Genomic DNA, 72,089 nt, shown 5'->3' on the forward strand with positions numbered 1-72,089 from the left:
AGTGAGATCTGATAGAGATAATAAGATAAATATTTTTGTTATTTTTATGATATAGATTGAAAGTAAAGATTGCAAAGTAAAATAAATTGGAAACTTATATGATGGAAAATAGACCCGGGGGCCATAGGTTTCACTAGTGGCTTCTCTCAAATAGCATAAGTATTACGGTGGGTGAACAAATTACTGTCGAGCAATTGATAGAAAAGCGCATAGTTATGAGAATATCTAGGCATGATCATGTATATAGGCATCACATCCGCGACAAGTAGACCGAAACGATTCTGCATCTACTACTATTACTCCACACATCGACCGCTATCCAGCATGCATCTAGAGTATTAAGTTCATAAGAACAGAGTAATGCATTAGGCAAGATGACATGATGTAGAGGGATAAACTCAAGCAATATGATATAAACCCCATCTTTTTATCCTCGATGGCAACAATACAATGTGTGCCTTGCTGCCCCTGCTGTCACTGGGAAAGGACACCGCAAGATTGAACCCAAAGCTAAGCACTTCTCCCATTGCAAGAAAGATCAATCTAGTAGGCCAAACCAAACTGATAATTTGTAGAGACTTGCAAAGATAACAAATCATACATATAAGAATTCAGAGAAGAACCAAATATTGTTCATAGATAATCTTGATCATAGACCCACAATTCATCGGATCTCGACAAACACACCACACAAAAGAATTACATCGAATAGATCTCCAAGAAGATCGAGGAGAACTTTGTATTGAGATCCAAAGAGAGAGAAGAAGCCATCTAGCTAATAACTATGGACCCGAAGGTCTGTGGTAAACTACTCACACATCATCGGAGAGGCTATGGTGTTGATGTAGAAGCCCTCCGTGATCGATTCCCCCTCCGGTGGAGTGCCGGAAATGGCCCCAAGATGGGATCTCACGGGTACAGAAGGTTGCGGCGGTGGAAATAGGGTTTTTTGGTGCTCTCGGATGTTTTCGGGGTATATGAGTATATATAGGCGAAAGAAGTAGGTCGATGGAGCCACGAGGGGCCCACGAGGGTGGGGGGCGCGCCTACCCACTGGGCGTGCCCTCCTACCTCATGGCCTCCTCGGTTTTTTCTTGACCTCCACTCCAAGTCTCCTGGATTGCGTTTGTTCCAAAAATAACTCTCCTGAAGGTTTCATGCCGTTTGGACTCCGTTTGATATTCCTTTTCTGCGAAACACTGAAATAGGCAAAAAAAACCGCAATTTGCACTGGGCCTTTGGTTAGTAGGTTAGTCCCAAAAATAATATAAAAGTGCATAGTAAAGCCCATTAAATATCCAAAACAGGTAATATAATAGCATGGAACAATAAAAAATTATAGATGCGTTGGAGACATATCAAGCATCCCCAAGCTTAATTCCTGCTCGTCCTCTAGTAGGTAAATGATAAAAACAGAATTTTTGATGTGGAATGCTACCTAGCATATTTCTCAATGTAATTTCCTTTATTGTGGCATGAATGTTCACATCCGAAATATTCAAGATAAAAGTTTAAGATTGACATAAAAATAATAATACTTCAAGCATACTAACAAAGCAATCATGTCTTCTCAAAATAACATGGCCAAAGAAAGTTATCCCTACAAAATCATATAGTCTGGCTATGCTCTATCTTCATCACACAAAGTATTTAATCATGCACAACCCCGATGACAAGCCAAGCAATTGTTTCATACTTTTGATGTTCTCAAACTTTTTCAATCTTCACGCAATACATGAGCGTGAGCCATGTTCATAGCACTATATGTGGAATAGAATGGTGGTTGTGGAGAAGACAAAAAAGGAGAAGATAGTCTCACATCAACTAGGCGTATCAACGGGCTATGGAGATGCCCATTAATAGATATCAATGTGAGTGAGTAGGGATTGCCATGCAACGGATGCACTAAAGCTATAAGTGTATGAAAGCTCAACAAAAGAAACTAAGTGGGTGTGCATCCAACTCGCAGAAGACCTAGGGCATTTTGAGGAAGCCCATCATTGGAATATACAAGCCAAGTTCTATAATGTAAAATCCCCACTAGTATATGAAAGTGACAACATAGGAGACTCTCTATCATGAAGATCATGGTGCTACTTTGAAGCACAAGTCTGGTAAAAGGATAGTAACATTGTTCCTTCTCTCTTTTTCTCTCATCTTTTTTTTGTTTTGGGCCTTTTTCTCTCTTTTTATGGCCTCTTTTCTTTTTTTTCTTTTTTTTTTCTTTTTGTCCGGAGTCTCATCCCGACTTGTGGGGGAATCATAGTCTCCATCATCCTTTTCTCACTTGGGACAATGCTCTAATATTGATGATCATCACACTTTTATTTACTTACAACTCAAAATATGACTCTATGTGAATGCCTCCGGCGGTGTACCGGGATATGCAATGAATCAAGAGTGACATGTATGAAAGAATTATAAAGGTGGCTTTGCCACAAATACGATGTCAACAACATGATCATGCAAAGCAATATGACAATGATGGAGCGTGTGATAATAAATGGAACGGTGGTAAGTTGCGTGGCAATATATCTCGGAATGGCTATGGAAATGCCATAATAGGTAGGTACGGTGGCTGTTTTGAGGAAGGTATAAGGTGGGTGTATGATACCGGCGAAAGGTGTGCGGTATTAGAGAGGCTAGCAATGGTGGAAGGGTGAGAGTGCGTATAATCCATGGACTCAACATTAGTCATAAAGAACTCACATACTTATTGCAAAAATCTATTAGTTATCAAAACGAAGTACTACGCGCATGGTCCTAGGGGGATAGATTGGTAGGAAAAGACCATCGCTCGTCCCCGACTGCCACTCATAAGGAAGACAATCAATAAATAAATCATGCTCTAACTTCATCACATAACGGTTCACCATACGTGCATGCTACGGGAATCACAAACTTTAGAACAAGTATTTCTCAAATTCACAACTACTCAACTAGCATGACTCTAATATCACCATCTTCATATCTCAAAACAATTATCAAGTATAAAACTTCTCATAGTATTCGATGCACTTTATATGATAGTTTTTATTATACCTATGTTGGATGTTCATCATATTAGGACTAATTTTATAGCCAAAGCAAACTACCATGATGTTCTAAAATACTCTCAAAATAATATAAGTGAATCATGAGAGATCAATTATTTCTATAAAATAAAACCACCACCGTGCTCTAAAAAGGTATAAGTGAAGCATTAGAGCAAAATTATCTAGCTCAAAAGATATAAGTGAAGCACATAGAGTATTCTAATAAATTCCGAGTCATGTGTGTCTCTCCCAAAAGGTGTGTACAGCAAGGATGATTGTGGTAAACTAGAAAGCAAAGGCTCAAATCATACAAGACGCTCCAAGCAAAACACATATCATGTGGTGAATAAAAATATAGCCTCAAGTAAAGTTACCGATAGACGAAGACGAAAGAGGGGATGCTTTCCGAGGCATCCCCAAGCTTAGGCTTTTGGTTGTCCTTGAATTTTACCTTGGGGTGCCTTGGGCATCCCCAAGCTTAGGCTCTTGCCACTCCTTATTCCATAATCCATCAAATCTTTACCCAAAACTTGAAAACTTCACAACACAAAACTCAACAGAAAATCTCATGAGCTCCGTTAGCGAAAGAAAACAAACCACCACTTCAAGGTACTGTAATGAACTCATTATTTATTTATATTGGTGTTAAACCTACTATATTCCAACTTCTCTATGGTTCATACCCCCCGATACTAGCCATAGATTCATCAAAATAAGCAAACAACACACGAAAAACAGAATCTGTCAAAAACAGAACAGTCTGTAGTAATCTGTATCAAACGTAAACTTCTGGAACTTCAAAAATTATGAAATAAATTGGTGGACGTGAGGAATTTATCTATTAATCATCTGCAACAAGAATCAACCAAAAAGCACTCCAGTAAAAATGGCAGCTAATCTCGTGAGCGCTAAAGTTTCTGTTTTTTACAGCAAGATCATAAAGACTTCACCCAAGTCTTCCCAAAGGTTCTACTTGGCACAAACACCAATTTAAAACATAAAACCACATCTAAACAGAGGCTAGATGAATTATTTATTACTAAACAGAACCAAAAATCAAGAAACAAAAATAAAATTGGGTTGCCTCCCAACAAGCGCTATAGTTTAACGCCCCTAGCTAGGCATAAAGGCAAGGATAGATCTAGGTATTATCATCTTTGGTATGCAATCCATAAGTGGCTCTCATAATGGATTCATAAGGTAATTTAATTTTCTTCCTAGGAAAGTGTTCCATGCCTTTCCTTAACGGAAATTGGAATCTAATATTTCCTTTTTTCATATAAATAATTGCACCAATCGTTCTAAGGAAGGGTCTACCAAGAATAATAGGACATGTAGGATTGCAATCTATATCAAGAACAATGAAATCTACAGGCACATAATTCCTATTTGCAACAATAAGAACATCATTAATCCTTCCCATAGGTTTCTTAATGGTGGAATCCGCAAGGTGCAAGTTTAAAGAACAATCATCAAATTCACGGAAACCTAACACATCACACAAAGTTTTTGGAATCGTGGAAACACTATCACACAAATCACACAAAGCATAGCATTCATGATCTTTAATCTTAATTTTAATAGTAGGTTCCCACTCATTATAAAGTTTTCTATGGATAGAAACTTCTAATTCAAGCTTTTCTTCATAAGATTGCATTAAAGCATCAATGATATGTTTGGTAAAAGCTTTATTTTGACTATAAGCATGAGGAGAATTTAACACGGATTGCAACAAGGAAATACAATCTATTAAAGAACAATTATCATAATTAAATTCCTTGAAATCCAAAATAGTGGGTTCATTGCTATGTAAAGTTTTGACCTCTTCAATCCCACTTTTACCAATTTTTGCATCGAGATATAAAAACTCTGAATCATTGGGACGCCTTTTAACTAAAGTTGACTCATCTCCAGTCCCATCATTATCAAGATTCATATTGAAAAACAAAGATTTAATAGGAGACACATCAATAACTTTTAGATCTTCATCCCTATTACCTTCTAGATCTTCCCGTTTGGCGGCCATCCTATTGACTAAGGTGGCCTACTTATCCAAAATTTGGGCTATTAATTTTTCAAGATGAGCAAACTGAGATTTCAAACCATAAAATCCTTAGACATATCATCAAGCTCTTTATTCATGTACTCCATAAAGCCTTTTGTTCTTTAAGCTCGTTTCTAAAGAAATTATTATGCTCAAATTGCAAAGTCATAAAGCTTCTGACGTTGTTTTCAATTTCTTCCAACCTTTTAAGGTGAGGATCAACGTTTTTAGGCAGGGCAAACGGGCAACAAGAAGCAAGCGAAGAGAGGAGAACGGAAAAAGAGGGCGAATAAAACGGCAAGGGTGAAGTGGGGGAGAGTAAAACGAGAGGTAAATGACGAATAATGTAATGCGAGGGATAAGAGTTTGTGATGGGTACTTGGTATATCTTGACTTGACTTCACTTGGCGTAGATCTCCCCGGCAACGGCGCCAGAAATCCTTCTTGCTACCTGTTGAGCACTACGTTGGTTTTCCCTTGAAGAGGAAAGGGTGATGCAGCAAAGTAGCATAAGTATTTCCCTCAGTTTTTGAGAACCAAGGTATCAATCCAGTAGGAGACTACACGCAAGTCGCCTCGTACCTACACAAACAAATAAGAACCTTGCAACCAACGCGATAAAGTGGTTGTCAATCCCTTCACGGCCACTTGCAAAAGTGAGATCTGATAGAGATAATAAGATAAATATTTTTGGTATTTTTATGATATAGATTGAAAGTAAAGATTGCAAAGTAAAATAAATTGGAAACTTATATGATGGAAAAAGTGGCTTCTCTCAAGATAGCATAATTATTACGGTGGGTGAACAAATTACTGTCGAGCAATTGATAGAAAAGCGCATAGTTATGAGAATATCTAGGCATGATCATGTATATAGGCATCACATCCGCGACAAGTAGACCGAAACGATTCTGCATCTACTACTATTACTCCACACATCGACCGCTATCCAGCATGCATCTAGAGTATTAAGTTCATAAGAACAGAGTAATGCATTAGGCAAGATGACATGATGTAGAGGGATAAACTCAAGCAATATGATATAAACCCCATCTTTTTATCCTCGATGGCAACAATACAATGTGTGCCTTGCTGCCCCTGCTATCACTGGGAAAGGACACCGCAAGATTGAACCCAAAGCTAAGCACTTCTCCCATTGCAAGAAAGACCAATCTAGTAGGCCAAACCAAACTGATAATTCAAAGAGACTTGCAAAGATAACAAATCATACATATAAGAATTCAGAGCAGAACCAAATATTGTTCATAGATAATCTTGATCATAAACCCACAATTCATAGGATCTCGACAAACACACCGCAAAAAGAATTATATCGAATAGATCTCCAAGAAGATCGAGGAGAACTTTGTATTGAGATCCAAAGAGAGAGAAGAAGCCATCTAGCTAATAACTATGGACCCAAAGGTCTGTGGTAAACTACTCACACATCATCGGAGAGGCTATGGTGTTGATGTAGAAGCCCTCCGTGATCGATTCCCCCTCCGGCGCAGTGCCGGAAAAAGCCCCAAGATGGGATCTCACCGGTACAGAAGGTTGCGGCGGTGGAAATAGGGTTTTTTGGTGCTCTCGGATGTTTTCGGGGTATATGAGTAATATAGGTGAAATAAGTAGGTCGGTGGAGCCACGAGGGGCCCACGAGGGTGGGGGGCGCGCCCTCCTACCTCATAGCCTCCTCGGTTCTTTCTTGACCTCCACTCCAAGTCTCCTGGATTGCGTTTGTTCCAAAAATAACTCTCCCGAAGGTTTCATTCCATTTGGACTCCGTTTGATATTCGTTTTCTGCGAAACACTGAAATAAGCAAAAAAATAGCAATTTGCACTGGGCCTTTGGTTAGTAGGTTAGTCCCAAAAATAATATAGAAGTGCATAGTAAAGCCCATTAAACATCCAAAACAGGTAATATAATAGCATGAAACAATAAAAAATTATAGATACGTTGGAGACGTATCAGGCCTCACCCTTGGTTAACTGTAGGCAAAGTAGCACTGTTCAAGGCGTGTTTTGTACGGTTGAACCTGTATAAGTACTCATACTGCTTTCAACTATGGTTGTTAAGTGCCCCTGCTGGTTTCAGTTAAGGTTGTTAAGTACTCCTGCTGCTTTTATAGTCTGTTGTGTTTCTTCAGTCCTGTCTTCCTCCAGCCGCCAAAACCAAACCAGCGCCGGCGGGGCCGCGTGCTTCCGCCTCCCACGTCTGGCTGCACCTCAGCGCACGCATTGCCACCCCATCATCTCCTAAATCGTTAACGCCGATGTACGAGGCCTCGCCATCGTCCTCCGTGCGCTTTGGTGCCCTCACCGCGGCGTCGCCTTCTCGCGTTGTCAACATGGTCAACAAACAACAGGAATCGACAAAGGACTATACGTGGAGAGGATGACAGTAGGGGCCCACCATGTCCATGGTCGGACGCAAGGAAGTTTCTCATTTTTTATTATATATACTCCATTGTTAGCGTATGGACAAACAAGCGTATATAGTCAATAGACAATAGAAAATCACAAGATCGGCTGACACCTGGGACGTAGCTGCTCGAGCAGTATTTTTGTTGTTGTTGTTGAGACGGAGCAAGGTTTCAACTGGGCTGTGGCCCGTCTAGCCCAGGCTTATATTTTATGTTCACCATATGACCAGCCCAACTATTTTTTCTTTGTCAAAATAAGCCCAGTTTATTTATTTTTTTGAAGAATACCCAATCCAGGCCTACTTATTTTTCTACGCCCTGATGGGCTGCAACTCTTTCAAGACGCATGCAAATCTTGAAAGTAATATGAAATGAGTTGTAAATATAAAAACAGATGACAAATTGGCAATTACTTTATAGTTTCTGAATTTTTTCACATTTTCAGATTCCTATTTCACTCTGCTTTAACCTAATTTAAATTTATCTTCAAAGTACTTTAAATCTGGCTCGACATTTAGCTATTAAAAATAGTTTGGAACCCACAGAAATATGCGAATTTTCGTTTAAATTTTTAACCCTGGCCCTGGCCAACAAAAAAACGGGCTGCAATAAATTGCATAAGAAGTTGCAATGAGCTATATATAAATTATTAAAAAATAGGGATTGGTCTGACTTGTGGGCCTATTAAGTTGACGCGTATGTAAGATTTTTTTACTTATTATATACGTCAACAAACAATTCTAGCAGACGTAACCATTGGATGTCAATCCAACGGCCATCGTGTTTCTTCAATCTCTGATCTTCTTGCTCCAGCCGCCAAATCCAGCGCTGGCAAGACCGCCTGCTCCCGCCTCCCATGGCCGGCTGTGCTGCCGCGTAGGCGTCACCGCCCCCTACTGCTCCCACTGCTGGCCAGGCCATCCCTCTACTCACCCACATCCCTCCACTGCTGTGGCTTCGCCGCCTCCGGGTCATTCCCTTCCTGGGTCTCGCCGTCGTCCATCGCGCTGGTGTTCTCGGCACGGCGTGGTCAACATTGTCAACAAACGACAACATCGGAAGAGGGATGTACATGGAGAGGTTGACAGTTGGGACCCATATGGTCCATGGCCGCACGCAAGCAAGTACCTCCTTATTACGCCAAAAAGAATGAATACTCCCGCTGACAGCTCGGACCCACCAGCTATATCTTCGCACGCAAGGAAGTGCCTCCTTATTAGGCACAAAAAAATGAATACCCCCTGCTAGCTGGGACCCACCATAGTGGGAGGCTGACTTGTGGGCCTACTAAGTTGACGCAGGCGGAGGGCTTTGTCAACTTAGTCAATATGAATGATCCTAGCTCTAGTGACCGTACGATGTCCATCCAACGACCGTAGTGCTTCTTCAACCTCTGGTCTTCTTGCTCCAGCCGCCCAAAGCAGCACCGGTCGTGCCGCGTGCTCCTACCTCCCATGGCCGGCTGTGATGCCGCGGAGGCCTCACCGTCCCTACTACTCCCACCGCTGGCCAGGCCCTGCGGCGATGGCAACCTCACACCGAAGCCGAACCAGTGAACCCTCATACTCCTCTCCGCGTGGGCTTCCACTGTCGCGTCTTCCCCGGCTTCGCATCGTCCCCTTCCTAGGCCTCGCCGTCGTCCACCGCCCTGGTTCTCTCGCCGCCGCGTGGTCAACGAACGACATCCATCGGACGTGGACTATACGTGGAGAGGCTGACAGCAGGGTCCACGGCCGCAACAAGGAAGTGCCTCCTTATTATGAGGAAAATAATGATTCCTCCACCTGACAGCTGGGACCCACCGGACGGGCCATCGTATTTTGCAAAAAAAATGTTTCCCCCCTGACTGCTAGGACCCACCAGCTACATCTTCGCACGCAAGGTAGTGCCTAACAGTCGGGACCCATCCTGGTTGAAGCGTACGTAACGTTGTCATTCTGGTCGCGAACGTGTACGTACATACTGATCGATGTAGAGGCACGCATGTAGCATGTACACGTACGTACAACGGGCAGGGTGCAAGAAAGTAAATACTGCCACGTACGTACATACGGGCGGGGTCTCGAACGCGTACTCGCGCATACGTACGACCAGGGCTCGTGTACATGGCTGGGTCGGAACGGAGAAACTGCGTCGTCGTCGTGGTCATGGGGAGGCAACCAGCCGGGTAGGAATGGAATGCGTCGTCGTGTTCATCGGGAGCCAACCAGCTTGGACGGAACAGCCGATGGAAACGAGGCCTGACGTACCGCAGAACGGAGGAAACGGCCTTGTGTTCGACCGGCCACGGTCGAAACGGGATCCTGTTCATCGGGAGGGGTCTGGCGTACCGCAAAACGGAGGAAACAGACTTCTCTTGGTCGAAACGGGGTCCTATTGATCGGGAGGGGTGTGGAGTACCGCAAGACGGAGGAAACGGACTTGTGTTGGAGCGCTACGGTCAAAAGGGGGTCCTGTTCATCGGGAGGGGTGTGGCGTACCGCAAAACGGGACTCCACGGGATACTGTTCATCTCCACTATCGACCTCCTCTAGCCTCCATGGGCTACTGTTCATCCACCGTCGACCTCCTCCAGCCTCCACCTGCGACTGTTCATCCACGGGCTCCTGTTCATCCAGCCTCCACCGCGCTTCTCCATCGGCTAGTGTTCAACCAACCCATTCCACAGGGTCCTATTCAACCACCCCTCCACGGGCTACTGTTCATCCAGCCCTCCACCAACTACTGTTCAACCAGCCCTCCACAGGGTCGTCCTGTTCATCCAGCCCTCCACGTGGTCCTGTTCATCCACCCCCCCAACAACGCTCACTGTTCATCAAGGGAAGGAGGCAGCAGGGTTCGATCGGCTTCGGTTAGCAGCAGTAGCGAACGAACCACTCGGGTTCAGTTAACAGCAAGGGATCGATCGATCGCTCGGGTTCAGTAAAGCGTAGCCTGCAGTGCAATCGCTCGGGTTCAGTAGGCGAATGCCTCACTCGGGTTCAGTTAGAGCCCAATGCCTCGCACCCACGCGTACGTGTATGAGAGAAACAGGCATCGCTCGGCCCCCGACCACCCACCGTAACCGGGAACTCCCCGATATTTTCCTCGCCCTCGCTTCTACCATGTTTTTTTCGTCATGGACGGCCCAAAGAATGTCATGCAGCTGTGTCCCCAACCCGCCCAGGACGAAAAGCCCACCACATCTATGATGATACCGGGTTTTGTCACAATTATCGTCATAGAAGTGTCATAAGCATGACATAATTTTTTTCGTTCGGCCCAAAATAGCATGTGTCTTTTTTTTATAGTGCTACTAAGTGTCTCGATCTATCCCTATAGATCTTGATGCCCAATATATAAGCAGCTTCACCAAGGCCTTTCATTGAAAAATTCATATTCACGTATCCTTTTATGCTATCCAGAAATTATGTATTATTTTTTCCAATCAGCAATATGTCATCCACATATAATATCAGAAATGCTACAGAGCTCCCACTCACTTTCTTGTAAATACAGGATTCACCATAAGTCTGTATAAAACCATATGATTTGATCACATTATCAAAGCGTATATTCCAACTCCGAGATGCTTGCACCAGTCCATAGATGGATCGCTGGAGCTTGCACACTTTGTTAGTACCTTTAGGATCGACAAAACCTTCTGGTTGCATCATGTACAACTCTTGTTTAAGAAACCCATTAAGGAATGCAGTTTTGACGTCCATTTGCCAGATTTAATAATTATAAAATGCGGCAATTGCTAACATGATTCAGACAGACTTAAGCATCGCTACAGGTGAGAAAGTCTCATCGTAGTCAACCCCTTGAACTTGTCAAAAATATTTTGCAACAAGTCGAGCTTTATAGTTAGTGACATTACCATCAGCGTCTGTCTTCTTCTTGAAGATCCATTCATTCTCAATGGCTTGCCAATCATTGGGCAAGTCCACCAAAGTCCATACTTTGATCTCATACATGGATCCTATCTCAGATTTCATGGCCTCAGGCCATTTATCAGAATTTGGGCTCATCATAGTTCGTAGGTTCGTCATGGTCTAATAACATGACTTCCAGGACAGGATTACCGTACCACTATGATGCGGAACATGGTCTGGTCGACCTACGAGATTCTGTAGTAACTTGATCCTAAGTTTCATGATCATTATCATTAGCTTCCTCTCTAGTTGGTGCAGGCATCACGGGAACGGTTTTCTCTGATGTGCTACTTTCCAATTTGAGAGCAGGTACAATTACGTCATCAAGTTCTACTTTCCTCCCACTCAATTTTTTCGAGAGAAACTCCTTCTCTAGGAAGGACCCATTCTTGGCAAGAAACATCTTGCCTTCGGGTCCGTTTTAGAAGGTGTACCCAATAGTTTCCTTAGGGTATCCTATGAAGACACACTTCTCCGATTTGGGTTCGAGCTTATCTGGCTGAAGCCTTTTGACATAAGCATCGCATCCTCAAACTTTAAGAAACGACAGCTTAGGTTTCTTGCCAAACCATAGTTCATGCGGTGTCGTCTCAATGGATTTAGATGGTGCCCTATTTAACGTGAATGCGGCTGTGTCTAATGCATAACCCCAAAATGATATAGGCAAATCAGTAAGAGACATCATAGAATAATAAAGTATGATTACGACGGTCAGACACACCATTACACTGTGGTTTTCCAGTTGGCGTGAGTTGTGAAACAATTCCACATTGTTTAATATAAAGGCAATCGAAACTCAAATATTCACCCCCACGATCAGATCGTAGAAATTTTATTTTCTTGTTACAATGATTCTCTACTTCACTATAAAATTCTTTGAACTTTTCAAATATTTCAGATTTGTGTTTCATCCCATTGTTAGAGTCTGAGACAAAATGAAGCCTTCTCAGGCCATGTGATTTTGGACCGTCCGATTGCGTGTCCAAACAAGATCTAGCTGTTGGATCGCGAGATGGATTGATCCGGGCCGTCGGAACGCGAGATGGATCAATTCGGGCCGTCGGATCGATAGAAACACTGCTACAATGAATAGTGCTAGGAGTAGCCATGCCACCGCGTGTAATTTTGATTACCTGCCAAGGGTATTTCCGTCATTTCATCTGTTAGCATATAAGTACAGCAAGTCACCTCCCACACAAGCGCACCCCGCTCCATCCTCGCCTCGCAACTCCCCTGCCGTAGCTCCTCCTCTCCTCTGCGCCGCCGCCGCCCGTCCTCCTCCCCTCCCATCGCGCGCGCACGACCCTGCTACACCGCTGTCTCTGTCGCCGTCTGACCTAGATGCGGCCGGAGTCCGTCGGCGCCGCAGGAGGAGGAGACGTGGCGTGGAGGAGCACGAGCCACGACAGCCACCTACCTGACGGTGCTGTCATAGTTGTTGCTGTTATGGCTGCATCTTCTTAGGCGCCTGCGCCTCCTCCCAAGCGGCCTCCTCTGCCTCCCCGTCATGCAGGTGCTCCTCGCGCGACCATGCTTTCAGGTCCCCCCTCTCTCTGCTGTGTGCATCTCTATCAATAGCCACTGGATGTTTTATTTGGTCCATTGTGACATTTGCCATACATAATTTTTGTAATAACAACAGGTTAATTTGATGGGCACAAGCATGAGCGAGGTGAAATATGTAGAGTTTGGATTGATTTACACGTTGTACTAATGAACACACTGATTTCCTGTTCGGTTTGCAATGCACTCAAAGAGTTTGATGAATTGTTATTGAACTCCTATTGAAGAGTTCTTCATAGGAATTTGTTCAAGCATATTGTCTATTTAAAGTCTATTTAAGACGCAGGGTGAAGAATAAATTATTCCTCACCCTGGTCGACCGACCGAGTGACAGACAAACGGCTCAACCAGGTAAAATTATACCCCGCCGCCCGCCGTCGTAATTTTAATTTGACGCAGGAATTGGTCAGCTGGTCGTGGGAATTGGGAGGTGCGAGCGGTTTCCACTTTCGACGTCGGATAGTGTGCGGTCAGCGGCCGGTGGGCTCGTTGTGCTCGGCGGAGGATTCGCTCGCTTCCCGATCCTCCTCTCCTCCGATCTCTCGTGTTATCCGGAGGCGACAACGGCGGTCGGCGGCAAGGGTTACGGAGCGGTCGGCGATTCGGCTGCGGCTGCTACGGCGGCGGCCACTCCCAAATCACCCGGCTGCTCCGTCGGAGAAGGCGCCGGCGACTGCAAACCGTCGAAGGAGAATACGCTGGTGTCAGCCATCTTCCGTAAGGTATGTGCTCTTCCCCTTTCTAACTTCGTATTTCTCTTCCCTTTCCATGGATCCAGATCCGATGCATACCTACGGAAGAAAATAAGTAAATAACGAGTGCTTCCAATTTTAGGGCTGTCGCCTACTTGTTCTAGGCCCTCACTTGATTTCTTCATTCAATCTTAGAAGCTAAATTAATATAGTTCTTATTCTTGTTTTCTTGAAGACTGATGCTTCCAAATTGGATCGTAAAAGTTCCTCTTTCGCATTTTTCTTGAGATGCCTATGCTCTAGGCTGTGAGATTAGCAATTTTATTAGCTGAACTCTTATTTGTGTGAAATAACAAATATGGACAGCGGAGGTGCTGCAAAGGAGCTGCTGAATAGGGGGATCAAGAAGAGGCAGGACCAATAGGATGGCAGTATGACAGTATGCCATTATGTCAATGGAGGAGAAGGAGGCCGTGTCAATGGCAAAGAACAAGAGGAGCACAACAAGGCCCGTGAGGAGGAAGAACATCACAAGATTATCTTCTTTGATACAGCCAAAGGTAATAGCTCTAACTCTTCTCAGTTTAGATGAATTGTTCCTTCTTACCAGCTCCAGTGTTTCAGATGAACTGGACTGGCTCTTGGTTAATCAATTAATTGTCATGAAAAAGAAGATAATAGTGAAATTTAAATAAAGATTGGCTTCCCTATTGTACCCTTTCCTGATGGAGGCTGCAGTATTTCTCTAGGAGAAATCTCCTATTCCATTGTAGGCTCTCTGTTTGCTACATGAGAGAAAGAAATTATGTGTGTTCTGAAAAAGGGTGATTAGTCAAACATGATGAGTCACTTACTAGTAATTAGTAGCTTCTACAATGAAGGATGATTTACTCATATAATTTGTTGCTGTAGTTTGTTAGTTTTTCACTACCCATTTGATAACAGAAGAAAATTAAACCCCATGTCTCTGTATCAAAAGATGCAGGAACTTAAGGCTCCACAATTTACAGAGAAATACGCAATATAAGTGTGATTGCCTCATGGTTCATTTTTTACACCGGCCAAATCTAAGGTAGGTATGATGCTTAGCGCCTATCCTTTGCAAGATGCTAGTTAATTCAAACTTTAAGTATATACTGTCCTTTGCTATAAAGCTGCAGAGGTGTCAATCTTTTGTTCAGAATATGATATCCAAGCTGTAGAGGTGGCACATAACATAGGGCTGGAGACAGAAACTTTTGTGAAACCTAGCTTGTGTGAGACTCGTAGCAAAGCTGCAAAAAAATTATTGAACTTAACAAGGATAAAAGGTAGGTTACCCTTGTAAATCTGTCAAGTAATTTTATAAAACAAAATTTACTAAAGGATTAATTTAACTGATGAGAGGTCCTAATCCTGTTTGTACTTTGGTTCGTCTTGTTTTAGTTCCTACTGACCTTGTTCATGGATCCAGGAACAGAGAAACGCAAGATGATTTTGCAAGTTAGCAATAATTACCGTAATAAAGCTGCCACACTTGCCTTCTTGGAAGATCCATTGAAGAAACATGGCAAATCTAACCAATTGATGTTTGTTTTAAAGAAGCATAGCTTGATACTGTTGCTAGTAGCTTACAGTAACTGAGAACAGGTGACACCATCACATTGGAATGGGCATGTCTAGGTTTTGCCTCTCAAGGAACACGCGTTCATTCTCTTCCGAGTTTGAGCTTAACCTGTACTATACTATTTCCATTAGCACTATGCATTCCAGTTTTGGACACTCCAAGGTATGCTTCGCAAAACTAATCATTCTCGGATAAGCACATCATATGACCGAAAATACATGGCCTTTAGTTAGCTCATAGTAACTGTCTACATGTTTATTGACCAAAGAAGATGTCTTGTAAAACCGAATTACATAAGCATTTTAGTGTAAAACATGATCTGGATGATGGCATTACCCTTTAATCTGCCCTGGCATGATATGTCCATGTATATTCAGTGTGCTCTTTCACTAGAGAACAATAGTAGTAGTTGTAAGTTTCTCCAAAAGTTTCTGCCGAAAATCACCATGTTACAACCATTAGTTCGTGGAAATTGCAGTGGGGAAGAACCCATTTATTAATTTCAGAACCAGCATTTTTGGGTTGCATATTTTGTAATGTGTTCGACTGTTTTGAACTAGTGGAATAAAATTGCAGACACCATTATTAAATTTCACATGTCCTGTGCTGCCTCGTTGACCTCTAATTAGGTAGCAGTTCTATGTTGGTATCGTGGTTGTCAACAGAAATTGCATTGGTGTCTGCGGCAACTACCACAAATTTTCGTTCCATGGTATCTAGCCTCTTGCAAATTTTCTTTAGCTTGTAGTTTGCTGCTAATTTCGTTGGCATGTTCTTCTACTGTTTCCTGATTCTCATGGACGTACAAATATCCAATTTTAAAAGAAAGGTATTTCCCCTAAAAAAAGGTATTTGTCTCCAACTGGCATTATGTCTTGCTATGGTTTGTATAAATTGAAGCGCGGTTCATTCTTTAGTTCAGTTTTGTTGTTGGATTGATCCAGGTGAGGCCGCACCATATAACTAAGCTCTAGTTATTGTCATCAATCATGATGAACTGCATGAAACATACTGCTTTCTCTTTGCAGAATTCCCCTAGTCACCGCTTGAGGAGAAAGTTCTTTTTTGTAGAATGTACCTTTGTACCATAATATGTCATGGGCAAATCTCGTTTATGAATTGGTTGCAATTCTGGTTCATCGGCTGCACCATATGCAAATATGCATGTATTTTTAGAAGTCGATAATTTTTTAATTGCAAGTGTAGGTGATCTATATATCTCACTGATCCAGATTTTGTTATTTTGTCAGGAAAATGGCAAATGGGGATTCCGATGTAATCGAGGAAGGAAGATGCTGTTTGTGAGTGACTTGGAGACGAAGTATCTAGAGGCAGTCATGTGCAGATTACAAGATGTGCCACTCATTTAGTTGTATAGTATCAATGCACGGGAGATATAGCTCATAGTCCTTGTTGCACGAATGTACAGAAAATGGTTTTACGTTGCAAAATCTTATGGGCACATGAGGCCATGTCAAAAGTTTTGATGTCTGTGTGATTTTAAGAGTACTCAAGGTTTTGCTGATTATTCTTGTTTCGTGTGTTTTTATGCTGACAAGTACAATTAAGCAATAAGCTATAGCGATATATCTTTCATTGTGTTTTTTTATTTCTGATGTGTGCCATATCGGTTTTTAGAAATAGTATAAACGGCAGATTGCTTACATTTATCTCTATATAAAACGTACATCAGGAATTTTACGTGGGTTGTTACATCAGTTTCGTGGCGTTGGCTCACGATGGCTAAAAAAAATGAAATTTGTCGAAATCTGGTTTCAGGGTGGTGGTTCCGTGATATTATGTTAGCAACAGGAAATCAGTTTCCGGGTGTTGACTCACGACGGCTGAAAAAGGATTTTGTACGTAATCTGGTGTCACGGTGGTGGTTCCATAATATTACGTTAGCAACAGGAAAGTTACCTCGTCTAGCTTGCTGGTGGTTGGCTCACGAAGGCAAACCATAATCTTACCTAGGTGTCCAACTTTTTTACTGCGGGGATGGATTGGACGCTGAAATGGCTGGGGTGAAGAATAAGAATTCTTCCCCACTAAAACACGCATCACACACATGTCCTACAGTGGTCCAACCTGGGTGTGTTTCTTTTTTTGGATGATCAGGGATAATAAAAACAAAAGTTTAGCTATTTACTCAGCTAACTTAACAAGTGATGTTCCATTATGCTCTCTATGCTTCGCCTCCTTGTGAGACACAGCGCAATACTCTGCTTGGTCTTTCACTATGGATCATTTTTATGGCCTATGCTTCTGTAATATTTCTTTCTAAGGCAAAACACACAACTAATGGTTCAGTCCGAAGTTGCTGAGAGTGGCGAGGTGGATGACAGCAATGGCAGCTCCAAGGAGTGCCCCTTGACCCCAGGGATTCCAAGACCTCCAAGGTTCTTGTGGCCAAAGAGCCGAGATCAGTCAGCACCGACTTTGGGGATGAGCAGGACCTTGAGCTTGGGAGTGGAGAGCCAGAGCCCGACAAGCAGCAGGAGAGGAAGCTCTCAAGGCAAGACCGGATCGAGCTCAGCCGCTTGTTCCAGCATGCCGTGAGCTCTCATGATTGGGAGTGCACCGATGGCTTCCTGGGCAAAGTTGATGCACATGGATTCAATGACGTGCTCTGCATGGCGGTCGATGCCATTTGGTTCTTGAGCGACAAGGAGGAGCTGTATGCGATCGTCTCCTTAATCAAGAGGATTGTGTCGGCAGGTGTGAATGATTTCACATGCGCCGCACTCCGGACATCGTTCCTGGCATCGTGTGTGTCTGCATGCAGGGGGCGGACGACCAGCCTCGCTGATGCCGTGAACTTCATGGGTCAAAAGTAATTCTATCCAAAAAGGTTTTTGATCGTTACAGTTTTTCTTGAATCACATGCTTTGCAATATTTTTATTTGTGTCGAATTCAATAATTCCAATTCATGGATTTGATCATTACATTTGTCTTGAATCGCATCCTTTGCGATTGTATTAGTTATGTCAAATTCGACAATTCCAATTCGTCTTTACACCTTATATAGTGTACTATTATGACGCCTTTGAATAATTCTTAGGTTGCATGAACACCTCCAAGAATCCCATGGCGATGAGGTATTGAAGGCAGAGGCAAGTGCAAAGGTACATAAGTTCACAGAATGGGCTCTGAAGTGCATTGGGTTACACGCCCGTGTGCGAGAGAGTTGGGGCAAAGGAAACCATGGCACAATCATTGATGTTCAGCTTCATCTACGTGCTTTCAAGACATTTCTGGATATTGCTGATAATGATCTTACCGCGAAAGATTTCACTAAGGCCTTTGATGCTGCATGCTTTCCTCTTAAACTGTTCTCAAGCACCTTTGACCAAGGATGGGCAGCAGGGATCTCAGCAGCTGCTATACAAGGTTTGTTAGAGTTGTTGGTAGAGGGTGGCGCAGACAATGTGAGCCAATACTTCCTTGAAGCTGCACGCTATGGAAGCACTGAACCCGTCCGCATCTTACTTCAGGTAGTGACAAAGCATCGTCCTCATGTGCATCTTACTTCAGGAGATCATAAAGCATAGTGAGACAATTTAGGTTAATGACACCTGTTGAGCAGATAATGTAGGTGCAACACAACTAAATGGTTGTTAGTTGCTTCCAGCACACAGTAGTCCCCTGGTATACATGTATATGGAAAGTCCGAAACATTTTCTTGCTTATCTTATTTCCTCTGCTTACCTGAGCCTCAGAAAATTGTGTGTTACTAAGTTGAGTTAGTGCTTTGAAGATATTAAAGTGAATATTTGAAATAGTAATTGAAGATGGTCATCTTGATGACCAATCTTCCCATTATATAGAAAAATAACTAATTTTATACTTTTACTTGCATGGATGATCAAGTGTATTAGAATGGTGGAAGATATTATAGAGTTGACATGGAAATATGATACAATATTTAGGCAGCTAACACAAACGGAGACATTGATTATTTTCGCAACTCATTTCTGTATTGCATTGCTATTCAGGCTAGATCAAGAAAGCTATGTAGGTTCACTACGTATAAGGCATGAGGCAAAAATAAGCAAAGCTTTGCATATTCCCTCAGTTTCCTTTCTAAGCATGTTCGTTTCCTCGTTTTATTTCACTCTCCTTTTATTACCTCTCCCCCATTTCAATGGTACTTACGAAAAGGATAACATGGACATTTTCTCATATTAATACATGGTCAACTTAATCCATGCCCCACCTAAAATATGAGTTGTATGTTTGGATTGAAGGTAGTAAATTTTATCTTTTTTTATTAAATTAGAGTAACTTTTTTAATTGTTAGGCCATTTTTCAAATATTGCAGGTGGTGATATTAATTTAGCGGCGCTTCTGGATTTAAATCATTTGCTTCCTTCCCTTTTCTAATATATGTAAGAATCCTATAAACATATTTATGAGGACTAACACTTTCCTCTAAAAGTGTATATACATTTTTTGAACACCGTAATTTAGAAGCTGTGTATCTTTTTAAGAAGATTTTCCTATTTATCTTGTGCTTTCTGACATATGAGAAATTATGTTTTTCTCAGGGCACAAATGTATCGTCAATCATTGGCAGCATTTAACGTATTTAATGTTTTCACTTTTTTCAGATTACTCAAAGGAACAGCTTTGACATTGATGTTGATCTAGCCCTTAGCTTTGCTGCCCACTACGGGAAACTCGAAAACATGGGGTGCTTAGTTGAGGAAGTTAATACTATCGCCTTCCTTGGCCCTTTAATGCGGGCAGCTGAGCATGGATGCCTTCAAGTTGTGGAATGGTTCGTGAACCGTGGCTGTCGTTGTTACTACCTTGGCTGACATCATGCTCGTGCTGCAGTTGGTTCTGGATCTGGCCGTCCGTCGTTTGCCGCCGCGGCCGCCATGGGAAAGGCTCATTTTCCTTCCTTTTGTCAGTCCTTCCGGTTTGATTTGTAAATGTTTGATTGGTAACATCCATAGTTAGTGTTGTCCTGCACATGGCTAAGTGATGATGTTTCAGTGCAAAGGTTCTGATAAGTTGTAATCTTTCTTGGTTTGCAGTTGTTTTGGGATCTCAAGATCAGGTTCTTTTCTGTTCATTGTTTCGCCTTTGTCTCAGGTGATTTTTTCTGCCTATTTTTATGTTGTTCTTATTACTGTCCGAGCCTTTGCCATGTTTGTTGCATGTACCTATGCAAACTGATCCATGGTGGTGTTTATTTAGGTTTAAAGTATTCATAATAAGTAGGCAGGAAAACATGCAGAAGTCACCTTTTGGTTAGTAGTATTGTTCACTAGAATCCTTTCTTGTTGTAAGATTGGGTGGCTTATATATATGAATGAAATTATAAATCCAAAGAAACCATTGTCTTATGAGATAAAAAAGCATAGATAAGACACATTTTAGTTTCTGAGGTTTCTCTGGTAGATCTACCATTTTCCAGTTGCTTATGTATGTATACAAAGATTCCGAATTGTTTATCTAACCGTTGATGTATGTAAGCAAATCATATTCGAAATTTACTTGCTAAAAATACTAGAATTTTCCAAGTCTTTTGTGCATTTTTAAGCATTTGGTAGGACAAGAGGTCAAACAGACTGTTTCCTGTGACCTTCACATTTGTTTTCCCGGTAGCGGGTGTTGCTCCGCCCACTGGGCCTTTGAGCTGAGAACGTCGGGGTCGTGGCCAGAGCTCCTGTGTGGCATCAGGGTCATTCACCTTTGTCTCTGTCTCTGTCTCTGTCTCTCTCTCTCTCTAATGAGAATTACCAATTCCATAAGATAAAGTGAAACGGGATACAAATTGAGACAACAAATTGAGAAGCGTGTAACTTTGTAACCTGTTCTTTGGTCTATGCTTGATTATTTGCGTAATTTGGGTTGCTTCCAGTTTGTTCTTAGCTAATGGTTATTTGCCAAAATTCATGGGCATTGAAAATTAGCAGACTGCATTTGAGCTTCTAAGAAATTATATGATGTCTCAACAAATGAGTTGTATACTATGTGTTATTGTGCATTGGATTACAGAAACATGAGCAAATAATTTTAGGTTGTTCCAGTTAAAATGTCTTCTCTTGTGTGCAGGTTTTGCTGTCGACTGCGTGTGTTTTCAGCACCAGTAAAGTCTTGCTATTACAGGATCAGAGTCGTTGTAGACTGGGAGGTAAGCGTCGGGAGAAATGTGTTTCATTGTTAGAAATTTAGTCTTCTAAAATGATATGCATCATTGTTGGATATCAATATTAGTCAGTCCAACAAGAAACTTGATGCCGACATGCCTCCTAGGAACAATAGAAACTTTCTTCATATAGAGGGAAAGCAAAGAAACGTAATTATTTCTTCTGGTTTACTATTACTTATGTAGCTCATAGTAATAATCACAATTTTTTAACCATTCCATGTTTTGCTTACCTAACAAGACTGTAGGAGAATTAGAATGGCATGCGTGCAGGTTTGCTTACCCAACAAGGCAGTAGGAGAATTAGGAACATTCATTATCTAATTCAACACACATAATTAAATATGGTAGTTACTTAAATTAAAAAAAGTTCCTATATGGTCCAGGCTTGCGTGGATCTTTATTTGGTACAAACCTTCCTGCATTTTGAGTTTATGATAACTGTGATGCCATTTAATTATGGGAATACGGCTCTGCCTTGCATATTTGCCTCTTACATACTCTTCCTAATGAGTGAATGCCTTTTCCAGCCAATAAAGTTAGTAAATTCTATTGGTTAATCTTGGTATCACCACTATACCAGTTTTTCATGTGCATCACTATCCTACCAGTTAGTGTATTGCTTCGATATTGATAATTCTTGTGTTTTTATGCTCACTACCTCTCCTTGATTTTCAATCCATATTATCTCATACCAGTAGAGATACGTCAGTTATTTTCTGGCAGATCTTCATTTTTTCTATGCATGTTGCATATGTATTTGTTGTTTCCAAGGTGGTAAGCTAGAGGCAAGAAATAGAGCATGCCATCTTTGTTTTTTCATTCCAGGTATCCGTTTCATATAATTGTTATAGTTGCATCTAATATAGTCATGAAGTTTGTTTGTAGCATGTTAACCAAGGATTGCTGCTACCCGGCCTAAGAAAATCCCTTATGTTCAAAATATTTGTAATGGGGGTTTGTGGCTGGAGGGGTGTTATATTAACAGCGGCAGTAGTTCCATTTTTTGTCTCCTGTGTTTGAAACCATGTTTACCCGCACCCTGCTGTTTGATAGCCAATCTAGACTATTCTCCTTAACATGTTCTAACCTTGATGCATAGCCGAAGCCAGTGTGTCACTACAGTTTCAATTGTTATGTGTGGAGCTAGGATATTAAGTTGATCTCCAGTTTCAATTGTTGCATCTTTAGTTAGGATATTTAGTTGATCTACAGTCTCAATAGTTAGAAGGTAAAACTGTGTCTACCATAGCTTGCCACAGAACTAGTTAAGGATCGCTAAACTTTTATCAAAAATATGAAATAAATATGGGAGCATCTCTCTAATGTAATAAGATGATCCCGGTGGGATTGTCAAAATATGCATCTATGTGTCCTCGGCAAAAATAATAAGCATTTCAGCTGACTGCGACATAAATATATAATGAACTATTTGTTTTTTTGTCCAAGACACATACAGTCGTATTTTTTTAATCCCTCCGTTGGATCATGTTATATTATAGGTGTGTTGGTTCAGTATTTTTTCAGAATTTTTGGAACTTTTGCACCGTTGAAACCCTTAACTAGTTCTGTGGCAAGCACTTGTAGAAAATCCCTATATATATATATATATATATATATATATATATATATATATATATATAAAGAAAGGCATTGCTTCTTTAACCTAATATGAAAATTTGGCCGTGCCATCAGCTTCCATGAGAACCATCTATTTTTTTGTTGCCTGGACCAACTGCTATGTACTGAATGTGTGTGTGTGTCTATATATATATATATATATATCAATGCATTGCTTCTGATATAAACTTGATATATTAGAGTGGTGATTTCTTACTGTGATTTCTCTTTGCGCCAGTGAGCATTTAGAAAAATACATAATCTACCTTGCTATAAACCGATGTCATTGTTAAAGTGAGATGATCATTGGTTTTAAACCCTTACATGAATGAGTTGTTGTAGGTTTGTCTCGGATTTTTATAATATCCATGATGCTTTTCATTGGGTTACTGCTCTTTTAGAGATGTTTAGATTCCTGATATTTTAAGCATCAAAAAATTATCACATATGCCAGCTATTTGTATTCCTCCTCTGAACTGATTCATTTTTCTCGAAATTGTTGTTTGTATATACAGGCAATAAAAACTATCAGGCCCGTTCGTGCTGTGTTGGGTTCAGCCCAGTTACAAGACAAAGGAAGAGGAGATGGATACAAGAAGTCGAGAAGATGCCCTTCTCTCTGTTTCTAAATTACAGAGTACCTCGCCTGGATCTGGAGGTGCAGTTACGGCGAACTCGACATAGTCAAGGTACAAACCCCACCGCTCTCCCTCCTGATGGAACTCCCCTCACGCCTCTCCGTGTTTCTCTTTCTCGAACAATGCTTGACCCTGGTTTCTTGTATCATGTGTATCTAGGATGGGAAAGAACCATGGAAATAAGAAAGGTAGGACGGTGTGGCTCGCAAGTTCAGCCACTATACATTCTTATTTGTTCTTGCGCCTATCTCCTCACCCTCCCACTCTTCCTCTATCTGTCATCTCTCTTTCTTTTCTCTCCCTTGCTAATTTTCTATCTGATTGAACATGGATAGCTGACTCTGAGATGTGCGAGCAGTAGATAAAGACTGCCTGGTATGGAATTGATTGCCAGTATTAATTTCTTGCTGATTGATACACACGTGGATATAGAAAATGTACCAGCCATCTATACATTCAGTTATACAAAAGATATACCAACCATCTATGCGTTCGGTTATACTATACCTTCTTGTTTTGCTTGCTAATGTGATTGCTTGGTATTTATATTATGACAAACCATGCTGGGTCCATGCTAACAACATCCTCTTGGTTCGAATTTAACTTTTACCAGGGCTCAGGTGGTAAGCACATTGAAAGGATCGACGGTTGACAACCCGATCTATCTCAGTGACCATGAAGGTACATATATATACAATTGGGTAGAAAACTCTATTTCCTATATAGGTAATTTCATGCTTACCATGACAATTGGTTTGGTTATTCAGGTAGAGGCCAGAGGTTAAGAGCCTGTTTGGATTCCTTCCATAAAAAGCAGCCTAAGCCAGGCACAAACCTTAGGCGTCCGATTTTGGAGGCCTGAGGCTGAGATCTCTGCCTGAGTAAAGACCTGCCTGATAGGCCTCAATCCAAACACCCCCTAAGATTGTGTAGTGAACCATGCCTTTGTGAGAGGACCAAGACAAAAGGTAACATCTTCTGTTGTGGCGACATATAATTATCATCAGAGTTTGTTGGCAGTATTCGTCGTAAAAAAAGTATATGTGAATCATGTCTAAATTTCACATTATACTCAATGTGCGGGACCGCATGTTCGGTATCCACCTAAAATTGTGGAGTGCATCCACCCCAAACAGCTACACTGATCTCCACCTAGTAAGATTGATCGTGTAGTTCTGTGCTTATCTTAGTTTAAGAACACCTATTTAAGTACAAAAGGTGAATTTTATTTTGAGCGACATCAATAAGAAATAAGACATGATCCTGAGCTATTCTTCGTGCAATTTAGCATTAGCTAAAACCTGGAATGTCCATTTCCTGGAATTATTTAAGAGATCTTAGGTTAGTGTCTTAGGCTCTGGCTCAAGGTTCATGTTGGTATGTGGTAACGAATTAGGTGCCAACCCGGGAATCTGGGACATGAGGATATTTGCATTCATAGATAGGATCTAAGAGATTGGTTCCTTAATTACTGATTTTGTGAAGTGATCTGGTTTGGATTTCCTTCCCTGACTTGCTCTTCTTATATGTAGTTCAATGCTGCATCGTTTGCTTGCTTCCTTTGCTCGGTTCGAGATCCAGGCCGGGAGTAGGCTAGGACCAGTGATAAGAACGTCAGGGTGTTGCGTCATGGCTGTATACATGTGTTGAAAGCATTGAGCTTAATTTAGATATGTAGGTGCAATTCCTTTTCGTGTATAAGATAATGGGTTTATATATAGGCTGTCCATGATGGAAGTTGAAGTTACTATAATAATTGGTTTATCTGCTATTTTTTATACTTGCAATGATTCGATGACTATATTACTGGTTGGATATGACTATAGCCGGCAGCGGTGCAGTTCCTACCTAGTTAACTAGATATACCCATTCCTACTCAAATCATCTGTAAAGGTTAGAAAATAACGATACTCACCGCGTGCCTCAACACTCATCGGACCGCATACATCGATATGTATTATTTCCAATAAATCATTAGCTCACTCCATTGTTCCGGAGAATGGAGTTGTAGTCATCTTGCCCATGAGGCATGGTTTGCAAGTATCAAATGATTCATAATCAAGTGATTCCAAAAGTCCATCCGCATGGAGTTTCTTCATGCGCTTTACACGAATATGACCTAAATAGCAGTGCCACAAGTATATATGTTGCACTATCATTATCAACTTTGCATCTTTTGGCATCAATATTATGAATATGTATATCACTACGATCGAGATTCAATAAGAATAGACCATTCAACAAAGGTGCATGACCATAAAAGATATTACTCATATAAATAGAACAACCATTATTCTCCGACTTAAATGAATAACCGTCTGGCAATAAACAAGATCCAGATATAATGTTCATGCTCAACGCTGGCACCAAATAACAATTATTGAGGTCTAAAACTAATCCCGAAGGTAGATGTAGAGGTAGCGTGCCGACGATGATCACATCGACCTTGGAACCATTCCCGACGCGCATCCTCACCTCGTCCTTAGTCAATCTTCGTTTATTCCGCAACTCCTATTTCGAGTTACAAATATGAGCAACCGAACCATTATCAAATACCCAGGCGCTACTACGAGCATTAGTAAAGTACACATCAATAACATGTATATGAAATATACCTTTGTTCACTTTGCCATCCTTCTTATCCGCCAAGTATTTGGGGCACTTCCGCTTCTAGTGACCATTCCCTTTGCAGTAGAAGCACTTAGTTTCAGGCTTGGGTCCAACTTTGGGTTTCTTCACGGGAGCGGCAACTTGTTTGCCATTCTTCTTGAAGTTCCCTTTCTTTCCCTTTGCCCTTTTTCTTGAAACTAGTGGTCTTTTTAACCATCAACACTCGATGCTCCTTCTTGATTTCTACCTCCGCGACCTTAAGCATTGCGAAGAGCTCGGGAATCGTTTTCGTCATCCCTTGCATATTATAGTTCATCACGAAGCCTTTGTAGCTTGGTGGCAGTGGCTGAAGAACTCTGTCAATAACACCCTCAACTAGAAGATTAACTCCCAGCCGATTCAAGTGGTTATGATACCCAGACATTTTGAGTATGTTTCACTGACAGAACTGTTCTCCTCCATCTTGCAGCTATAGAACTTGTTGGAGACTTCATATCTCTCAACCTGGGCATTAGCTTGAAATATGAACTTTAGCTCTTGGAACATCTCATATGCTCTGTGACGTTCAAAACGTCTTTGAAGTCCCGGTTCTAAGCCATAAACATGGCACACTGAACTATTGAGTAGTCATCAGATCGAGCATGCCAGACGTTCATAACATCTGCAGTAGCTCCTGCAGCAGGTGTGTCACCTAGCGGTGCATCATGGACATAATTCATCTGTGCAGTAATGATGATAATCCTCAAGTTATAGACCTAGTTCGTGTAGTGGCTACCATCATCTTTCAACTTAGCTTTCTCTAGGAACACATTAAAATTCAGGGAAACGGTAGCACGGGCCATTGATTGTAGTGACCCGACCTAAGACGGTCAAGTCTCTGTGCTTAAGTGTCATCCCTGGATCGGTATGCTGACACACACAATACTCGAGGATTTATAACAGAGGTAAATCACATGTGTAAAGTAACGTAAATACTATTACCTCAATCCATATAGCGGAAGTAACAATAAGGTCGTGGATTCCCATCAACACCAACGGCGAAGTTGAGTGTAGAAATCATAACCCTAACGTATCACTTACTCGTCGTAAGATTCTTGCAACATGAGATGTTGCAGCCACACAGGGTCAGTACATTGAATGTACTGGCAAATTCACACTGTAGAGCAATGCTGAATAATGGCTATCACTACATGCATATTTGGCTGGTGGAGGCTCTATGGTTATAATGTTTTTGCGAAAAGCCAATTTTTCCCTATAACAAAGGAATATATTTTATTTAACTACAAAATGGTTGAAAATTATTGAGAAGGTTCCTCCAACTCAATCCCAAAATAATAATCATTAACCCAATCAAATTTATTAAGTAAAGTGATGAGATCAACATGATAATCTAAGTACCAGAGACTTAAGATGTCCAGAACCGGGGACATGGCTAATCATGATTAGTTTGTACACTCTGCAGAGGTTTGCGCACTTTTCCCCACAAGACTCGATCTCCTCCGTTGAATTTCTCGCACTACATGGTGTTTGAGAAACGGATGACCGAGACACAGTCTTTCAGAAGCAATAACTCTTTACTCTGGGTGGACAGGTACACCTACTTTCCCCTACATCTGCTAGCCCACCACTGAAAGAGGTCATGCAACATACTCAACTATGCTAGAGCCCATAATAGCTTGTGGCTGCACACGGAAATTTCTAGCATGAATAATCTTATGATCCCTTTGAGCCTGGGTGCCGAACCATAGGATGATCACATAGGTACTCCGGGATCCCCTTGGGCAAGCACTGGGTTCTCCAAGTGCCCGGGCAAACCACTAGGTGCTCCAGGGTGCCCCAACCAATCCACCCAGATGTGTATTAAAGTAGCCACCATAAGTATCCCTTAGCTAATCATAACTCTCACATCTTCCATGAGTTCTCTCAAACAAAACCACGTCTACGAGCATAGCAAAATAGTATAAGCGTAATGTAGAAGTAACTCCCAGGGTTTGCAATAAAGGACAATAGGTTCCACCTCATCAACTACTTCCCAAAACCCACATGTTATCAAGTCCTACTCATGCAATGTTTGAGGGTGAAACTAATGCATAAAAACTGGGTATGAAAGGAATATGATCAAAGTGTGAACTTGCCTTGTACTGTTGATGAAGATGATTCGCACTCATAACTCATGATAGTTCTACTCGTCACACTCCGGTCAATCTAGCGTAAGCAAGCAATAGTAACCACACATAAGCAATCACTCAAAAGATCGGAAAGAACGAAGAAGACAATTTGGAAAACATCAAAACCAAGCAAATAACTCTTGCAACATAAAACAATTTCTAACAGTACCAAAATTATGTGAATTTAGCCTTAGCAAAAGGTTTAGGTCAAGAGCTTCGATTTGCAAAAAGAATCAACTCAAACGGAGTTATACAAATCAAGTTATGAACAAAAGAAGTTTGAATTCAAATATGTTTGAAATCAAAATTTTAAACTTTCAAAAACATGTTTAAGTTGTTTTACTGGATGGAGGGGATCATAACGAAGAAGTGGGCGTTGGTTTCGTTGGATTTGGATAAACGAGTAAAAAGTAGCGAAGGTTTGAAGATCAGGAACTAATCTATAAATAAAATATTCACGGATGGGTCCTTGGCCGAAATCTAAAATAAAAATAAAAATCCTATCGAACGAACGTTCGCTATAGAACCCTACAGAACGAAATCATTCGCTACCAGAAGCTAACGAGCGAACGCTCGCTAAATAACTAAACAAAAAAACAGATCTGGTTTTCTAAAAAAACCGATCTAGGGTTTTTTGAAAAACTAAAAGAAAAAGCGGCGGCTTTTACCGGCTTGGGCGAAATAAACCGGCGGCGGTGGCGGTTCCCGACGATGGCGGCGACGGTGAGATCGGTGATGGGGCAAGGCGCGGGTGGCTCCGGCGCGCAGCGGGAGGCGGCGGTGCGGGCGTCGGCGGCGACTGGCGCGGCGGCGCAAGTGCTGGGCAGCGGCGACTGCGGCGGCTTCGGGGCGGCGAGATCAGCGATGGGGAGGAGAGAGAGAGATGAGGAGCAGCTTTATAGGAGGGAGGCGGGGCGGTGGCGTGCGGGAGGGGCAAGGTGTCGCGGCATCTAGGACGGACACGGCGTTGCTGGCGAGATGCGTGCGGTGGCCGGTCTCCCGGCTGGAGCTCGGGGACGAGGCGGTGCGGGGTTGGGCCGCGGCCTGGCTGGGAGCTGGGCCGACCCAGTCGGCGGGAGTTTTTTTAAATAAACATTGTTTCAGACAAACAAAAATAATAAAAACAAAAAAATATACTATATAGGCATATAATATATCAAAATTTTCAGAAAAATATTTTCTACAACATGAACATTTTTCTAATGTCAAATAAAATCCACACAAATTTAAATAAAGCAAAGAGTGCTACAGCTCTAATAAAATCAAATAAAAATCATTTTAAAAATACCAAAATAAATTCAAATTTATTTCTCTCCAATTATCTAATGCAGGGAATCATTTTACCCTATTTTCCATATATTTTATTTTTGAAGAAAAATAATTTTAATAAAAACCAAATAACTCCTAATTGAGAATATTTTCAAAGGGACTTTAAATTTGATTCTTTTAACTTCCAGTGATCGATGGAGAAGCTCAAAAGTCTCAATCCACCACTAGCTATCATTCAAGTTTGCACTTTTCGAGCTCATCCTTACCTTTGCGCTTTAGCTGCTTGTTCCCACTAACCCATTTCATTTTCTGTCTTTCCCATTCTTTCCCCTGATCCTGCTACGAAGAAAGATGCTCATTTCTTAAAATATCCCATATATGTAGGGGGAAACCGAGGAAGAGGCAAAGCAGGTAGGCGGCCACGGTTCATAACGCACTCTTCACACAACAGATCCACTTTGAAGTTGAGTTATTCGCTCGGCCAATCGTCGGAATGTGTACGAGACCAACCACGAATAGGAGCTGTATAGAACTCCGGAAAGAGACCTTTGATGAAGTCGGCATCCTCCCAAGTGGCATTTGCTTGATCCAAACTAGCCCCAATACCTTCTCCGCAGGGACCTCAACAGTCCACTACTTTTGCTGCACAGCCTAGTTCTTCTACACCAGCAGCTATTGCTCCTAATGATCCATCATCAATCTGCTTCACCTGTCAACCCGAAGCTGCCATTTCCAGAACGGTTTGTGAAGTCAACTGAAGACAAGCAGATTGCAAAGTTTTTCATATAATTTGAAGAAGTCATTTTATCTTCTCTCATGAAAATCATTGAGTTGCATAAAGTTTTTGAATTTGAAATATTTCCAAATGAAATTCAAATATTTTCAAAAATCCCTTTTCATTTTAAATGGAAGAAGTCATGTCATCTTCTCTCTAGGATTTTGTATTTGAAAAGAATTTGAATTCCTGGAGATCAGAATGCAAAGTGAAAGTTCGGGAAAGTCCTTTTATTCCCTCTCATTTAACTTTCAAAAAGTTTCAAATTTCACTCAATTTCACACAAGCAACCACACCACAATCAAACAAACAATCAAAACTATTTATTTAATATAACATTCCAAAATTTAGAATTTTGGGATGTTACAAACCTACCACCCTTAAAATGAATCTCGTCCTCGAGATTCGGAGAGGCTAGAAAGAAATAGGTTAGGTTCGGGGTCTTCTCAAAATCCATTGATCGTCACAGGGGGTCTGGGGTGCTACCACCCTTAGAAGCATGGTTACGGTTCCACCAAAACTCATATACTCCATCCTTATCGTTGACAGTGTCCATCTTCTCAGATCTTCAGGATAACTCCTTCTCTGGGCTCTTCCAGTAGTGGCATAACCTTTACCTCAATTCTTCTGTCCTTTCATCTTGGTAAGGTTCTTCTGTGACTGGGTCTTCTTAGCTGACAGGTCTGGCGCCAATACTAAACAACTATCAACATCTCATGGTGGTCAACAATTTATGGTTTCTCCTGCAGGAAAAGGGTCTGGGTTTCATTCTTACCGTACGACCTACGATTGGCAACAACTGCCTTGTACAAGGGAAAATACTTATACCATTCTAAGGTTCAATCAAGGTTTAATATCCTCGTCTCTCTACCATAGGTAAGTCACTCAGATTTACCATCCCATATAGCAAGGCGAATAATAAGAGTAAGTCGGTATGGTGATCAATTGATCCCGCACCCAAATCATTACCTTGTATATGGTTTAGCGAATCTCGCATTCTAACACTCGGTCATCCTCACAAGCATTGCAGAATTTCTCTTGTCGATGAACCAAGTTTGGATAAATCCATTGATTCTGCAAGCCAAACAAACATCTATCGTTCCTTCACAACTCTCAGGTTTTGCGTTACTCCTATAAATCGTCGGTGGGTAAGGTCGAAATCTCTTCCAGGGTTTTTCCTTCAGTAAGAATGTGCTTGCCTCTTGGCAGGTCCTGGAGCCTGTGGGTTATGGCCCATCTCATCACTTGTAAACCTTGAACTCATCATCGGGGAAACTGCTCGTTATTCCAACATCCAGCTTCCTAGCATTCTTAATTCCATCCAATTGTACTGTCTCTCTTCCTTTTACTGGTACCAAACTAAGACGTGATTACTCAGACTCATCATGGAGTTACAATTGCTCCATATTGCCAACATTCTACCTCCTTTATATTCCAATAGTACTTCATCTCTTCATATTCTTGGGATACCCCACATATCGAGACAAAGCTCGTACTTCTTTTGTCCGAAGTCCACTTCATGGAATATCATTATCTTTTCCAGGGGTCAAGGGTCCTCACAGTTACTACCACCCTTGAAATGCACAAACTCATCCATAGACCATATTTCTCATATCCTCAAAAATGGTCAAAATCTTCCTTCATAGAGTCACTGCTCATAAAATCCAAATCTTTACCAACGATGCTAACTTTACTGATTCTCAAATTATTACCATCTCTTGCATTTCCATTACATGCCTCAACTCAACACCTCAATAATAAAATAATTGTTCCCACTACTACTACTACTATATTCTCACAGACTCAAGTATTTAGCGCAAGCCTCCTTCTCTTTGGGACAATCTCTGGCAAAGTGCCATGCTTCATACAGAGGAAACATATTACTTCTGACAAGTCTCGAGGTTTCCTTGTGATTACATAGCCTCCTTGGGTCCTCGGCTTCCTTCTTGGGCAACTGCTGAAGTAGTGCCCTGACTCCTTGCACCTGAAACAGGTGATATGACTCAGGTCCTTCCTGGAATCCAATCTATTTCTCTTCCTGGACTTCTCCATTCCAATCAGGGCTTCTATTTCCTGTGGGTCATACTCTACTTCCTCTGTCGGGAATTCTACTAGATCCCCATTCAGACAATTTTGGGAGATGTGTCCTTCTCTCCACATGAATAACATGACTTGGTGCAGGGTTTAATTGGGTATTCTTCGGGTGTGGCCTCCACCTCTTCCTTCATCACGGGTTCTTCTAAAATTTCCATGAGGGCTCCTTTCATTACTTCTTTCTTTTGCTGGATGGTTCTTTGTACCATGGGGTAAATGTGACACTGAGCAGGATAGTGGGTAGTCCCTTCACACAAGAAACAAGTAATCTACCTAGTTGGGCATTCTTCAGCTGGGTGACTTCCTTCAAAATTAGGGCATTCATCCTTGTGTTCTTTATGGTTGTGTCCTATTTCTCCACAAAGCTTGCATGCACATGGTCTCTTCATATCATTTCCATAAGGCTTCAACGTCTGGGACACAAACCGAGACTTTAGCAGAGTCAACTTAAATTCTTCCCAAGTGGTTACTCTTTGTCATTCATTGATGGTTTGGTACATCCTCCACCTAGTAGCAACACCTCTTTCAAAGCACTGAAGAGCATGCTGGGTTATATCCTTTCCGGCCATAGGGTTATCCTCCATATGATCTTCCATGTTCTGAATCCATCGGTCCGTCTCCAATGGAGTCATCGGTCCAGAAAATATGGGTTCATCTCCATTCATCCTCTATTGGTTCCAAGGGTTTTGGGATGGGATAAGAGAGATAGAGAGGGATACACACAATACAAACAATAGTTTTGGAAAGACAGATTTTATTTTGTGGCTGTCGGAAAAACATCAAACAAATGACAGCTCACAATCGTCGCATCTAACGTAGGTATATAACAGGGGTTTGGTCTTCTAAAGGTCAATAAATCTTCAAAGTCACCAAACTCTTCAAGTCTTGTTCATGTCTCCGATGGCTTCTTCCGATCGTGCTTGTCCTTCTCAAGTTCTTTTGCCAGATCATCTCTGTTGACGCGAAGTCTCTCGTGACGTCCTTCAAGAGTTGCATTCCAAACTTCTGGATTTCAACATCCTTGGCATGAACCATGGTCCTACCGTCCTTCAGTTCCCGACGAATCTCCGGTATCTCGAGGTTTTGTTCCTCCAGTTTGGCTACTTCAGCTTCTAGGTCCTAAGTTCTTCACAAAATGCTTTCTCGTCAAATACGGCTTCCTGCAGGTCCATCTTAAAATTCTTGATGTAATACTCCAGATCCTGGTGATACACCAGCTAAGGTTAAAACTTCATCTTTTGCTGATAGGTGCTCCATCAGCCTTCTTCCATCCAATCCTTCCGAAGAAATGCATGCTTAACTCAGCACGGTGACAATAGCATAGGCGGGCGATAATACCATGGTTAGCCGTGTCTATGCCCATGTTACTGCCATGAGCTTTCATTCCATAATTGATCTCTCCTGCCTTCGGGTTTTCTTGACAAAAACTTTGAGTTTTTAACTCTCCATGCTCCGGTCTTTCTCCGACTGACCTTGATCTCAGGTATTGACAACTTCAATAGTCTGACAAGTTCCATAAGGGTAGCATTCCTAGGTAATACAAATCTGGAAATTCTTCAGAGCCTTCAAATTCTCCTAGTCTTCGGAGTCTTAAACCGTTGGAGTTTCCATTATTATAATGCATGGTAAAATCCTCTTCATTCCAAAGTGGTCTTAGTTGTCCGATATCTTGTACTTCTTGGAGTGATCTCATCAGTCGAATCTTCGTGTGGTCAAAAGGGGAAAGGGGGTATAGTCTAACTAAAAGGGAATATTTGATAAAGCTCAAAAAAGAAGAGAGGTAAAAAAATCTTTAGAAAAAAGTTTTAGAGAAAATCTTTCCTATGGGCTTGCCAGTTTCTAGGGGTCATGTCCTACAGTCAACATGTGCTCTGATACCATCTTGTAGCGACCCAACCTCAGACGGTCAAGTCTCTGTGCTTAAGTGTCATCCCTGGATCGGTATGCTGACACACACAGTACTCGAGGATTTATAACAGAGGTAAATCACATGTGTAAAGTAACGTAAATACTATTACCTCAATCCATATAGCGGAAGTAACAATATGGTTGTGGATTCCCATCAACACCAACGGTAAAGTTGAGTGTAGAAATCGTAACCCTAACGTATCACTTACTCGTTGTAAGATTCCTGCAACATGAGATGTTGCACCCACAAAGGGTCAGTACATTGAATGTACTGGCAAATTCACACTATAGAGCAATGCTGAATAATGGCTATCACTACATGCATATTTGGCTGGTGGAGGCTCTATGGTTATAATGTTTTTGCGAAAAGCCAATTTTTTCCTACAACAAAGGAATATATTTTATTTAACTACAAAATGGTTGAAAATTATTGAGAAGGTTCCTCCAACTCAATCCCAAAATAATAATCATTAACCCAATCAAATTTATTAAGTAAAGTGATGAGATCAACATGATAATCTAAGTACCAGAGACTCAAGATGTCCATAACCGCGGACACGGCTAATCATGATTAGTTTGTATACTCTGCAGAGGTTTGTCCCCACAAGACTCGATCTCCTCCGTTGAATTTCTCGCACTACATGGTGTTTGAGAAACGGATGACCGAGACACAGTCTTTCAGAAGCAATAACTCTTTACTCTGGGTGGACAATTACACCTACTTTCCCCTACATCTGCTAGCCCACCACTGAAAGAGGTCATGCAACATACTCAACTATGCTAGAGCCCATAATAGTTTGTGGCTGCACACAGAAGTTTCTAGCATGAATAATCTTATGATCCCTTTGAGCCTGGGTGGCGAACCATAGGATGATCACACGGGTACTCCGGGATCCCCTTGGGCAAGCACTGGGTTCTCTAGGTGCCCGATAAAAACCACTGGGTGCTCCAGGGTGCCCCAACCAATCCACCCAGATGTGTATTAAAGTAGCCACCTTAAGTATCCCTTAGCTAATCGTAACTCTCACATCTTCCATGAGTTCTCTCAAACCAAACCACGTCTACGAGCATAGCAAAGTAGTATAAGCATAACGTAGAAGTAACTCCCAGGGTTTGCAATATAGGACAATAGGTTCTACCTCATCAACTACTTCCCAAAACCCACATGTTATCAAGTCCTACTCATGCAATGTTTGAGGGTGAAACTAATGCATAAAAACAGGGTATGAAAGGAATATGATCAAAGTGTGAACTTGCCTTGTACTGTTGATGAAGATGATTCACACTCATAACTCCTGATAGTTCTACTCGTCACACTTTGGTCAATCTAGCGCAAGCAAGCAATAGTAACCACACATAAGCAATCACTCAAAAGATCGGAAAGAACGAAGAAGACAATTCGGAAAACATCAAAACCAAGCAAATAACTCTTGCAACATAAAACAATTTCTAACAGTACCAAAATGATGTGAATTTGGCCTTATCATAAAGTTTAGGTCAAGAGCTTCGATTTGCAAAAAGAATCAACTCAAACGGAGCTATAAAACTCAAGTTATGAACAAAAGAAGTTTGAATTCAAATCTGTTTGAAATCAAAATTTTAAACTTTCAAAAACATGTTTAAGTTGTTTTACTGGATAGAGGGGATCATAATGAAGAAGTGGGCGTTGCTTTTGTTGGATTTGGATAAACGAGTAAAAAGTAGCGAAGGTTTGAAGATCAGGGACTAATCTGTAAATAAAATATTCATGGATGGGTCCCTGATCGAAATCTAAAATTAAAAGAAAAATCCTATCGAATGAACGTTCGCTATAGAACCCTACAGAACGAAATCATTCGCTACCAGAAGCTAACGAGCGAACGCTCGCTAAACAACTAAACAAAAAAAACAGATCTGGTTTTCTAAAAAAACCGATATAGGCTTTTTTGAAAAATCGAAAGAAAAAGCGGTGGCTTTTACCGGCTCGGGCAAAATAAACCGGCGGCGGTGGCTTCCCGGCGATCGTGGCGAAGGCGAGATCGGCGATGGGGCAAGGCGCGGGCGGCTCCAGCACGCAGCACGGAAGCAGCGGCGGGATGCGGCGGTGCGGGCGTCGGCGACGAGTGGCGCGGCGGTGCAAGTGCGGGGCGGCGATGACTCCGGCGGCTTCGGGGTGGCGAGATCGGCGATGGGAAGGAGAGAGAGAGCCGAGGCGCGGCATCCGGGACGGACATGGCGTCGCTAGCGAGATGCGTGCGGGAGGGGCAAGGTGGCGCCCGGTCTCCCAGCTGGAGCTCGGGGACGAGGCGGTGCGGGGCTAGGCCGCGGCCTGGCTGGGAGCTGGGCCGGCCCAGTCGGCGGGAGTTTTTTTTAAATAAACATTTTTTCAAACAAACAAAAATAATAAAAACAAAAAATATATATTATATAGGCATATAATATATCAAAATTTTCAGAAAAATATTTTCTACAACATGAACATTTTTCTAACGTCAAATAAAATCCACAAAAATTTAAATAAAGCAAAGAGTGCTACAACTCTAATAAAATCAAATAAAAATCATTTTAAAAATACCAAAATAAATTCAAATTTATTTCTCTCCAATTTTCTAATGTAGGGAATCATTTTACCCTATTTTCCTTATATTTTATTTTTGGAGAAAAATAATTTGAATAAAAACCAAATAACTCCTAATTGAGAATAATTTCAAAGGGACTTTAAATTTGATTCTTTTAACTTCCAACTCATATTTCATATAATTTGAAGAAGTCATTTTATCTTCTGTCATGAAACCATTGAGTTGCATAAAGTTTTTGAATTTGAAATATTTCCAAATGAAATTCAAATATTTTCAAAAACCCCTTTTCATTTTAAATGGAAGAAGTCATGCCATCTTCTCTCTAGGATTTTGTATTTGAAAAGAATTTGAATTCCTGGAGATCAGAATGCAAAGTGAAAGTTCGGGAAAGTCCTTTTATTCCCTCTCATTTAACTTTCAAGAAGTTTCAAATTTCACTCAATTTCACACAAGCAACCACACCACAATCAAACAAACAATCAAAACTATTTATTTAATATAACATTCCAAAAATTTAGAACTTTGGGATGTTACATTGATCTACAACATAGATATGCAAAAACTATTAAGACTAAGTACATGATAAATTAAGTTCAATTAATAAAATTACTAATGAACTCCCACTTAAATTAACATCCCTCAAGTTATCTAACTGATACATGATCCAAATCAACTAACCCATGTCCGATCATCACATGGCATGGGGTTGTCTTCAATGGTGAACATCTTTATGTTGATCATATCTACTATATGACTCACGTTCGACCTTTCGGTCTCTAGTGTTCCGAGACCATGTCTGTACATGCTAGGCTCGTCAAGTTTAACCCAAGTATTCTGCATGTGCAAAACTGTCTTACACCCGTTGTATGTGAACGTAGAGTCTATCACACCCGATCATCACGAGGTGCTTCGAAACGATGAACTTTGGCAATGGTGGATACTCAGGGCGAACACTTTTATCTTGAAATTTAGTGAAGGGATCATCTTATATAATGCTACTGTCGTTCTAAGCAAAATAATATGCATAAAGGATAAACATCACATGCAATCAAAATATGTGACATGATATGGCCATCATCTTCTTGTGCTTTTGATCTCCATCTCCAAAGCATCTTCATGATCTCCATTGTCACCGGCTCGACACCTCGAGCTCCATCGTTGCATCGGGGTCATCTCGCCAACTATTGCTTCTACAACTATTGCTAACGCATAGTGATAAAGTAAAGCAATTACATGGCGCTTGCATTTCATACAATAATTAAGAGACAACCCTAAGGCTCCTGTCGGTTGTCGATATTACAAAACATGATCATCTCATACAGTAAAGTATATCACATCACAACATGCCCTGCAAAAACAAGTTAGCCGTCCTCTACTTTGTTGTTGCAAGTTTTACGTGGCTTCTACGGGCTTCTAGCAAGAACCATTCTTACCTACGCAAAACCACAATGGTGATTATCAAGTTGCTGTTTTAACCTTCTTCAAGGACTGGCCGTAGTCAAATTCGATTCAACTAAAGTAGGAGAAACAATCACCCGCTAGCCATCTTTATGCAAAACAAGTTGCATGTTAGTCGGTGGAACCGGTGTCATGTGCGTGGACATTTAAGGTTGGTCCGGGCCGCTCCATCCCACAATGCCATCGAATCAAAATAAGACATTGGTGGTAAGCAGTATGACCATCACCGCCCACAACTCCTTTGTGTTCTACTCGTGGATAGACCTGGCTCGGATGCCACTGTTGGGTAACGTCGCATGGAAAACAAAAAAGATTCTACGCACACACAAGATCTATCCATGGAGATGCATAGCTACGAGAGGGGAGAGTATGTCTAGGTACCCTCGTAGACCATAAAGCCGAAGCGTTTATCAGCGCGGTTGATGTAGTCGAACACCTTCGCGATCCAACCGGTCAAGTACCGAATGTACGACACCTCTGTGTTCAGCACACATTCAGCTTGATGACGTCCTTGCCTCCTTGATCCAGTAAGACGGGCGAAGCAGTAGATGAGTTCCGACAACACGCAGCATGGTGACGGTGGTGGTGAACTTGTTCCCACAGGGCTTCGCCGTGCACTCGGAAAAACTAGACGGAGGATGAAACTGTGGAGAGGGGCGTCGCACGCGACTAAGAGATTGTCATGGGTTGTGTGGCGCCCCTCCCTCATATATATATATATATATATATATATATATTGGCACCCCTCCCTCATATATATATATATATATATATATATATATATATATATATGTATATAGGTGGGGGAGGGGAGGCAGCTAGGGTGCGCCCCAAGGTGACCGGCCGGCCCCCTTGGGCGCCCGCCCTATGGCGCCCCCTTTCCTTGTCTGGCGCCTGGGAGAAGGTAGGAGGGGGTGGCGCCCCCCTTCCCTTTTTGCCATGTAGGAGAAAAGGCAAGCGCTTGAGAGCAGATTGTCTTATATCTATAAATGCAAAAATATTAGATAAATACTGAATGAATTCATTTTTTTAAGATTACAAATTTTCTATCATAAATGTCTATACAATATAATAAAGGTGCCAAAATAAAAATACATGTGCCCATGCTAATTTCATAATTTATAGACCTTATTTAGATTTTGTAATAGAAATAAATCATTCAAGATGTATGTAGATGTTTGATTGTCCCAAAAAATGTTTTGAATTATTTTATATTTATGAATATGAGATCTTTTACACAATTTGTTAAAATGAATTCTATTTTTAGAAACATTATTTGAGATACATGTAGTTCACATTTGAACTATATCCAATAAATAGATAAACTTCATCTAACACGTGAAATCAAATTTGGGTATAATAGTTGAAGACACGGGAATAAAGGGATCATTTCACTTCAATAATTTTGACATGAACATTATAATGTACTATGTTGCATGTAGAAACCTTTTCCAGTTCAGCCAGACCGCCACCTATGATGACACTTTTGTGTTGGTTTTGCATATTATCTCGAATTGACATGATACATTAATCTACTATATTCCACTTGACGTGATTGACTTTTTAATGTTGCCGACTTTTCTAACAATGCAAACTCGTAATTAAATAAAGTGTTTCCAACAACAACACTATATCAAAATGAAATAAAATATGTATACAACTGCACAAAACCTTATGGGCCCAAATTTTTCTAAACCCAAGATCTAGCCGTACATGAGCAGCCCAGTAAGGCCATAAACTATGAAATCCCTCCCTCAGCCAAACCTAACCCTATTTCCCAGCCCCGTCTGCTCCTCACCGCCACTCTCTTTTTTCCCCACCGCCAGTCTCCACCTCTCCCTTCACCGCTCACCAGATCGACGCCCTCCGCGTTCCCTCTCACTGGCCTCTGTGCCCTGTGCACACCCCCTATGCTTCGGCTCCACTCGGATGCTCCTGATGTCGGCGCGTACGTCCACGGCGTCGGTGGAGCTAACGACTGCTCCGTGCTCACTGCTCCTATTCGGTGCAGGAGGCTGTGGCATCAGATCCCACCCTCCTTGCCTGTCGCTGCTCGTGGCTCGCTTCACGGTCAGGAATCCCCTTTCCCATCCCCTTCGCGCGCACGACACATGTCATCCTCACTGCCTCCGCCATGATGGCCACCAACAGCGCCGCCCCCGCCACCGCGCCGAAGAGGGGTGCCTTCACCGTCTTCCTCTCCGGTGGATCCTTCATCCAGGCCCACAGGTTCTTCCAGCATGCCCTTCCTAGAGAAAGCATGCTATCTGTCTGCTCAGGAGATCTTAGATCATGTTAGGATCTTTTATTTTGTTTCGGTCTCATAGGAAGCCGGGGTAGCCGCCATACTCGGAGAAAGTGGACTAGAGCAAGTTGCCGGCGATCTGGGTTGGCGAGATGGTCGTCCCCAAGAACCATGTGGATAGTAACCACAAGCTCGGCCCTAGATGGGTTGCTCTACAAGGTATTCCCCACGAGTTATTTCTTGACCTATTCTTCTTGCTGCAACTGCCAGTTCTACCGGTTTAGGGCTTTAAGTCTTTCCTATGGTAATTTAGGGCATTTAGAAGACATAATTTGCGCCTTGAAATGATGGGCAGCTATGGACAAATAATATTTTGGCAATGCTTGGATTTCATATTTAGCTGAGCATGTTAACTTGGTAAATTGTGAGCTATATTTGAGTGTGTATCCATGCCTTGAGAGATTTGGTGAGTATGAAAGCATATGGCTTTTATCCTGTCGTGCATTTCTATATTATCTTGTGCAAATTGGCTACACAAGACCATAGTTAAACTCCTGCTATTAATTTTCTGTATCATTAGCATGACGACAGCATGCCTTATTTATGTTAAGTCCAGTTGGAATTCATCTATACTATTGTGTAGATAACGTATGATTCTGATAAAATATGGCCTTACATAATTTCAGTTTTGTGACTTGGTAGGAAATACATGTGGTGCACACATGTTGGTCTGGACTGGAATCAGATGAAGTAAAATAGGGGTCATGGAAGATTGCAAAGGGTCCAATAAGTGGGGCAAGTGCCCTCTCAGATAATGCAGGAATTGCATTCGTAACAGGTAAAATAATCTCCTCTCTACTTTTTCGTAGAGCATGTGGTAGGCAATCATGTTTGGGTTTGTTTGTTGATGTTCTCTTTGTTTAATAGGTACCCTTTGATTGCGGATGAGGTGTTGAAGAAGGAGGCATGTAAATGCCCCAAATGTAGGAAGGACTGCAACTGCAGCGTGGGCTAGTGAGCAATCTGAAGCTGATGCTTGCCACGGGGGATTTCAAATTTTTGTTCTTGTGATGGATCTCTTCATCTAATTTTATTTGGTAGAACAGGGAAAGGGGACGTGCCGACGGGGAGAATGGTCTGTGTTGCCAAGAGGCCGATGGTCAACCTGGTGTGAACTAAGAGAAATGATGCTCTCAAGGGTGAAATAGTTGTACTCAAGGGTATTCTCGTGGCTTGTCTTGCAGGTATAGAGCTATAATTTGAAGATGTTGGTGCTCCTATTCAATTTCTACAGTTCTGACACACATTTGGCGAGGTAATTATGGAAAGCAAATAGTAATATGTTGTATGTACCGTTTCGTGTTGCATTGGGTCATTGATGCATCTAGTCCACATTTCTAAATTTTGTTTGCTTTAGCTTGCTATGGTTACTTATGTTGTGTGAGATTGTTGTTGAGCTAAAAAATATTTTGTTTTCTTATTGCTTCTGTCTTGTTAATACAAAATAGATCATCGGCTTGAGGGGCATATTGATTTTTATTTCTCAATTTATAATCTAAGTTTTTTTGTAGTTTATTTTATAATATGGCACCAAACTTGGTATATGTTTCCCTAAATGAAAATGTTTAATTGTTCTTAGCTGCCTACTTGCTTTTAGAGACCTCATCTTCTGTATTAAAAATAGAATAATGTACCAATTGATGTAAGCATATCTACAAAATAAGGAAGGCGCAACAAGAACAAACTCTCAGAGACTTAACTCTATTCTAAGAGGTCTCTTCCGTAGTTGCTGACCTTCACATAAAGGTGTTGTCTATCATAGAAAATGGCAAAGGTATGTAAGTATACTCGAAACTACTATTACCTTGTTGTTTTTCCCATCCATTCAATAACTCGGTAGATGAGGTTATTTTTTTCTTAGCCCTTTCATGTATCCAAGACATGGAGGTGAATGGATAAGAATATTTATCTTGGGAAGTTCCTTTTTTGTGTTCAAATCACTTGGTTGACATTAATGACCATAGGTTTGGTGTTCTGTCATAGCAAAATGAGATAACGGGAAGATATAATGACATGGCTAAAACAATGGAAGGAGGAGAAACTGCTAGCAATGAGGAAGCTAATAATATCCTTTCTCAAATAAAGGAAGCACAAGAAGTCAAGTAGGCAGAACGGAATCGTCTTTTCAGTTGTAAGTCTGTTTGATATCATTCACTACTATTACCATTCATCTCCATGTCTTGGATACTCAAAAGGGGTAAGAAAAAATAACCTCATTTACCCAGTTATTGATTACATGGGCAAAATAACAAGGAAATAGCAATTTGGAGTATACTTACATATCTTTGCAATTTTCTATGACGGACAACAACTTTATGTGAAGTCAGAAACAACTGAAGACACCTCTTCAAGTTGAGTTAAGTCTTTGAGAGTTTGTTATAGTTGCCCCTTCCTTATTTTGCAGATCTACTTACATCATTTGGTAAATTATTCTATTTATAATACAAAAGGAAAGGTCTCTAAAAGCGAGTAGGCAACTAAGAACAGTTAAACTTTTTCATTTATGGAAACATATACTAAGTTTGGTACCAGATTATAAAATAAACTGTAAATAAACTTTTGTTAGATTATAAAGCTAGAAATCATAAAAAATATGCCCCTCAAGTTGATGATCTATTTTGTGTTAACAAGACAGAAGTAATAAGAAAACAACATATTTTTTAGCTCGACAACATTCTCAGAGAACCTAACTAACCATAACTAGCTAAAGCAAACCGGATTTAGAAATGAGGAGTAGATGTATCAATTATCCAATGCAACACAAAGTGGTAAGTAAAACATATTACTATTTGATTTCCATAATTACCATGTCAAATGAGTGACAAAACTCTAGAAATTGAATAGGAGCACCAACATCTCAAACTGCAGCTCTATCCTTGCAAGGTAAGTCATGAGAGTACCCCTTGGTACAACTATTTCATCCTTGATAGCATCATTGTTCTTAGTTCGCACTAGGTTAACCTTCGGCCTCTTGGTAGCACTGGTACAGCGACGTGCTAAACAAACTGTTTTTAACCCCTTTCCGCGACGGCATTTGGAATCGTCGCCAAGTGAGTGTGTGCGATAGGGTGTCCTTACCACACGACCCAAAAATCGTCGGGGATAGGCCCTCCTGGGACCCAGGCTGGGGCCGTGCGCAATCGGGCGAGGCATCGAAACCGAATCATTTCCGTAGGTATGTACATCCCACACGGTAATCCGAGAAAATCATTTCCTTTGGTATGTACATCCCACACGGTGAATCCCAGAAAATCATTTCCATAGGTATGTACATCCCACACGGTGAATCCTAGAAAATCATTTCCGTAGGTATGTACATCCCACACGGTGAATCTTGGATAAACATTTCCGTAGGTATGTATATCACACACAGTTCTTTGTGTGGAAACGTTTGTGCAAGGGGGCCTAACGCAAACAGTTCGCTGCCGGAAGCCGTGTGTGATTGTTAGTTGATCGAACACGCCTACTTTCTAGAAACCGTGCGGATTGTTTGAGTTCATCGCCCACGGTGTTGTCTGAGTAACCGTCCGCAATAGAAAACCCCAATAAGTAGGGTAATTAGCCTATTATTGATAATCCATGTACTAATCAAACTGATATTTCTTATAAAACACGCCAGATATTTCATATCCGTATAAAAGCAACCAGGATTTCATAATTGAATTACATCAGATAGCTTCGGCACTCAGTTACGCCATTACACAATAGCACCAAGTTTCACATGCAGCATCAAAAACCTTTGGAAAGTAGCATCATACACGGTAAATAGACAGATGAATCTCATCTGGGAAACTGCAGAAGCGGAAGGCAAATATTGAGCCTTCAGTGATGTTGAATGTCCTTGCAACTTTAGGCCAGTGGCTATGGATAATTGCCCGCCCAACCTTCGTCCTCTTTAGCAAGACTTAAATATTGTACCGTGGGTGTTGAATGAATACCTTCCTCGCCTCTTGACCATGCAGGTGGTTTGAGAGGTAATCATCAGTGAACTGCTTTGAAAAGTACTGAAAACAAAGCTATGCATAAATCGCTGTTGTAAATTTTGAAATGGCGCAAGGGGTAAAAACAAGGTAAAAGAGTTGGTACCATCCTATAGTTGACTGATGTCTTCTTCATTGTACGAACAAAGATCTTGCTGTTATTCGTCGCAAGTTTCTTCATCCTAACAATCTTCCTGAGTTTCTTGACTTGGCTGATATTCATGGACATCTCATTTCCCCAATGCAAAATGGGTCGAACAGTGGGTCTAAGCCTCTGACAGCAGGACCTACATGTGCAAGACCAAATTGTATGAAACCTAAATATTAGAATGATTCATGCAACTGCACAATAATGTGCTATTAGCCAAAGGACCCTGCTTGAAGAAACCTCGATGGTAAACCGCAGTGTCTCCCATTGTTTCCCTGCAACACACATAAGGAAGATCTTGATCAGGTTAACTGATAGTTGCCATATTATCAGTAGAATATGTATTGAGTACAGACAATTTCGATCGGTGTGACATGCATAACAATATAAAATTGTACCCACAACAAATGAAAATCAAATTGCAGAACTGAACCAAACAGTTAAATGGACAGCAGACTAAATGAACCAAAATAGTTAACTGAGCACGTCATTGCAGAATAGAAACATGTACTAGAAGATAAGACCGTTAACAAAACAAAGAATGCTTGCAAATAGTACTACAAAATGTAGCAATTGTTGGACCAAAGTGTTAACCGAACATTACATTTCAGAGGACCAAACTGTTAAGGAACATCAGATTGCATATTAACATTACAGAGGACAAATCACTAGAAGGCATTGGCGGTGGCCTCGAGAAAACATCACGAACTGTATTTTAAAGTAGACAACCGCGTGGCGGTGTCGACAGTGGCCTCGAAGACGAGGTGCTCCTCCAAGATCTGGCGGTCGACACGCATGGCGGCCATAGCGACCTCGTTCACACGTGCGGCCGCATGCTACTCAGCTCCATGTTATACTGCGTGTAAAATGGCTGTGGGTGGCGCTTAATTGGAGGAGGGGGCGGTGATTTCGATGGAAGATGTCGCTCCGCCGGTCGGGGCATGTGGGACGGGAAAGGAGGAGGATGGTGTGGGTAGGGTGTCGATTACCTGACCATATTGACGAGGCCGCGCAGCAAGAAGAAGGGTCGGCGGCGAGGAGGCCGCGCAGCAAGAAGAAGGGTCGCCGGCGAGGAGGCGGCGCTGCAAGAAGAAGGGTCGCCAACGAGGAGGTGGCGCTGCAAGAAGAAGGGTAGCCTGCGAGGAGGCGCCGTTGCAAGAAGAAGGGTCGCCGGCAAGGAGGCTGAGCTGCCAGTAAGCAGCAGTGAAGGTTTGAACTTGGATAACAAGGAGGAACAGTGGAAATGTGGCTTTTGGTAGGAGGGAGGGGGCAGGGAGATAGATATTTCCGCGGTGGCCAAAAAATTTCGCTCGGTGCCACGATAAACTAGCGCGCAAGTGTGGTTCAAGCGGGGGCGATGGACTATAGACGACGAAGTTTCCTGCGTAAGCCAGACAAGACGGTGCGCCAAGATATTTTATATCGCATCCCACACAATTCTTTCTAGTAAACTGTTTGTGGTATACCTAATTTTTTCATTATGTTTTGAAAGACAAAATGATATTACGGAGGGAAAGGATGGTGTTTGAATTGCTAGAACATTTACGTACAGTGAACATGCAACTAGTACATGAGTGTCGTGTTTAAATTTGGAATTATTCTGGGTTCGTTTGGCATTTTTATGCATTAATTAAGTTTCTAGGCATTTAATGTGCATAATTCAAATTTGAACTACAAGCACATGCTCCAATGCACCAAAGTTTGCTGAAAAATCACATGTGTGTCTTTGGGTGAATTTATATGTCCCATGCAAGAAATGGGAATAAAATTCAAACATCTAGGTGTCGTGGCTCGACCGGAATGATTGTGAAACTTGGTTTTTTAATTCCTGTAAATCCAAAACACGGCTGAAAATCATGAAACTTGGCATGGTGTCATGACATGGAACCAACATGCTGCGGTAATTTTTTGGCCGAAGTGGGACAAGCTTTGGTGCAAGCTTCTTGCAAACCGGAGCTTCCCTCAAGAAGGCTCATGGTTCCAAGAGGGAACGTGTCACCTCCGTGTGCGAAACGACATACGTACACTGCCTTCTCCCGCCTTATTTTTTTTACACTGGTAGTTTAGACCAAATAGAAGTATCGTGCTAAATTTTGGAATTATTCCATGTTCGTTTGGCCTTTTTATACATTAATTGAGTTTCTGGGCATTTAATGTGCATAAGTCAAATTTGAACTACAAGTACATGCTCCAGTGCACCAAAGTTGTTTGAAAAATCACATGTGTGTCCTTGGGTGAATTTCTAGGTCCCATGCAAGAGATGGGAGTGTAATTCAAACATCTGGGTGTCGTGGCTCGGCCGGAAAGAGAAACCTAGTTTTTTAATTCCTGGAAACCAAAACTCGCCTAAAAATGATGAAACTTGGCATGGTGTCATGACATGGGACCAACATGCTGCGGAATTTTTTTGGCCGAATTGGGACAAGCTTTGGTGTAAGCTTCTTGCAAATCGGAGCTTCCCTCAAGAAGGCTCCTGGTTCTGAGAGGGAACATGTAATCTCCATGTCTGAAACGACATACGTACACTGCCTTCTCCCGCATTAATTTTTGTACACCGACAGATTAGACCAAATAGAAGTATCGTGCTAAATTTTGGAATTATTCCGTGTTCGTTTGGCCTTTTTTATACATTAATTGAGTTTCTGGGCATTTAATGTGCATAATTCAAATTTGAACTACAAGCACATGCTCCAGTGCACCAAAGTTGTTTGAAAAATCACATGTGTGTCCTTGGGTGAATTTCTAGGTCCCATGCAAGAGATGGGAGTGAAATTCAAACATTTGGGCGTCGTGGCTCGGCTGGAAAGATTGAGAAACTTGGTTTTTTAATTCCTGTAAATCTAAAACACGGCTGAAAATCATGAAACTTGGCATGGTGTCATGACATGGAACCAACATGCTGCGGTAATTTTTTGGCCGAAGTGGGACAAGCTTTGGTGCAAGCTTCTTGCAAACCGGAGCTTCCCTCAAGAAGGCTCATGGTTCCAAGAGGGAACGTGTCACCTCCGTGTGCGAAACGACATATGTACACTGCCTTCTCCCGCCTTAATTTTTTTACACTGGCAGTTTAGACCAAATAGAAGTATCGTGCTAAATTTTGGAATTATTCCATGTTCGTTTGGCCTTTTTATACATTAATTGAGTTTCTGGGCATTTAATGTGCATAATTCAAATTTGAACTACAAGCACATGCTCGAGTGCACCAAAGTTGTTTGAAAATCACATGTGTGTCCTTGGGTGAATTTCTAGGTCCCATGCAAGAGATGTTAGTGTAATTCAAACATCTGGGTGTCGTGGCTCGGCCGGAAAGAGAAACCTAGTTTTTTAATTCCTGTAAACCAAAACTCGCCTAAAAATCATGAAACTTGGCATGGTGTCATGACATGGGACCAACATGCTGCGGTAATTTTTTTGGCCGAATTGGGACAAGCTTTGGTGTAAGCTTCTTGCAAACCGGAGCTTCCCTCAAGAAGGCTCGTGGTTCCGAGAGGGAACGTGTCACCTCCGTGTGCGAAACGACATACGTACACTGCCTTCTCCCGCCTTAGTTTTTTTACACTGGCAGTTTAGACCAAATAGAAGTATCGTGCTAAATTTTGGAATTGTTCCGAGTTCGTTTGGCCTTTTTATACATTAATTGAGTTTCTGTGCATTTAATGTGCATAATTCAAATTTGAACCACAAGCACAGGCTCCAGTGCACCAAAGTTGTTTGAAAAATCACATGTGTGTCCTTGGGTGAATTTCCAGGTCCCATGCAAGAGATGGGAGTGAAATTCAAACATCTGGGCGTCGTGGCTGGGCCGGAAAGATTGAGAAACTTGGTTTTTTAATTCCTGTAAATCCAAAACATGGCTGAAAATCAAGAAACTTGGCATAGTGTCATGACATGGCACCAACATGCTGCGGTACTTTTTTTGGCCGAATTGGGACAAGCTTTGGTGTAAGCTTCTTGCAAACCGGAGCTTCCCTCAAGAAGGCTCGTGGTTCCGAGAGGGAACGTGTCACCTCCGTGTGCGAAACAACATACGTACGCTGCCTTCTCCCACCTTAATTTTTTTCACAGGCAGATTAGACCAAATAGAAGTACTGTGCTAGATTTTGGAATTATTCCGGGTTCGTTTGGCCTTTTTTATACATTAATTGAGTTTCTACGCATTTAATGTGCATAACTCAATTTTGAACTACAAGCACAGGCTCCAGTGCACCAAAGTTGTTTGAAAAATCACATGTGTGTCCTTGGGTGAATTTCTCGGTCCCATGTAAGAGATGGGAGTGAAATTCAAACATCTGGGCGTCGTGGCTCGTCCCGAAAGATTGAGAAACTTGGTTTTTTAATTCCTGTAATTCCAAAACACACCTGAAAATCATGAAACTTGGCATCGTGTCATGACATGGCACCAACATGTTGTGGTAATTTTTCTGTCCGATTTCGAAGGCGCACACATTAACAATCAACAAAGTAATTTTGGAACAAGTGCTGTCACGTTACAAATTGGAAACACAAGTATTATTGAAACCGTGGGCATTCTACTTACGAATTACGTGCGGCCACGCGTTCCTTTTTTTATTGGCTAGGAGGTGCCGTGTGGGGTAGCTATTTGAGTACGGGAGGCGTGCGATCAGACCCCTGCGCGTGGTCATCGGGAGGAGAGCCCTTTGACCGCTACCTGCCGCACACCTCCCTCCCAACGTCTTCATTAATGGCGTCCGAGCACCTGTTCTACGGCGTGGCTATATGTCTCACTGGACTGAGATTTAAGAGAGAAAAATGAAAATCTGAAAAGAAAGTTTTGCATGGATCTTGATGTAAGATTCGACTGACCTATATAACATCGTCTGCGACTTATAGCTAGCATGATGAATATAAGGACGATGACAGTGGATAATAATTGACTTACATATTTAGAAACATAATTAAAAAAAGCCACATGCGGCAACGCCCGAAATACACAAGGGAAAAAGAAGAAGGAAGACAACGATCTGGCTCGCTGATCTCTACTTTCTTGATGCGTTGCTGCAGGCCGTGGGAACTAGTCTCCGCGGCGAGAGGCGACGAGCTCTTTCTTGTCCTCAAGATGCTGCTTGAGAGCATCCATGGATTCCTCCACCAGCCTTCTGCGCTCGATGCGCAGCATGGCATTCTCGTCCATAAGTTTCTCGACGATGACGCCGGTCCTATTCAACAAGGTAGTGGTCTGCTCCTGCTGCTCCGCACTTCCTACGATCTTCGCCCTCAGCAGGTCGTGCTCGGCCCGGAGCTTCGCATTGCTCTTATTTAGTTGCCGGTGACGTCGGTAGACTGTTCAAACGAGGCTTTCAGGTCATCCTGCAACCTCACCCACCTGGAGATCTGGTCCATCTGCCTAAGGATGAGGGCACGCATGCGCCTGCAAGAGTCCTCGCCTACCCGCGAGACATTTTCCCAGGCCGCCGCGGCGCAGGAGGACATCTCTGCTGCATTCGCGGCACGGCGGGACATCTCTTCTGCTTCCGCGGCGTGGCCGGACTAGTCTGCTGCATCGACGGCGCGGCGGGACCTCCGTGCTGCTTCGATGGTGCGGCGGGACCTCACTGCTGCTACGGCCGTGCGGCGGGACATGTTGGCACTACTAGGGAAAAGCCTATACACAGAATCTTACCAGCAGCGTGTTTTAAAATAAGGCGCTGCTGCTATATAGCAGCAGTGCGCTCCAGCTATATAACAACAGCGCGCTCCAGCTATATAACAACAGCGCGCTCCAGCAGAACTCGCTGCTGAAATAAAATTAGCAGTAGCACGCCTCCTCAAAGCCGCACTACTGCTATAATTCCCCCGACCTTGCCGCAAAACTAGTTTTAGCAACAGCGTGTTAGCGCGAAGAGCGCTACTGCTACAGATCATAGCACTAGCGCATTCCAATAATACTCGCTACTGCTAAGTTTACTAAAAGATTTAGTCCCACCTCGCTCCGCGAAGAGGGTTTCTACCACCTTAAATATGTTACTTCTCAAACTATCACAAGCACTTGGTCTTCACTGAACTCTATGTGTAAAATTTGTGGCCGCAATATGAGTCTTTCCTGGTTACTAAACTGGTGAGGACTCATATTGACAAATCAGAATGTACACAAAAAGATAATTGATGATCAATGTATTTTTGATGCCTATTTTTACATGCTGACACATAGCAGTAGCGCGTTCTTTGTGAAAGGCGCTACTGCTAGGTCGTTTAGCAGTAGCGCCTTTCTCTATAGCGCGCTACTGCTAAGACATTCCATCTCCCACCCCCACTCTCCTCTATCCAATCCACTCACACTCACACTCACTCGATCTCCCCCTCAACCCCCCCGCGCCGGTCCTCCCCCGTCGCCCCTCCTCCCTCTGCGCCACCGTCACCTCCTCCTCCTCGCTGGAATCGGTACCGCCCTGCTCCTCCGTCCTCCCTCCACTCGCCGCTGGCCAGCCCCTCCTCGCTCCTCCTTCCTCCTCCATCCTCCCTCCACTCGCCGCCGGCCAGCCCCTCCTCGCTCCACCTTCTTCCTCCGTCCTACTCTCTTCTCCCTCCTCGAGTTGCCCCTCCTTCTCCCTCCTCCCTCCTCCATCCACAACCCCTCCTCCCTGCTACATTTTGATTTAGTAGGCTAGTTCATATGCAACATTTTGATTTAGTTGATATGATTTAGTTGATTTAGAACATTTTGATTTAGTTGATTTAGTAGGCTAGTTAATTTAGTTGATTTAATAGGCTAGTTGATTTAGTGGATAGCTAGATGCTTTTGTTTTTCTGTAATAAGTTATTTTTTGGCAAAAAGTAGGTGCCAATTTAGTTAAATTTGCCACTTGTTTTTTCAATCAATTATCTTAGGCAATAGGGGCCAAATTAGATGAAATGTCTTGGTAGGTGATACCCTGATTTGGTAGATATTTGTGAAAAGTTTTTTTGGAAATAGGTGCCACCGAAATGGTTTGGTAGGTGGTACCTTGTTATCCAATATGTTACTAGATCTTAGGATTATAATTGTCCATCAAATTGCTTTTCGCGGATGAACCAAAAATATCACATGCTACTATTTTTCTTTGCTGTGAAGTGGATCGTTAATCCTTTGCTCATATTGCTTTAGGAAAATGGCGCCACCACCACCACCACCATGCCGACTGTGCAAGTCAAGGTGCGCCAGCAGCCTTGCAATTGGCAAGCTGTTCGACATCTACTTCCAGCTGAGTTTTTGTCATGCGGCGGTAATAAATTAGATGAAATGTAACAACTATTTTATTTTAGTGTTGGCATTACTGCATTGTGTCATTTTGCTTTTTTTACACAAATCGTCCCATGCAATGTGAGGTTGAAATTCAACAAGCTGACAGGAGACACCGTGACATTTGAGGCTCCTAGGGGGCCGTACACTATGGAGGTCGAGAAAGGACACAATATGTCGTAGATTGGAGGAGATGGAGGGGCCCGTTTCCTCACTTGCATGCGTCTTACTGGTGGTGAGTTGATCAACTTCTCCTTCAGTGCAGAAAGACCCAAGCTGGCTGTCATTTATACCAACCTGGTGGAAGATGATGAAGATGGCGAAGATGAGAATGAGGACCCACTCGATGAAGATGATGAGAACCCACTTCATGAAACCATCATAGCTCAAAGAATGAGGCTGAGCGAGGAGGAGGTGTGCAACCTATGGGACATAATTCCGCCATGTGATGACTTTGTCGGGGTGCCATTCGTGACCCGCCTGACAAGTACCATGGTTGATCGGCATGAAATGGTATGTTATACTGATTGTAGTAATTTGATGATATATATATGCTTTATTGTTATACTTACAAATGCAAATTATCCGATGATATGCTTAGTGAATCCGATGATATGCTTAGTGTAGAGTCCAATGATATGCTGTGTGGAATCTAGTCGATGATATGCTTTAGTGTAGAGTCTGATCACATGCTTATTAGTGTACAATCCAAGGAACTATTAATAGTGTAGATAATCCATATATACTTATTAGTAGAATTCATGCTTAATTAGTACAAATGCGTAGTACTGTGTCTTTTGATACTGTAGAAATCTATACTTAATAGAAATATATTTGCAAGAGTATGTGCGAGGCTATTTATTAATTGATATGTTTTTCTTATTCAGAAATTGCCAAAGAACCTATTTGTGAGTTGTGGTATCGAGCCTGATGAAGAAGGCTCAGCTGGACTACGCCTTACCGCAAGGGGCTCCGTCACCACCTGTACTTACCGCATGGACACAGAAGGTCGCACACACTTAAACTCGGTTGGGTGGAAGAGATTCCTCATTGGCAAGAATCTTCGTGTTGGACAGGCCATCCTAATTACTATCAGGAAGACTCACTGCCCAGGCTTCAGGATGATGATCGTCGTCGATATCATCTAGAACTACATATGTGTGTGTGGCTATATCATCTAGAACTACATATGATGATCGTCGTCGATGTCGTCGATATCATGTAGAACTACATATGGTGATCGTCGTCGATATCACCTAGTACTGCTGGATGCATGTTGACTATATATGAAATTGTTATCTAGTAGTACTACCTAGTACCTATAATGCTTTATGAAATTGATATGTAGTAATACCTAGTATCTGGAAATTGCAGTTTATTGAAACTGAAACGGGGTAGGAATTGGGGAAAATGATGAAAGATATAGCAGTAGCGCGGGGCTAGGAAACCGCTACAGCTAACTAATAGTAGCGCGTCCGGAAAAGCGCTGCTGATATAGTCTATAGTAGTAGCGCGGGTACGGAACACACTACTACTAAATGTTAGCTGTAGCGCCGTAGTAGTAGCGCGGCCACCCGCGCTGCTGATAGCATCAAAACCCGTGCTACTACTAGGGTTTTCCCTAGTAGGGTGGCTGCTTTCGCGGCGAGGCGGGACATCTCTCGTGCTTCTGCTTCCAGGCTCGCCTCTCCCTGGTGGCAATCTCTCGACCCAGATCTCACCCTGGCCATGGCGGACGCAAGGGAACGATGATGAATGACTTGTTTATTTTTGACTTTTTGTGGATGAGGAGTTGAGGAGGAATGTGCAGTCATCTTGGAGTAGTAGTATTTATAACCGCGTAGTAATACGCTCCTAAGTGGGAAACCGTTTATGTTTTGATCGGTGTGAATAGGTTTGCAATTTGGAATTGACGGGACGCGGCCTCCCTGTTCTTCTAAAAAAATTGTGACGGGATGCATGCTCAAAATTTACTGACCGTTATAAGTGTGGCACTATTCCCGGAAGGCGTAACGTGGGCACGTACGCCTTCTCAGCCGCATACGTGGTGTTTGCACCATAGGGTGCACCGCAATAGGCAATGTTAGCACACATCTTGTTCCAACAACCGTGCGCGCTCCTTATTACCATCGTGCATGCTTCTTTTAATTAGAATGTGTGTGCCCATCTAGCGCACACACGTTGATCTATCTAACTGTTTCAGTTTGTTGTGGCTAATCGCAAAAAGTTCATCCATGTGAAGTGTATGCCATCAATCACAGACACTTTGATCTGGCTGACCCATTTCTGTTCTGTTGCCTAATCGCAAACAGTTAATCCTTCTAAAGCGTATGCCCTCAATCACAGACACCTTGATCTGGCTGACCATTTCTTTTGTGTTGCCTAATCACAAACAGTTCATCAGAGTGAACCGTATGCTCTATATCGCACACGCCTTCATCAGGCTGCCCGTTTCTTATGTTCCGCCTCATTGCAAACAGTTCATTGGACTGAACCGTATGCCCTCGATCGCACACGCAACTAAAATCTGAACCATTTTTGATGGCTTTGCCATCGCAAATGTTTTGCACCTTTTTGACGGTTCTTTTACACCACCGTTTGCGATTATTGCATCGCACACAATTTCGTTGAAGGGTCTCTGATTGTAGTGTCGCGTTAGCAGCATCCCACAGTAGTGTAGGATGGACCATTCGCCCTGTCGGCGCCTCCCCTTTCCTAGTTCTGCCAAATAAAACTAGATAAAGAGATCCATCAATAAGAACGAAAATCTGAAATCCCCTATGTCAAGCATTAGCTTCAGATTGCTCACCAGCGCATGCTGCAATTGCACTCCTTCCTACATTTGGGGCATTCTCAGGCCTCCTTCTTCAACACCTCATCCGCAATCAGAGGGTACATGTTAAACAAAGAGAACATCAGCAAACAAACCCAAATAGGATTGCCTATCACAGGCTCTATGAAAAAGCAGACAGGAAATTATTTTACCGGTTATGAATGCAATTTCGTACATTATCTGAGAGGGCACTTTCCCCTCTTATTGGAGACTTTGCTATCTTCCGTGATCCCTCTTTTTCTCTGACAGCACTGAGGAATAGCAAAACAGACAAAAAAAGAAACAAGAGACCATTTATATTTTTACAGAAATAGTAGGACTCTACTGCATACTTTCTATAGAGTTTGGTTTATATTACAATCGGTAAAATAGAAGGACTGAGAGCTAAGAAGCCCCTTAACCTCTATATAGAATGGTTTGGCAATGTCTGTTGTTAGGCAGGAAATGCTGTTGACGCAGCTAGTCAGTATGTTGGGAGCTCCAATTTAGACAAAAATATTGCGACTAGGCTCTAGTGAAAAGACATCTGCAAAATAAGTGCTCTCTGATCTCCATCCCATATTCTCCACACATAACACAGTTGTAGTCATCAATGAAGAAATTCATGCAGTGAAGCATATCTCCGATATGAAAACTTTCTGGCAAGAGAAGCCAAATGAAAACCTTGTGTTTCTTTTGACACGAAGAATAGATATCACTAGCAGATGGTTTGTCGGGTTTTTAAAGAAAGTAGTGAATCATGGGGAACTGAAGGACCTGAAGATCACCAGTACAGCTCCAGGAATTTCACATCTATTGTTTGCTGATGACAGTACCCTATTCTTCCAAGCAAACCAACAACAATCTGAGGTTGTGAAGAATGTAATACATAAATTTGAGGGGTGCACCGGATAGTTGTCAACTTCACAAAAATACTTGCTCTTGTTTAGTAGAGGATGGCAGGTGGAAAGAGAAGAGGAGGTGAAATCCACACTAGGAAAGCTGCACGTTTGAGAGAAATAGCTAGGCAATATCCCAACCTATCAATGAAAGATTCACTAAGCGGATCTCAGATTGGAAAATAATTCATGACTATGGCAATGAAGGAGGTGTTGGTCCAATTAGTGGTGCAGGCTCTTCCAACATACACAATGAGTGTGTTTAAAGTTCCCTCAAGTCACCATAACGATTACTCCCTCCATAAAGAAATATAAGAGCGTTTAGATCACTAAGTAGTGATCAAAATTATATTATATTTCTTTATGGAGGGAGTACATGAAAACCATCAGGTAGTTCTGGTTGGGAGAAGATGCGGGAAAATGATAGTGCATTGGGCATCATGGGTAATGATTACTCTGTCCGTAAAGGGATATAAGAGTTTTTAGATCAGTAAGAAGTGATCTAAACGGTCTTATATTTCTTTACAGAGGGAGTACGTGAAAACCATCAGGCAGTTTTTGTGGGGAGAAGATTCAGAAAAGGATAGTGGATTGCGCATCATGGGACCGTTTGATCAAACCGAAAATACATGGAGGCATGGGATTTAGAGACACAAAGTGCTTCAACCAGGCTTTGCTAGAGTGGCAGGCATGGAGGCTTATCGAGTAGGTAGAGGGTTTATGTGCTCATTTTTTTTAAAGTTGGGGTATTACCCAACTAGCAATGTCCTTGATACAATTTTTACTGGTGAAGCATCCCAAGAATAGAGAGGAATTGGGTTCGGTTTGGAACTGCTTAAAAGGAGGGATTTGAAGAGTCGGTAACGGTAATTATATTTGAGTCCGGAGGGATAATTAGATTCCGAAGGGAACTTCGCTGAAGATTCATGGTAGCAGGAGATGTTCAAGGGTATGATGTCAACATGTGTGGTTTCTTGTTGTCGGATGGTGAATAGTGTAATGAACCTTTGACAAGCGAAGTTTCATGGCCAGATGATGCTGAATTGATAGTGAAGGTTAAAGTACCAAGAGGAGACCTTAAGGACAACCATGTGTGGTACTCTGAAAGCAGTGGGCAGGGTTGCCTACAACCTGAAGCATGTTGACTCGGAGATGGCGAGCACCAGTAACAATCCCTATAGGTAGGAGCCCATGTGGTCGCTGATTTGGAAAGCGCATGTCCCAAACAAACTTAAGTTTTTTTGGCCGGAGACACTATTGGAATAAAAGAATTTGCGCGTCTGTTAGTTCTTTGCCGTCAGCTTGCGGACGGCAAAGAAGGTCTTTGCCGTCAGCTCACAAAAAGCGGACGACAAAGAACTAGTTGATGGCAAAGGTGTAATTTGCCGCCAGCCAGTTCTTTGTCGTCCACTTTTTGTGAGCTAACGGCAAAGACCTTCTTTGTCATCCATTTTAGGGCAACTCTGTAATGGCCCACCTCCCAACCTCTTTGCCGTCCACTTTGGGGAAGCTGATTCCTGTAGTGAGATTGGCTTCGGACAATCTGGCCACTATAAGAAACAAATGGTGAAGGTTCGTGGAAGCTGACAACATTTGTAACATATGTGGGTATACAGTGTGCTGAAGAAAATTGTTTTCATGCGGTGGTGAACTACACTAAAGACCAGCGTTGAGGGAGGAACTATGAGATGTGTGGGACATTCCCGATGAGCATGTCTTTCAGTATTCAGAACCATAGTGGCTCTTCCTACTCCTCTCTAGAACCATACCTGAGAACCAAAGTGCTTCTTATGATGTGGCGTGCATGCAACCTAGCTAAGAGCATGTCCAATAGTAGCCCTAAGAGCAACTCCAATGCGTTGACCCAAACGAACATGCGCTTTGTACGCTTTTTGTCTGTTTGGGTCGGCTGGGCACTCGTTGTCCACTTATGTCCGACCGGTGCGCCCAACCGGCCAACTGCTACTTGTGAGCTACGTTGGGATTTTCCCCGAAGAGGAAGGGTGAAGCAATATAGTAGCTGATAAGTATTTCCCTTAGTGAGAAGCAAGGTTATTGAACTAATAGGAGAATCACGCAAAGCCTAATGAATAGTACATACACACACAAGAGAAAATACTTGCACCCAGCGTGGGCAAGAGGGCTGTCAATCCCCTTGAACTCGTTACTTGCAAGGCTCAAATATTGTAGTGGTAGATATATAAATTGCAAAACAAAATAGAAGATAATAAATTGCCGCAAGGTATTTTTGGTTTTTGTAAGGGCATCTCCAAGGCGGAACCGTATACCTCCCGCAACCGTCCGGACAGCGAAAGCCATCCAACGCCGACCTGTATCGATCCGTGGAGCGGTCCGGACGTGATTTCTCCCGCAAACAGGAGACAAATGTGGGGGAGGTTTGCAGGAGTCCGGATCGATCCCAATATTGTTTTCTGATCGCCCTAGCCCACCAAAAACCCCTCCCACTCCCGCATGCGCTCCCACCCAGCGCCAGCTGCCTGCTTTCATGCTGTTGTAGAGTGTGTCGCTCAACATTGAATACGGCTCAGGACGGACGCAACCTCTTGCTGCCTCAACCATTGAAGCGGCGTGTCGGCCAAGGGCGCCGCCAACGACGCATCTCCAGTGTCCGCTTATGTTCAATGCTGGAGACGCATGACCGGGCGGGACGGGACATATATCTATCACGCCCGTTCAATGCCATTGTCCGTCCGTCCGTCGAAGTAGACTCGCCGGCAAAGAAACCCACTGCGGCGTGGGGCATTGACGCAACCAGACGCATGGCCTTACCAAAATCCGCTGTATAATGGCGGCCACACCCGGCTAACACCACACCACAATAGAAGCCCCTCCACATACTCCTCCCTTACACTGCATCCACCATGACCGTCAGCGGGAAAGCAATGTGGCACGGTCTATCGCCGGAGTTGAAGCACGCGGTGGCCACCCTTGCCGCCGCCTAGCATAGCCGCCGTGCCAGGTGGGTCGAGGCTGGCTTGCCGGCCAGCTCGCCTGAGGTCTCTGACAACGAGGACGACACCACGATGGAGACGGGCTCTGACGACTCCGCCCCAGATCCCATGCCTCCTGTGCACGCCGGCTTCACCATGGGGTAGGCGCATGCGCAGTTCAACGCCACCATGTTGGAGGTGCAGTCTGTGTCGGCGCCTTTGTTGGCATTCCAGTAGGCGCAGGAGGAACAGTAGTCGACCTATTCCTCCTGGAGTAGCTCCGGCTGGCGGAGGGCCAGATCTACGGCAAGCGTACGAGCAAGGAGGCTGTGGCGGCCATGGCCACGGTGAACCCAAATTTCGTCGCGGAGCAGATACGATGCCGTCCGCACTCAAGCCACCGATTGGCAGGAAGCGGCAGCCGCGGAGGCGCGACTGTAGGAGATCACAGAGGAGAACATAGCCAGCTGCGCCGCCTACGTCCCACCGATGAACCATCAGCCGACCTAGTAGGTTGACGACAGCCGAGACGCCACCATTTCCCTCGTGGAGCTCATGTCCACCGGTAACGCACACGGCCTGGACTCCTCCGAGAATGAGAAGGTGCTACTTGTGAGCTGCGTCGGGATTTCCTCGAAGAGGAGAGGATGATGCAGTACAGTAGAGATAAGTATTTCCCTCAGTTAAGAACCAAGGTTATCAATCCAGTAGGAGAACCACGCAACACCTCGTTAGCAGTACCTACACACAAAATAACAAATACTTGCAGCCAACACGATCAAGGGGTTGTCAATCCGTCGGTGGTTAATTGCAAGGATCAATCTCATAGTGATAGATAGATAACTAAAACAAAATCAAATAAATAAATAAAAATTGCAGCAAAGTTTTTTATTTTAATATATGATAAAAAGTAGACCCCGGGGCCATAGTTTTCACTAGAGGCTGCTCTCTCTAATAAATAGCATACGGTGGGTAGACAAATAACTGTTGGGCAATTGATAGAAAAGCGCATAGCTATGATGTTATTCACGGAAATGATCATGTATATAGGAATTACGTTGTGACAAGTAGACCGAAATTCTACATCTACTACTATTACTCCACCAATCGACCGCTATCCAGCATGCATCTATGGTATAAAGTTCATGATAAATAGAGTAACGCTTTAAGAAAGATGCCATCATGTAGACAGAATAAACTCAAGCAATATAAATAAACCCCAATGTTTTACCCTTAATGGCAACAATAAAAATATGTGCCTCGCTATCCCTTTTGTCATGAGGTGAGGACACCGCAAGATTGAACCCACTACAAAGCACCTCCCCCACTGAAGATAAATCAATCTTGTTGGCCAAAGCAAATGGATAGATCGCAGAGAAATACAAAGCTATATCAATCATGCATACTAAAATTCAGTAAAGACTCAATTACTTTCAATGAATAATCTGATCATAAACCCACAATTCAAAGGATCCCAACAAACACACCACAAAAGAACAATACTTCAGATATAACTCCATGGAGATCGTGGAGATCATGGAGATCATGGTATTGAAGATCGGAGAGAAAGAAGAAGCCATCTAGCTACTAGCTATGGACCCGTAGGTATGTTGTAAACTACTCACACATCATTGGAGGTGCACCAAAGATGATGTAGAATCCCTCTGTGTTCAATTCCTTCCCCGGCAAAGTACCGTAAAGGCCTCCCACTACAAAAAAATACACTTCCGTGATGATACGTGTTTGTTACAGTAGGTCGCGTTTTTTGTCATGCATGTACATCCATGACAAATTTATGACAGAATCAAGGTAGTCATACCTATGCTGTCATAGAAGTGTTCCATGACATTACAAAAATTATCATCACGGAAGTGTCCACTTCCATGACGATAAATCGCGCGTCACCAGAAGTGCTTTCGTCAAGGGTGACCGACACATGGCATCCACCGTAACGGAACGCCGTTAAGCTATCGGGTCGGGTTTTGGATCCGATAACCCGTTAACAGCCCCGACCAATGGGGATTTTCCACGTGTAAAATCATCATTGGCTGGAGGAAACACGTGTCGGCTCATCGTTGGGACAGATGTCATCCACTCATTGGACAGAAGGCGCCTATGATACGTCGACACGTGGCACGGCCCAACAGAGGCCCATTCCTGTGAAAAGGCCGGCCCGTTTGACTTGGTCAAAAGGTAGCGGGCCGGCCCATGGAAAGCCTATTAACGGACTGTTCGCATATAGCCCATTTACAGCCCGCTAACCCAAGGCCCGTTACGCCCTATCCGAATTAGGCCCAGTAGCGTTATCTGGGCCATCCAATATGATTCCAGCCCGTTTTCACTTCTGGCCCATGTATGGCCCATGACGTCTTTCGGCCCATATGAGGCCCTATGTAACTCTTGGCCTATTAACGACCCGTGGTGAAACTGGCCCGTAATGAACAGTGTATCACTTTACACCCATTAACGGCCCGTGGTGAAACTGGCCCGTAATGAACAGTGTATCACTTTATACCCATTAACGGCTCGTTATTCCGTTGGGCCGTTTCCAGCCCATGTTATCTTTCGGCCATCTCAGAGCCCATTTATTCTTGGGCTCATTTCCAGCATTTGTTTAGTTACGGCCCGTTACTGTAATTTTCTGCTTGTGGGCCAAATTCAGCCCGTGGTTACAGTCGGCCCGTTTGTGGTCCGTTAATACATTGGGCCGTTTTCATAGCGTCATCAAATACGACCTATTAACGATGGCCCGTTATGGTCGGCCCATGAACGGATGATTCCAACTCTAGCCCGTTTACGGCCATAATGCGGTCTGTTTGGCCCATGTTTGGCCAATCGATCATACGGCCCGTATAAGGCCCATTTATGATACGGCCCGCAGAAGGCCCATTATTTCTACGGCCTGTAGAAGGCCCGTTGTTTCTACGGCCCATAGAAGGCCCACTGTTTCTAGAGCCAGTAGGAGGCCCAGTGTCACTACAGTAAATATTAGCCCATGGCTATTGTGGCCTAGTTTTAAAAAATAGGTTATTGCAGCCACTAGCTAACCACGGAAAAAGAACTGCAATGACTACAAGCAAACAAATAAACAAGACAACAAGGAAATAAATAAGCAAGCAACTAACGCTAGGCTATCACGGCTATTACACATATTACATCCACTGGGCATCAAAGTTCGCCACCATTGCAAATATAGGGAACAAAGCAGCATATCATATACACTAGTTGTCAAAGTTGGCGACCAGCGCAAATAAACGCCGCAGCAAAACAAATCCAGAACTGAAACCACTTCAGAAGATCTCAAGAAACAATATCCTGGGTACCCATAATGCTGGCAAGATGCTTAGCAAGCTTATTAACTTTCTCTTGTTTGGCGCTTAAATCCTCCAGCGCTTGCTGTTGCACCAGAAAATATGCATCTGAATTCTGCAGGGACTTCCTCAGTCCTTCAGCTTCCTGTCGCAGCATATCTGATCGATGTCTTTCAACTTGAAGTTGAGACTCAGGAAGACGAACTGATTCAGGCAGCGAGTTCGAAGAGCTTGTGCCAGCAGTAGTGGCGAGTAACTCGAACACGACATCAAGACAGGACTTTTGGGTTCCCTCACTGTCGTCAAGATAGTTTTTATCAGCTTTCTTGGAGACCAACAGGGATGTCTCACTATCTTGAACCTTATCTGCATTACTTCCTTTACCATTGGATAACGCGGTACTGTTCTCCAATATTTTGTCCGCATTCTAAAAGAGAAACAAGCAGACACATCACATGTTTACCATGTTGTATATGAAACTCATTTTGGTAAATGAGTTCAGTAGTAAAGTGGACAGGATAACATCATGAAACAAACATATATCTATGTACCATGGTCACTTTATGGTCTATATCATTCTAGTTTTTGTTGCCAAATCAAGATAGAGACACAGTTCAAATAATATTTGTTCAAGACAAAGCAGAATAGACAGAATATAAGTGTGGGTAACTATAGAGCAATAACAACACTTGTAATGTGCATGACATGAGAACATAACTGTTTATTCAATTGAAACTGAAATCAACATAGAGCAGGTTACAACAGCAAACCAGTTAAAGAAACAGGTTTAAAACATACATGTTGCGCCATTGGAGTTTCAATTCCATCCTTCAAATTTGAAAATAGTTGGTATGCATAAATACAGTAATGCAAGAGCAAAGGAGTATGAACCATAGCTACAGAACCTGACCTGAGAACAAATCTTCTTCTCCTTTAAGCGTTGAGTTGGGATTCGGAGTGGTGGTCGTCGTGCTTTGGGCACTGCAGTTCCCTTACTAACTGCTCGTGTTTGGGTGCTCTGTGGTGGAGACGGTGTTGTGTTAACTGGAACTGGGTTACTATCTGCCCGGGTTGGGGTTAGAAGGGGTGTAGCTGGTTTTCTGTCCAACTGGGTAGGGGTACAATCTGCGAGAGTCTGGGTTATGTGTGGTGGATCTGGTCCTTGGGCAAGTACAACCGTGGTTCTATCTGCATCAACTGGTAGCACTATCTTTTCTGAAGACCGTGTTGTTACTCCCTTAGATACTGCCATCACGCTCTCAAATTCAAATGGCTGATAAACAAGAAAAGTAATTGAAAGTATAGACATTGTATGATAGACAGGTGCAATGGATAGTGGGGAATAAAAGAGGGCATGAAATAATTCATATTTATGTTGTCTAACCAGACAGGATAGCATGACACAATTTCACATATATGATGGCTAACTAAACAGGATAGCATGACACAATTTCACATTATGATGGCTAACTAAAAAAGATGGAAAGACATAGTTCAAAATATGAGACTATGTAAACAGGATGACATGACATAACTATATAATGTGTTTATTAAATAGGTTGGCATGCCATAATTCACATACATTCACGGATAGAATGCCATAATTCAAAATATGATGACTGTAAACACTAAACAGGATGAGATGATATAACTATATGATGTCTTTATTAAATGGCCATGCCGTAATTCAGATAGATGATGTGTATGTACTATGTAAACATGATGGCATGATATAATTCAAATATATGATTTATATAGTAAGCAAGTAAGCAGATGGCAATCCATATATGATGTAAAAACTAAGCAATGCAAGACAACATGCATGACATGGGTAATATAACCCTGCCAAGTTTGAGCATAGACCTCAGGGGGGAAATAGGACTGGTCATCAGTCTCTGAATCCTCCTCTGAGGAGCTCTCTGTAACCAGCAAGATGTCTGCTTCAGCAGGTAGCATTGTCTGCTCTGAATACCTTGTTTTCACTCCAGATACTTCCATCACCGCTTCAAATGGCTGATGCACAGGAAGAGTAGTTGAATATACAAACGTTGTCGACAAATGGAACACGTAATACAAAAAAATGATAGCATGATATAATTCACATACATGATGATTGGCTAAACAGCATGGCATTGCATAATTCACATATATAATGCCTTTGCAACAAGATAGCATTGTATAATTCACATATATAATGTCTTGCAACAAGATGGCAATGCATAATTCACATATATGGTAATTAGACACTGAACAGGTGGCATTCACACAAAGCATGTCTAAACTAATCAAATGACATAGCAATGCGAGACACCATACACACGATATGAGCAACATAACCCTGCCAAGTTAGAGCATACACCTCAGGGGGGGATAGGACTGGTCATCTGTCTCTGAATCCTCCTCTGAGGAGCTATCCGTAACCAGCGAGATATGCGCTTCGTCAGATAGCATAGTCTGCTCTGAAGACCTTGTTTTCACTCCAGAATTTGCCATCACCGTGTCAAATGGCTGATGCACACGAAGAGCAGTTGAATGTACTAACATTGTTGACAAATGTAATATGTAACGAAAAAAAGGATGGCCTGATATAATTTACATATAAGATGACTGGCTAAGCAGGATGGCATTGCAAAATTCACATATATGATGCCTGGCTAAACAAGATGGCGTTGCATAATTCACATAAACGATGAATAAACTAAACAGATGGCATTCGCACAAAGGATGTCTAAACTAAGAATATGACATATTTGATGTATAAAGTAAGCAATGCAAGACACCATATGCATGATATAACCAACATCGGCATGCCAAGTTAGAGCGAAGACCTCAAGGGGTAAATAGGAGTTGTCTTCTCCTTCTCAATCCCCCTCAGAACAGATATCTTCCTCTCGATTACAATCCGAAATGCATGGAGGGGGGGCTGCCTTTGCGCCTACCATGGAGCGACGTCTGCATGAAATTTTATTGCCACGCAAGGCTCGTCTCTTTTGCTCTACATGTTCAGTTCCATTGTTTACAATAACTGTCATGCATAGGAATAAAACATAGTGAGATTATGTAAGGAGTGCATGCAGAAATCCAGAGTGATGGTAGAAACCTGTGGATAGACCCAAAACCAATAATAGCAGGCAGATAATGGCTTCAGTTAAAAAATACAGATAATGGCTTCTTTACTGTTTGTTTCCCACCCAACATGAAACTCATAGTAGACACCAGAGATTAACCAGATAGTAGATAGATACTATTGATAGCGGCCCCGATATGTACCCCACAACCATTTAAAAACTCAAGTTTGACCATTAGTTTGGAGCTGACTCAGAGTCTAATCGATGAACAGGACGATAAAGTAGCATGTAATATTAAGCGATGCATAACGTAAGCAGACACGAAAGAGTGCGACCTCTCTTGCGGACCCGTGTAGTCCTCGAGGTCATCTGCTCGGTTGATGATGGTAATGCGGTTTTCATGGCTGCCAGCGGCGGGGAAGAAGATCTGAGGCGGCGAAAGACAGTCTGGAGGCCGGATCCCTACTGTGCTGGACCCTTCTGTCGTTGGAGCAGCTGAGCTTGGGTGGACGATGGCGCAGCAGGAGCGGGACAAACCACACAAGGTTTTCTTTGACAACTATCTGTAAGAGAAGTAATTCTGTAAGGGCTCGTTTGAATTGGAGGATTCCAACAATGCAGGGATAGGAAATAGACAGGAATAGGATAGGAATGCATGTGCAAAACAGAGAATTTAAAAACACAGGATTTCTGCCAATCTGGGTGTTTGATTCACAACAATTGGAAGATCACAGGATGCAAAGAATCATGGTGAGATTAAGTCAAACCACAAGAAAATGTACGATTATAATGCTATTATGCTACTATCTCTTAGTCTTGTGCTTCATGAATAGGAATTTGAAAAGGAGGACATGTGAAAATTAAAATTCCTACGTTTTTTCTTTCAAGGAGACACTAAAGGAACAAATCCGTGTGCTCAGTGGACAATATATATAACATGTAGAGTAAAAAAGAGATGCAACAAGTGTACAACCTCTTCGGCGAAGCCATGTCGATCTCAACATGATTGGATTGGCCGGTGAGGATGCTCCGGCTGACTTTGCTATCGGAGGAGGGGAAGAAGATCTTAGGCGTCTGGAGATGGAGCCCAAGGTACTGCTCCGCTGTGATGGAGGGTTTCGTCGTTGAAGCAGCTCCGATGAGTTGTACGACACCGAGGCTGAAGCAGGACAAGAGAGACAACAAACAACGTTAACCTGAGTGGAATTCTAATAGCATCTCCAATACATGACGTAAAATACATAACCACAAAGTGCTAGATGTAAAATACATCAGCCGCTCATCTCTGAACTTAACTGTTGAAACTGAACTTAACTGTCGAAACTGAACTTAACTGTCGAAACTGAACTTAACTGTCGAAACTGAACTTAACTGTCGAAACTGAATTTTGCTGTCGAAACTGAATTTTGCTGTTGAAACTGAACACACTAGCAAGGTGAGGCTACACGTCGGTCGACTGACTTTTTCATCTCTGGTCAGTCGATTTTGCAGCCGTTGGATACGAAATCAAGGGCCTGCGGTTCATCTTCAACCTCCACCCCCCTGAGCCGCCAGCCACCACCGGCCAAACAGCAGCCCCCTGCCGCCCCGCCCGCCCCAAAAACATTCCCCACCGCCGGTCCGCCGCCGCCCCGGCCATCCCTCTAGGCCCCCCGTGCCGAGCTTTTTCTCCGCCGATCCCCACGCCACCGCCCCGCCAATGCCCTGCCACCGCCGGCGACCACCGCCCCCATCCTGAACCCTAAGATAGATAGTGGGGTACCTCTCCGGCGAGCCCCCATCCCCGCTGCGGCTGGTTCTTCCTTCACCCCTACGAGCCCCCCCACCCCCTGAAAATCGACTGACCCAAAAGTCGATTCAGTCGACTGAAGTGTAGCTAAAACGGAGCAGCATCGCAAGCAAGAGCAAGAGCGAGAGCAGCAGCGCGAGCAAGAGCAATAGCAAGAGCAGACCAGGCAGGGGACTGAGAGCAAGAGCAGAGCAGCAGCGCGAGCGAGAGCTAAAGCAGCAGCAGCTCCTACTGATGTGGACGTCGCCGCCGAGGGAGCGACGCCGTGGAGGAAGTGGTCCGCGACGCCGCTGTGGATGGAGCCGCGCCGTGTCGGCTCGGGACCGAGCGCCGGCAACACCGTGAGATTGAATCAACAAGAAAATGCGGCAATTAGTGTACAACCTCTTTGGTGGCGCCGATTAGGCCGCAGCTTCATCCGAGGAAACGGTGATGATGATGCTCTTCCGATGGTGCAGGTGAAGACGGCGGTGTGGGAATGGAGGTGGCGAAAGACGAGGGGAACGTCGGGGCAGCTCCTTGGAGGTGGAGGACGGGGTGGCTGAGCCGGCGGGACGATGAGATCGACGACGGATCCTCATCCGGTACGGTGGATGAGGGACGTCGAGGTGTTGCTGTGGACGACGTCGTCGGGGAAGAGGGTCCGGCTGGGTGGCGGACGGAGCAGGGTGTGGGGTTTCGTCGCGGGTTTTCGCGGCCTCGGTGTACGAATGGGTGGGCGGATGGGATGGCAGTGGGGAACCATGGCTTAGAGACGCGCTTGTCCAAAATGTGGGGTAAGTTACAAAAGTACCCCCACCGATTTGAGGCGGTTCTTTCGGTTCAGGGGTACCACGGGCACTTCGCTTGTCGGGATTTCACAGGACGTGGGAGTTTTCGCGTGCGTTGTAATTTCGGAATAGCAAGGCGTGGGTTGAGATGGAGGGAGTTGTCGGAGCACAACGAGACAAAGATATATCTTAAATATTTCGGGCTAACAAGGCGCGGGTTGAAATTTCCGGACAAACCTAACGTGTACTGTACCAAATCAATGCACACTACAAATGCCATTCAAAACTTTGAATTCATGTTATGTTCAATTAAAATATTTCGCTACGTGTATAATGCATGCAACCTACTACTCAAATGAACGTTTTAGTGCATTCCAAACGTATATACTACCGCTTCAATATGAACTAAATTTGAATTCGTTTCTCTATTTGAATAAGATCTACAGTAATGATTGTTGTGAAGTCAAAGCATTTGAATTTGTTTCTCTGTTTTAATAAGATATATAATCATCATTATTGTCAAGTTAAACCATCGTTTGTGTATTATCTTCACAGCACACCACATGATTAGTCTCGAGTTACATATGAACTATGTGTACTATATGAACTCGAACTAGATTTTTTGAATCCACTTTATTTTGATTTCAAATCACATTACATTTCTAGCTCTAGCTAGATCTTCATAATCTAAACCATGTCTCATATGTATAATGTGTTTATCACATTATGTATGGTGCCCCGCCCCCTACGCCTACAAGTATTTAGATGTGAGTTGCAAACACCACACATTACCACAAATTCAAATAAAATGTGAGAATGTTCGATATATAGTATTGTTTAGATTGTTCGATATTTAGTTGTAAGCTCCAAACGCCACACATTATCACAAATTCAAATAAAATGTGAGATTGTTTGATGTATAGTATGGTTTAGATTGTTCGGCATTTAGCTGTGAGTTGCAAACGCCATGCATTATCACATTATGGTATAACATGTGCACAGCACGTGTATCACCGCTATATTCATGCATGCAATGTTTAAAACACTATGATCTCCTATTCAAATATATGAATCCACTTTCATATCAAATTATGATCTTTGTTAGTCTCTTACACCCACACAATCCTCTAACCTTTGTAGCTACCACTAACTTTCTCTCATGCATGCACACGCCCTCCTCGCCCTCCCCCTCCCTCGGCATTCTATCCACCGGGCACATTGATTTTTCTCTTTAGGTCGTTCTCCCAGAGTCTCCACAACTCCTTTTCGACATACACCGATCGATAAACCTCTCCAGCGATGCGTGCCTACAACATACACACACACCTTCAATCTCCTCCTTTATGTGTCCTTGCCTCGTGTCTCTCATACGGTCAGACACACGTGTAAACTCTCGCCCCTGTTTTCATCGATCTCACAACTGCACACTCCTCCCCCTATCTAGCTAGTAGTTGGGCCTCTCGCACCACCTCCTAGCTCCATTCTCTCTGTCTATCCGTCTCGCTGGGCCTTATTTGCCTCTAACAAATGGACGTACACCAACCGATCTCTCGCTATACATATAGCTAGCTAGGTCCTTATAACTCGTTTTTACCCACATGTCAATCGATCTACCTCATTAGTTGTGTCTCTCCCTTCCTCCGACAAACAAAAATTGATCTACCGATCTAGTTAGGTTTGCTTACCAAACACATGGTTCCCCTTCATCATCCATGGATGCATCCCAACAGATCTATCACGCACAGGCACACACAGAAACACATCCCCACTCTTATTGACAACATTGCAGTTCCAGCCTCAGTTTGTCTAGTAGGCCTCTCCCACCATCTTCGAGAAGCAACTCCATCACCCATCCAACACTCTACCCCTCTCCCTCCCTCTCTCTCTCCTCTCTCTCTCTGTCACATCATATTTCCCGTCCTTCCGTTATGTATGGATGTCGACCGATCTCCCTCAAGACATAGCTGGGTCTCTCCTTCTCAACACATATACGAGTCGTTCTACCTCTATAGTTAGGCCTCTGCGTACCCCTCCCCCACCCCCTCCCCCCCCACACACCGATACATCGAGCGCTCTAGTCATGTCTCCCTGCCACACACAAACTTGACATGTGCCCTCTAACGTTCCGGTAGGCCAGTCGCCCTATATCTTTGACTTGGACACACACACAATTTCGATGGCTCTCTTCATCGATCTCGCACCCACCCACTTGATCCTCTCTTCGACTCTATCGATAGCTATGACCCCTCCCTCTCTTCTCGTGGATTGCCCGACCCTCTATGTATGATATGGATAGGCCTCCATTTCGCACACATTGCATGCAAAATTTTGTTTGAGATGTCATCGACACATATTACCACAAATAATTCACGAAATCAACCCCCACCCCACCCCCACCCCAAAACAAAAAACACTCACGAACGCGGTTTGTATCTCTCACACACACCCACGTAGGTGGGGGACGTGCACGAAGAGAAGAGGTGCATGCACGACGCACGTACTCCCGTCTCTTTCCAAACCACACCCGCGCGGGTACACGGTGGAGCTCATTTCTGTACGAAAAAGGCAGCCCACGTGGTAATTTGGCACGTGTACTGGTTGTCCACTTGGTGGAGGGAGGATCGTCTACCACGGGTGAACAAACAAATTGTGACTTGACGTGTTATGTTAAAAAAAGAGGCAAACCATGTGGGGCCTACCTTAGAGGCAAGGCTCTATACACTGGAGTACTTTTGATGTGTCCCGTCAACTCGCAGAACGAGGAGAAGCCTGCTTAGTACGCCGTCTCCCCCGCCCACGGGCGCGGTGGCTCGCAGGATGAGGTGAAGCTTGCTCCGCTTTACGCCCGCTCCCTCGCCCATGCGCGCGGTGGCTCGCAGGACGAGGAGAAAAATGTACTACTCCCTCCGTTTACTCCTCGTCCCTACTACCTTGGTTATAGAGATTATATCATATTGTTTGGAATATATATGTCCTTTAGTAGATTTCAATATGAACTACTAGTACATACTCCAAACACTGATGTATATAGACGTATTTAAGAGTGTAGATTCACTCATTTTGCTCCGTATGTAGCACTCTCCCTCGCCCCTCGACCCTCGCCCACATGGTGGACGTGCAGGAATTCATTCGGTCTCATATAGCCAGAATGATATATACTGCACTACCATTATTGCTCAACTTCCCGAAGAGGCGAAGAGCCAATCGCAAGGTTAATATTTTGGAGATGCCAAGCGCAAGGTTATAGGAGAACGAGTAGTAGGTGCCGCGTCATTTATAAATAAAGTTTTTTTCTTCAGTGGCACGTACGCAATATGATAGGTTCATATGGAGAGAAAAGGAAACCGCTCCACTATATACATAGTCAGGACGGGCTAGCCTACACGGTTGCTTGCTGGGGTTACTCTCTTCACACTCTCTCGCACAAAACGACTGTGGCCACATCTCTAACATCCCGGCGGATCACGTCCGCTTGGGGAAGGGGTGGATGCTTAGTGTAGATGCGGTGGCCGTCGCCGATGGCGAAAACCCACTGTCGGCACGTCCCGATCAGGGGTCCCCGCCGTTCTCTCTCACAAAGCCGGTGAGGTTGCCTTCATCCCTTGCTCACTGCCGCGACGTGGGCAGTTGCCGCCTCCCGCCGCCCTCCTCAAGGTTGAGCTACGTCCCTCAGGTACAACTCCCTTTACAGCTGGCTTGCACCACTGCTCCAGCTGCCCACATCACTCCCTGTGGATATTTCTCTACTTCTTTGCCCCGCACATACCTCTACTGGCTTCTACGTACTGTATTTGTGATGAGTTTATGTCTCAACAACTAGTCCCAGTAATCTTATTCTAATCACGCTTCTTCAATTTCTTTGCCACAGGGATGCTCATCTCGATTTTGGTGAAACTGCACAAAATGATCCAATGGTCAAAAGGTTGCAAACTTCATTTATTAGGAAGCTCAAACGTTGCCAGCAAATTGAAGCCTGGTCAGGGTTCATGGTTCAAGGGCTAGGGACTGCATGGATCGTTTTTTTCTTTAGCTGCCTCTGTTCCAAAATAAGTGTCAACTTTAGTAGTAGTACAACTTTGTACTAAAGTTTGCACAAAGTTGAGACACTTATTTTGGAACGGAGGGAGTACATATTTGCTATGATCTGTCAATCATTGAGACGCAATAGCATGCATGTTAGTCTCCTTTGTATTTGATGAAATGTTGCAACGGGCAACCTTGGACGCAAGATACATGTAACAGAAGCTGGAAGCTTCATAGCATTGTACAAATTTATCTCG

General features: G+C 43.0%; 2 long non-coding RNA genes and 1 pseudogene across 4 annotated transcripts; all 3 read left to right on the forward strand.

Annotated features, from left to right (window-relative positions):
* Positions 1-13,254: 13,254 nt before the first annotated feature.
* Positions 13,255-16,889, forward strand: LOC123053162 (uncharacterized). 2 transcript variants are annotated; one of them, XR_006425433.1, is made up of 3 exons: positions 13,308-13,704; positions 14,041-14,234; positions 14,654-16,889. It is a non-coding gene; the product is annotated as an uncharacterized lncRNA (long non-coding RNA). The 2 variants fall into 2 exon arrangements; XR_006425432.1 differs by having other exon boundaries at positions 13,255-13,704; positions 14,041-16,889.
* A 692-nt stretch (positions 16,890-17,581) lies between these two features.
* On the forward strand, positions 17,582-20,353 carry LOC123055788 (ankyrin repeat protein SKIP35-like; annotated as a pseudogene).
* Positions 20,354-21,347: 994 nt separating this feature from the next.
* LOC123049342 (uncharacterized) lies at positions 21,348-25,452 on the forward strand. 2 transcript variants are annotated; one of them, XR_006423563.1, is made up of 6 exons: positions 21,348-21,426; positions 23,577-23,750; positions 23,859-23,887; positions 24,313-24,380; positions 24,467-24,667; positions 25,232-25,452. It is a non-coding gene; the product is annotated as an uncharacterized lncRNA (long non-coding RNA). The 2 variants fall into 2 exon arrangements; XR_006423562.1 differs by having other exon boundaries at positions 23,859-24,380.
* The last annotated feature ends 46,637 nt before the right edge of the window (positions 25,453-72,089 follow it).

The sequence above is a fragment of the Triticum aestivum genome, chromosome 2D (genome assembly GCF_018294505.1).
Source record: "Triticum aestivum cultivar Chinese Spring chromosome 2D, IWGSC CS RefSeq v2.1, whole genome shotgun sequence".
NCBI lineage: Eukaryota > Viridiplantae > Streptophyta > Magnoliopsida > Poales > Poaceae > Triticum > Triticum aestivum.